General features: G+C 41.9%; 4 protein-coding genes across 4 annotated transcripts; all 4 read left to right on the top strand.

Annotated features, from left to right (window-relative positions):
• Nucleotides 1-31: 31 nt before the first annotated feature.
• On the top strand, nucleotides 32-1,039 carry or60a1 (odorant receptor, family 60, subfamily A, member 1). The gene has a single exon (XM_065243012.2). The coding sequence runs from the start codon at nucleotides 32-34 to the stop codon at nucleotides 1,037-1,039; it is 1,008 nt and encodes a 335-aa protein (XP_065099084.2).
• A 23,823-nt stretch (nucleotides 1,040-24,862) lies between these two features.
• On the top strand, nucleotides 24,863-25,780 carry LOC135720903 (olfactory receptor 52L1-like). The gene has a single exon (XM_073815582.1). The coding sequence runs from the start codon at nucleotides 24,863-24,865 to the stop codon at nucleotides 25,778-25,780; it is 918 nt and encodes a 305-aa protein (XP_073671683.1).
• Nucleotides 25,781-49,634: 23,854 nt separating this feature from the next.
• LOC135770583 (uncharacterized) lies at nucleotides 49,635-56,096 on the top strand. The gene is made up of 5 exons (XM_065280223.2): nucleotides 49,635-50,427; nucleotides 51,373-51,953; nucleotides 52,151-52,294; nucleotides 54,510-54,762; nucleotides 55,083-56,096. Exons 2-5 carry the CDS (start codon nucleotides 51,819-51,821, stop codon nucleotides 55,748-55,750), a joined length of 1,200 nt encoding a protein of 399 aa, XP_065136295.1. The 5' UTR covers nucleotides 49,635-50,427; nucleotides 51,373-51,818; the 3' UTR covers nucleotides 55,751-56,096.
• Nucleotides 56,097-67,487: 11,391 nt separating this feature from the next.
• LOC135720901 (olfactory receptor 11A1-like) lies at nucleotides 67,488-68,450 on the top strand. Its single transcript, XM_065243010.2, has one exon. It carries the CDS (start codon nucleotides 67,488-67,490, stop codon nucleotides 68,448-68,450), a length of 963 nt encoding a protein of 320 aa, XP_065099082.2.
• The last annotated feature ends 3,639 nt before the right edge of the window (nucleotides 68,451-72,089 follow it).

Here is a 72,089-nt window from a genome sequence, read left to right as displayed (position 1 = left end):
AAAAACCTTCCTTCTCTTTTCAATAGAAGAAATGCTTCTGCCAAGTGTGAACGTCACTCTGATTCTTACCAGTTATGGACCTCCTGGTGCGCTTATTTATGGAGTTTTCATAATCTCTCTTGTAGTCTATCTCACAACAGTTTTTGCAAACATAACATTGATGCTGGTGATCTACTTGGACACAACTCTCCATAAGCCTGTGTATATATTTTTATTCAACCTGGCTATCAATGGATTAATCGGATCCTCTGCTGTACTTCCCAAAATAATGTCAAATCTGTTTGCTGATGTGAAAGTTTTGGAGTATGTGGAGTGTATTCTGCAAGTGTTTTTTGTTAATGTTTATGGGACCTGTGCTTATGCAATATTAACAGTTATGGCATATGATAGATATGTTGCAATTTGCAGTCCTTTACAGTATCATAATATTATGACAACGGCTAAAGTTAAACTTTTGCTTTTAATTGTGTATTGTGTTCCCATCTGCTCTCTAGCTGTACAGACGTACCTTACATCAAGACTGCCTTTGTGCAGGCATATAATTAACAAATTGTTTTGTGACAACTTGGCAGTAGTTAATCTTTCATGTGTTAAAAATACCGTAGGGGACATATATGGCATATGTCTGGTGTTTGTTTTTGTAGTTTTACCTCTAATCTTTGTCATCTTATCATATGTCAAAATAATGTGTGTCTCTTTGAAAGCCTCAGAAAGTACGCAGAAGAAAGCTTTAAAAACTTGCACCCCTCACTTAATAACTTTTATAAATTTTTCATCAGCCACTCTCTTTTCTGTTATATACAATCGGTTAAATTTCTATCTTTCAAAAGAAGTTAATGTTTTTATTTCAGTTCATTTTATCCTTATCCCTCCACTTCTTCATCCACTTATTTATGGGATCAGAACAAAAGAGATCAGCAATAGTCTCACAAAATTTTTAAGAAGAAAAATATTTGCTATTGATTTCAACCCATGGACTGAACATAAGAACTGTTGTAATGACTCAGGGTTTATTTGTAGTAAAAAGGGGTTGGTATGAACTTTTTATCTCTTTAATATTTTTTTGTGTGTTTTACACTTTAACGCTTCTTTTTTGATGCTTAATGTTATATAAATAATAAAATAATGGAAATAATGTTATATACACAAAATATGTTCTCATGTAAAATAGAAAAATTACTTAATGACTGAATTCTGAATTTCATGATTTTTGAAGTTTTTTGTGAATGATAACAAATATGTTATACACCTGTTATTTGCTTATGTAAAAAAACAGAAAAAAGAAAATATCAAACATTTATGCTGGTTTTGTTTAATTGTACATTTAAGTGTAAAAAAATGTGGGAAAGTATTAATGATTTTGTGAATTTGTTAATAATATGAAAAAAAGTTAATATTAAATACCGTAATAGACATTTGCATTATTATTGTGACTAAGCCCTTTTTTACTTGCTTGTAATTGTATTTATCTCTGATGCAAGCCCTGGTCTGTGTTACATACTGCATTTTTATAAGCTTTTTTAGATTAAATATTGTAAATTAACCTGGATGTGAATTATGCTATGCATTTTTACTTTTACTACACAGCCTAACATAATATGTGCATTTTGAAATGAAGGGTTATCATATCAATTCAAAACCTTAATGAACAAATAATAGTTGTATTCAGAAGTGTATTAAAATGCAGTGTCTAGATTCTTTGCAAGTAAAATTTTATGCTTATTCGGAGAGGTAAAACACTTCTGAAATACACTGGCCTTCTTTTTCATTTATCATGTTTAACTCATGTTAAAGTGAGTGGAGCACAAACTAACGTGTGGTAACCCAAAAATAAAAATTCTTTTTGGGTATTACTTTATCCTACTATGGAAGTCAATGGGGTCTCTGTTCTGATGAACACAAAGGAAGATATTTTGAGGTTTGTTTGTAACCAAACTGATCATAGACACCACCGACTTCCATAGTATTCGTTTATCCTACTATGGAAGTCAATTGGGTCTCTGTTCGGATGAGTGGATAAAGGATTTATACTCTGAGGTTTACCGCGGCGCAGTGCCGCAAACAGAGGTGGGTAGAGTACCCAAAATCTGCACTTAAGTAAAAGTACAAATACTTTTACAAAAATTTACTCAAGTAAAAGTATCAAATCTAACTATTTACTTGAGTAAGAGTAAAAAAGTATTAGATGAAAAAACTACTCAAGTACTCGTTACTTCCGATCTGATAGAGAAGTAGCGCAAAAGCACTGAATTTCAGACTACTTGGAGGGTTTTCACAAACCTCTCCTTAAAAGTCTCATTGTTCTGCTTATATACAAGTAAAGCAGCCTAGCTCAGTCCTGCAATGAGTACATTAACATCACATAACGTGTCATTTGAGAAAAAATCTCAAACACACACACAGAACTTGTGTCTGTTTATTATCATGTTTTTATATGAATATGTCACAGGTCGGAGAAGCGGACCGCCCCTGTCGCGGGTCACACTCCTCCTAGTTCCACCCCGAGGAGGTCCCAAAACACCCCAATGACCAGACAGACAAAGAATTAAAATTTAACAACTTTTATTTAAATGTTTAAAATTTAAATAGGGGGCATTAAATACTTAAAATAACCACGTCTCAGTCCTCGGGCCTTCATAGCGGGGGGGTAGGAGCCTCTGGGCCCTTAGCTGTGGACAAAGGCAAGTATTACACAAGACTGGGACTGTAACTTTTCTTCTCAGGTTCGTGCTCAAGGGAAATCCTAGTTGCAATTTCCTCCAATCCACACTCCACCGACCTCAACAGCTGGGGTCTTCCTCACGACTCCTCTGGCCTCGAAGTGGCTCCTGTCAACACGAGCAGAGCACAACACTGCAAGCTGAGGTGTACACACACAATGAAGACACGAACTCACCCACGGCACTACACACACACTTAGTGAACTACGAACTAAGCCAGAACTCGACCCGGGCCTGCCGATCAGTTGGTTGGGTGGTTTTGTTTCTCGGTGGAGGGGAAGAAGTGCATAGGAGATAGACGTGGGACCCCCTGCTTCGCTCCTCGGTGGGGCCGCTACGCTGTGTGGTAGACTCACAACACAAGAACAGGTAATACACTTTAGATTCACAATACGTAACACAGACTTTGATATCACTCACATGCATCTCGTACTTCCAGTATGTTTCCCCGGCTCGTCCACGTTTCCCTCTCCAGTGGGGCCGCAACGCTACGTGATAAACTCACAGCACACGAGCAGGTGATACACTTTAGATTCACCGTACGTAACACAGACTTTAATGTCACTCACATGCGTCTTGTACTTCCAGTACGGTTCCCCGGCTCGCCCACGCTTCCCTTTCCAGTGGGGCCGCAACGCTACGTGATGAACTCACACACAAGAGCAGGTAATACACTTTGCTTGATTCTTCCCAAATATTTAGTTCATTTACTCACACTCCCGGAGGCTTCTCTACTTTTCCCGATCCTGTTCACAGCTGGAGTTACGCTGTTTAATGGTTTCCGCCGTCCGCTGCGGTAAGTGCTTTCCAAGTCCTCTACTCCACGAAGACGTATTGTGTCGTTACATCCACATCATAACAGCAATTATTTTCCACTTACTCGACCCAGTGACTCGCTTTAGCGATGCTTTCTTCACCCAGTTAATCCAACTCCGATTCTTCTGTTCAACGGATTGCCAGGCCGGCGTGGCAACAACAACACGGCAACAACAACACGGCAACACAACGCGTTTTCCGTGGTGCTCTGCTATATTATATAGCCACAACTCCTTCCCTTCACCTCTCTTGGGCCCGCACTCTTTCCGTTCGCTTGTAAAGCGATCCCCGGATCAACAGCGCCCTCGGCGCTTCACAGGAAGTGTAGGTTTGTGGGCCTTTGGCGGAGCGGAGCTCGCCCCGGAAAACCAACTTCCTCCTTGTGTTGCTGCAGGTCTATTTAATTCAATTCAATTCAATTCAATTTTATTTATATAGCGCTTTTCACAATTTGTGATTGTTTCAAAGCAGCTTTACAGTAATAGAAGCAGTGGAAAGCTTAAAAAAAAACGACAGATAGCACAACATAATACACGATAGCAGCTAAATTTGCTGCGGCTATGAATCAACATTATAAGCGTGCGTATTGCTAATGTAACGTAAAGAAGAGGGTGCTAAGTAAAGCCCAAAAAGGCTGCCTCCCCGGGTTGAAAAACCCCCTATGAGAAAAAAAACCCCAGGGGAAGTAAAAAAAAGTCTTAGGAGGAAAAAACCCTTGGGAGATATATTTATATATACATTGAAACGATTAAGGAGATTAGGCGGAGGTAAAGCGGGTTCTGCTGGTGGTCGTTGGTCATGCATCAGCTGGGCATCACGTTGACGGTCTGCCGGTGAGTCAGAGGTGTGCCAACTTTCACATTTACCGGAACTGGGTCTGTTTGTCTCAAGTGTCCTCGGAGACGAGGACGAGACATGAAGAAAGAAAAACAAAACCCAATTAGCGTAGGGGCCATTCATATGTATACACATGTACATATACACAAACATACATATATATATATATATATATATACTTATACATACATACATACATACACACACACATACATATACGTATTGAAGATACGTCATCCCAGTGACAGACTCTGCACAGTTCGGTTAAGGGAGAACGAGAAAAATGCACGGGACGGCGAATGTTTTTAGGAAATGGATGCAGTGACGCCCTTTTAAGGACTGAAGTCCCGCCCCCGACTAGTGGGCTTAACACCACAAATCTATACCCACCGAGCTTTATTAAAATCCGGACGAGCAAGGGAGTAAAGGGGAGACGGGGACGTGACTGCGCCAGTCATCTCCCTGATGCCTGTCTAGGCTTCACAGTACTCCCCTACTCGACTCAGAAACCTCAGGTGGAGGGCCGAACAAGTGATAACATAATTCCATACATAATTTTCAATCACTCCTCTGCGCTTGGCAATTAATGGCCCGATTCGGGGTTTTATTGGTCTAGTGTTGAAGTTTTGGCCTTGTATTGTGGTTTGTATGTGCACAAAGTAGCGTTTCTTTTCCTTATATGTAGCCTTTTCTACTTTATACGTGAAATTTGTTTTTGAAAGTTTATGCCTCGGCCCATGGTTTGCTGCAAATATGTAAACAAGTAAGGAGAGATTAAACATTTTCTTAAGTTTATTAATAGCATTTACCATGCTTTGAAATGTTGACGAAAATGAGGATTTAGTTTATTTATTTATCAGGTTGTACAAGCTATCTATTGTGAGATGAGTACCATTACTAAAACAAATTATGTGAATGCCTTGTTAAAGAGAAAAGTTTTAAGTCTAGATTTAAAGGTATCTATTGTGTCTGATTCTCGGACAACGGTTGGTAAATCATTCCAGAGCTTAGGGGCTAAGTAGGAAAAGGATCTTCCACCTGTAGACACTTTTGATATTTTAGGGATAACTAAGAGATCAGAGTTTTGCGAACGCAGTGCACGTGATGGATTGTATTCTGATAGTAATTCTCTAAGATATGAGGGTGCTAGGCCATTTAAGGCTTTGTAGGTGGTAAGTGATATTTTAAATTGTATGCGATAATTAACTGGTAGCCAGTGTAAAGATGCTAGAATTGGACTTATGTGGTCATACTTCTTAGATCTAGTAAGCACTCTTGCAGAAGCGTTTTGAATTAGCTGCAGCTTGTTTACCTGATTTGCATGGCATCCCCCAAGTAGCGAGTTACAATAGTCTATTCTAGAGGTCATAAAAGCATGGATAAGCTTCTCTGCGTCAGATGTAGACAGTATATGGCGGATTTTTGAGATATTTCTAAGATGGAAGAATGCTGTGCGGCAGACGTTGCCGATATGACTATCGAAGGATAAATTGCTGTCGAACATCACACCTAAGTTCCTAACCGAGGAAGATGGTACCACAGTGCAGCCATCTATGTGCAACTTGTAATCTGACATATTATGTTTGTAGCGATTCGGTTCAATAATAAGCATCTCTGTCTTATTGGAGTTGAGCTTAAGAAAGTTATATGCCATCCAGTCACTAACATCGCTAATGCAGTCTGTTAGCTTAGAAAACGTGTGGGTTTCGCTGGGATGTGAGGAAATGTAAAGCTGGGTATCATCCGCATAGCAGTGAAAACTTATGTTATGTTTCCTGATAATGTCTCCTAGAGGTAACATATATAATGAGAACAGGATAGGACCTAAAACTGATCCCTGCGGTACACCATATTTAACCAGGGAGTGATATGACTGTTCCTCATTTACATAAACAAAGTGATAGCGATTGGTTAGATACGACCTAAACCAGGCTAACGCCTGACCACTGATACCAACATAGTTTTCTAGTCTATTGAGTAAGATTGTGTGGTCTATTGTGTCAAAGGCTGCGCTAAGGTCTAGTAATATAAGAATTGAGATTTCACCACGATCGGATGTTAATAGGAGGTCATTTGTAACTCTAAGCAACGCTGTCTCTGTGCTATGGTGGGGCCTGAATCCTGATTGGAACTTTTCATACGTACTATTATTAGTCAAGAATGTGCGTAACTGGCTTGCCACTACTTTTTCTAATATTTTCGAAAGAAAAGGGAGATTTGAGATTGGTCTAAAGTTATTAAGCTCTCCCTGATCAAGCTGTGGTTTTTTAATCAGCGGTTTAATAACTGCTAGCTTGAAAGCTGTTGGAACGTATCCTATTTTTAACGATGAGTTAAAGATATTTAGAACCGGGGTTGACACTACAGGGAATACCTCTTTAAGTAGTTTTGTGGGAACGGGGTCTAATATACAGGACGATGATTTGGATGATGTGACTAGTTTAGAGAGCTCATCTATTGTAGTAGGTTTAAATGAATCAAAATGTTCATATGGTAATCTAGTGTTTAGTGAACTAATGGGTAGAGTGATGGCTGCTTGGGTAGTTACGATGTTTTCCCTAATAGCCGTAATTTTGTTAGAAAAGAAGTTCATGAAATCGTTACTATTGTGTTGAAGTTTACTATTGGTTTCTGTTTGTTCTTTGTTTCTTGTCAGTTTTGCAACTGTGCTAAAGAGGAAACGAGGGTTATTATGATTCTCATTTATAAGCTTGCTAAGATATGTAGATCTGGCGGTTTTAATAGCCTGTTTGTAGTGTTTAACACTCTGTTTCCATGCTGCGCGCCATACTTCTAACTTTGTGCTTCTATAATTTCTTTCCATTTTTCTAGCTGCCTTTTTAAGGGCTGCTGTGTGATGGTCATACCATGGAGCTGGCGGTTTTTCTTTTAATCTCTTTTTTCGAATGGGAGCAACGGCATCCAATGTGTTAGAACAGACATTGTTTAGGTTTTCTATTTCAATATCTAGATCGTCACAGTTATCTGCTACATGTTTCATTTGGGACAGGTCTGGAAGAGTGCTAATAAAGCTATCTTTAGTGGTGGAAATTATTGTTCTGGCTAGTCGGTAGCATGTTGTAGATTGAGTGATCCTATCTAGAAGTACAGTGTATGACACAAGGTAATGGTCAGAAACTGCATCACTCTGAGGTGATATTTCGACGTCATTAATATTGAGTCCGAGTGACAGAATTAAGTCTAATGTGTGATTACGAGTATGCGTTGGCCCTGTCACGTTTTGTCTAATATTGAGAGAATTTAGAACATCTATAAACGCACGTCCTAATGCGTCTTTTGGGTTGTCCACATGGACATTAAAATCACCAACAATAAGAGCTTTATCTACAGTGACTACAAGCTCAGATAGGAAATCTGCTATTTCATTAAGGAAATCTGCATGGTGGCCCGGTGGTCTATAGATTGTCGCTAAAGCAAAAGAAAGCTGTTTGTGGTTACGATCAGTTATTTCCATATTTAACAACATTACTTCAAATGATTTAAATTTTAGCTCAGATTTTTGGTTTACTTTAAACATTGTGTTGTATATTGTAGCTACACCACCCCCTCTCCCATTTAATCGAGGTTCGTGTTTATAATAATAGTCTTGTGGGGTGGATTCATTTAAACTAATGTAGTCGTCTGCTTTAAGCCAGGTTTCTGTTAAACAGAGTACATCTAAGTTTTGGTCTGTAATTATTTCATTGAGAATAGGTTCTTTATTGGTAAGCGATCTAATGTTAAGAAGGCCGAATTTTAAGATTCGAGATTCATCTGTTAATGTATTGTTTTCTAATTTTATTTGAATCAGATTTGTACCAGATGTAACAAGCGGTGCCCTGTATTTATATGTTCGGGGAACAGATACAGTTGAAATGTGCTGATATTTCGGTAAGATTGACTCGAAGTGCTGGGATATATGTGATCTTGACATATCACGGCAGCTAACAGATGGACGGTTAAGCCGATCCGTCTGTTTCCTGACCTGGGCCCTGGATAGTCATACTATATCAGAATTAAGACTATTGATCAGATTTTTAGTGAGTATAGCACTTCCTTCCGATGACGGATGAAGGCCATCTCGGGTTAGGAGGAATGGTCTTCCCCAGAAATGCTTCCAATTGTCTATAAACCCTACGTTATGCTGAGGGCACCACTTTGACATCCATCCATTGAGAGACACTAATCTACTATGTGTTTCATCTCCCCGGTAGGCGGGGAGGGGACCAGAGCATATTACATTGTCTGACATTGTTTTTGCAATTTCACACATCTCCTTAATATTATCTTTGGTGATTTCCGACTGGCGGAGCCTAGTGTCATTCGTGCCGGCGTGAATAACAATCTTAGAAAACTTCCGCTTAGCATTAGCCAGCACTTTAAGTTTGGATCTAATGTCAGACGTTCTGGCTCCCGGTATACAGTCGACTATGGTGTTTGGTGCCTCAATGTTAGTGTTCCTGAGTATAGAATCTCCAATGACCAGGGCACTTTTAAAAGGTGTTTCAGCTGGTATACTCCTTAGGGGATCGAATCTGTTAGAAATTGTCGTTACGTTATGGGTCTTAGAAGGACGCCTTATATGACTATGCCGCCTAACAGTCACCCAGTTTGACCGCCGACTTGACTCTGATGACGGAACCGAGCCATGTGTATTTTGATAAACACTATGCGCGCTCGATACAGTATTTGTAATATTTATATTAGCATCTGATGTCGGAACCGAGCCATTAGTCTTTTCGCTCGATAGATTATTTGCGACAGTAACATTAGCGGTTTTGCTATCCTCAACTAGCGTTCGGATGCGCGATTCTAGTTCAGCAACCTTCTCAGTTAACCTTAATACTTCACTACACTTAGTGCATGTAAACCCCTCTATGCTAACAGCAGAAGCTAAACTATACATGTGGCAAGTAATACATGTTACAATAACAAGCGGAGTCTTACCGCTTTCATGCTGGGCGATGGCGTCTTCGTTTACCCGAACGCGGTCCCCGGAGCTGCATCGCGTGGGGTGTTCGGTTGTGACATGCCTCGGTCGCCTGCGAACGTCTGGGGCCAGGGTGATGTTTGGCTTGCCGAATCTGCGAAGGCCGGGCAGCGGTTCCTCCACAGCTTCCCGATCGCTTTCATGTCGTTCACGGTCCGTGAAGCTGCATCGCGTGGAATGCATGTTTGTTGCTCGCTTGTGGACGTCGGAAGGCAGGGTGAAGTGGGCGCTGTACCTCGCCTTGGATCTGCTAAAACCGGGAAACAACTCCTCCACAGCTTCCCGCTCAGGTGAGGATAGGTCAGAAAAGCATATATCAGATGAATCCGCCATTAGATCGGAAAATGCTAGCTTCAGCCTCCACCGTGTGGATGCTAGCAGGCTATATGCTAACAACACTGGGTGTTTATTAGTGATAAATAGTTTCACGTGGTAGTACTGCTCAATAATCGTCACGGTAAAGTATTCCTATGTAAAACTAATAAGTTATATTATATAAATAGGAATAAGATGGTAAAAAAAGCTTTTAGATGATGAACTCGACGGAGCTACGATGCACGATCTGTTCAGCGTGACGTCCCTTCAATAGCCAATTGAAAAAATTTATACTTCCCGTCTTAATTTCTTCTTCCAATCTTACATCGCCAACATTAATTCTCCTCACCTGTGGCTCGTAAGGCTCAGATTGTGTTGCCACAGCAACCTGGAAGTACTGGTGTTCACAATTTAAGGCCTGGGCGGAAACCATCTTCGGGCGGAACCAATCTCCGCCGCTTTTGGTTCCGCCCTATACTAGTCACCCTGTGACAAATATGTTATTTTCATTGCCATTAAAGTGCAATTACTGATCATAAACAGGAGCTTGATAAAAATGATCATTTTAGAATTTCATATGGAACTTATCTGTTTGTGCAAATCAACTCTACATGTATTATAATATATAATACGTTTCTTTAAAATCAAACTTTATTCTTTTATTTTTATTCATTCATTCTTTAGGAAGGATTTAAATGAAAAACAATCTCGTTTTTATTTGAATGTATTTTCTACACATTAGTGAGGTGTCCGGATTTGTGAATAAATGTAAGACGTCCTTACATTATGCTGTTCAGTTTGTTTAGTTGTGGGGAAATGATATGGAAATGTGCAGATGTGAACGTGCTGTTTGTATGGTTTAACTTACACTAGGTTTTGTCATCGCTTGCACAAGAGTGCATATGGCAAAAAAACTCGGACAGTGTGTGAAATGACCATTAATAGTGTTCAAATAGACACTGTGACACTTACCACTTCAGGTTGGATCTTGAAATCCTGTACGCTGAGATGTCAGCTCGTTTATTGAACAAAGCATGCATCGCATTATGAAACTATTCTTTTTGACCTCTTGGAGTGAAAACATAGACCGAACTTGAAGCCACGCATGATCTGCCTCCGATATCTCGCACAACGTCCAAAGTATATCCTAGAAGTCTGTCCTAGCGTGCATATATGTCTTCTCCAGCCGCCTGAGCCTCAAAGAGCTAAAGCCTGACGTCCACCCATCCACGGGTCCGTGAGTTGTCTCCATTTCAGCTAAAACTGTATACTCACCTGTACGCCCAAAGCCAAGACCCCAGTGTACCTCCCTGTATACTTACCTGTACGCCCAAAGCCAAGAGCCCAGTGTACTTCTCTGTATACTCACCTGTACGCCCAAAGCCAAGAGTCCAGTGTACTTCCCCATTTACTCACCTGTACGCCTAAAGCCAAGAGCCCAGTGTACCTACCTGTATACTCACCTGTACGCCCAAAGCCCAGAGCCTAGTGTACCTACCTGACCCAGTTACCTGTGTTTCGTCCCCGTGTGAGTCAGAAGTGACTCAGAGCCATTCAAAACTCCAGTACCTACCTTTGAAAGATCCCCTTTCCCTTTTTAATATTTAATAAACATTGTTATATTTTGTTCTGTTTCTCGTCTGTTTGGTCATTGGGGCATTTTGGGACCTCCTTGGGGTGGAAACTGAGGGAGGGGCGTGACTCACGTTAGAGGTGGTCCGCTCCGACCTGTTACACGAGGCTATAAAATAGATAAGCACCAGCTGTGTCATCAGATCTTTTGTTTGAATACCAGTCCTGGGACATCTACTGTACGGCAAGACAGCGCAGCATCTCGTTCCCCTTTTTCAGGGAACAAGGTTACACTCAAGTGACCCCACCGTTCCCTATCAAAAGCTACTCTCGATGCTGCGCTGCTAAGCACTATGGGGAACGACAATACCCACGCTGCCGTGCTTGGGGATGTCTGGACCCATTACGGATGTGTAAGTGTGTGCACAACCCAGATAAAAAAGAAGTACACTTCCATAGTGTACTTTAAGTGCTCTATTTTCGCACACTAATTTTGTACTTAATATACTAATAATTCTTCTTTAGTACTTCTTAAGATAAAGTGTACTTCACTGTGCTATTTTGAGACACCATAAATATGAACTAAAATGTGCAAAAAAATGTATTTAAAAAATGTATTTAGGTACCACTTGTAGTAAACTTGTACTTTTTCACCTGGGAAGGACCACAAGGAAATCTCAGACATAATAACCAAGCTAAAAATAGTGGATGTGTGCGGAAAGGATGCTCCTGCCGCCTCACAAACACCTATAAGCAGGCACCACTTACTAATAGTAGCAGTGGGGGATCCCCCGTTATGGAACAAATTGTCTCAAGAATGACCGGATGTGCTGTCGAAAAGGGAACCTTAGGCAGGTAATCAGGATTAGGATGCAAAATCACCTTCACCATTCCTGGGGCAAAACTTAGACAGGATGGCGAGACCGCCAGAGCCTGCATATCCCCAATTATTTTTAAAGAAGTTATTGCCATTAGAAAAACCATCTTTAGTGTCAGAAGTTTATCAGACGCTGACTCTAGAAGTTTAAAGGGGGTCTGCACCAGACCCTCCAGGACTATAGATGGGTCCCACGAAGGAATCTTAGTTCTTGTTGGAGGCCTCAATCGTTTTGCCCCACGAATAAAGCGAGCGAGCAGAGCGGCGCCCCATACACCAAAGCGTGGCAAGCCGAAAGAGCGGCCACATAAACCCTGAGACTGGATGGGCATAAGCCTGCTGACAGCTTTTTCTGCAGAAAACTCAGATCTGTAGCAATCTGGCAGTTAACAGGATCTGCATTATGTGTCGTGCACAATGCTTCAAAGACACCCCATTTAAAGGCATAATTTTTTCTAGCGTAAGGAGCCCTAGCACTCAAAATAGTGTCAATAACATCAGGCGACAAGCCTGTGTCCCTCAGTTTGTACCCTTCAGGGGCCAAACATGGAGATTCCACAGGTCGGGCCTGGGTTGAATTATCATACTCCCCACCTGAGACAGAAGTTCCCTCCTGTCCGGACTCGCCCATGGCGAGCCATTAAGGAAAGATATTATCTCTGCAAACCATACTCTGTTCGGCCAACACGGTGCTATCAGTAAGAGGCAAGAGCCTTGCTAGCGAACTCTGGCTAGAACCTGCGGGAGCAGCGCAACTGGAGGAAACGCATAGAGGCGATTGTCCGGCCATGTGTTCGCCATTGCATCCAGACCCAGGGGAGCTGGGGGATTCAGAGAGAAGTAAAGGGGATATTGCGCTATCTGAAAAGAGGCCAAGAGGTCCACTTCCGCTCTGTAAAATATGGTCCATATCTGAGACACTATGTCTGGGTGGGGTTTCCATTCCCCAGTCGATAATGTCTGCCTGGACAGTAAATCAGCTCCTACACACAGGTTCCCCTGGATGTACACTGCTCTGAGTGACAGGGACTTGTTCTGAGCCCAGAGAAAAATCTGCCTCGCTATCCTGTTCAAATTGGGAGAGGGCAGACCCCACCATGGTGACTTATGTATGAGAATGTCGCTGTGTTGTCCACCCGCACTAGGACATGACAACTTCTCAGTTGGGTGGAGAAAGTATTTCAGGGCCAGAAATACAGCCTTCAGCTCTAGGCAATTGATGTGCCAACCGAGCTGATGACCCTCCCATTCCCCTTGAGCTGGACGACCATCTAAGATCGCACCCCAGCCCATCAGGGAGGCATCTGTCATAAGCAGTCTGCGATGACAAGTCGCCCATAGCGTGGGACCCAAGACAAGAAACCGGGGTCTTATCCACATAGTTAGTGTACGAAGCACGCGGCGCGTCACTTTTATTAGCCTTTGAGGGTTGGCCCTTGGATGAAACCCTCTGGCTCTGAGTCACAACTGAAACGGCCTCATATGCAACAGCCCCAAAGGAATCACCGTGGATGCTGATGCCATGAGCCCTAATATCCTCTGATATTTTTTCACAGTGAGATCCTGGCCTAGCCTGACTCTGCTCAGGGTATGCTGAATGGTCACGATTCGTGCTGGAGACAGATGTGCCCGCATCGTAATTGAATCCCAGACTATCCCTAAATAAGTCGTTCTCTAGGCATGAGAAAGAACGTTTTACTTGGCGTTGAGTCTCAACCCTAGAGAAAGTAGATGTGCTAACACAATGTCTTTGTGTTGAATCGCCACCTCTCGCGATTTTGCTAGTATTAGCCAATCGTCCATTTAATTTAAAACGCAGATGCCCCGGAGTCTCAATGGAGCCAGGGCTGCATCCATAAATTTTTTGTATGTGCGGGGTGATAAAGCTAGGCCAAATGGAAGAACCATAGCCTGGGTGCCAGCCGATCTTAGCCCCGCCCACCACATTTTGAAGAGGGGAAGATCGGTCTGGGGTTTTTCCGTTGAGGAGCTACTATGCAAGTCCCAAAGCTGGTTGAACTAATCAAATTGTGAGGGCGGGCTTTATACGATGATGGACAGATGTTTAACAGTAACATAATCAACCGCGTCACCAAAGAGCCCGTGTGTTGAATCTATTTACAACGAAATGGCTGCCGCTGGAGAATTCAGATGTGTGGATTCTGACATTGAGTCTGTTCTAAAAGATAACCACAGAGCATTAATTTTAAAAGAGGAACAGAGAAACGCGAGCAAGGCATTTGTTTATGTTTTTCCCATCTTTCTTACGGGATTCGGCAAAAGTTGGTCGCACTTATGGAGGACAAAGTTAAAGAAGCAACTGAAATGAGTGTCACGACGATGCAACTCAGCCTGCATGACGAGATGGATGTAATTAGCGGTCGTTGCCAGACATGCTAGGCTCCGATATTTTTCAAGCCAATGTTAATGGGGATCATCGTGGATGAAGTTCACCTAACGTACAAATGGTAAGAGATGGTCTTACTGTATGACTTAGTAAATACTTAATGTTGTGATATAAATGAAATGTTGTAAACATAGTAGGTGTTGATGTACATTCGTTAACTCAATAATATATTGTATATATTATACAATATATTATTGTATAATCACAATAATGTTAGTGTCATTGTAGCGAAATAACTAGCAGTTCGGTCAGGCTACAAAAGACGACATTTCAACATACGTTACACACTCAGTTGCTCTGATTGGTCGTAGGTCTATCCAATTGAGTGCAGAGGCATTTTTCGGTTGAGACACGCCTCATAATTATAGCTCAATGGAGTGATATCAGACTCAAATTCTGACTAGAATTGAGTATGACAACGTCAGGCTAGAAGAACCAGGAAGTATCTGCTGTAATAGCCTGACCTTCTCTCTGAAAGGGGAACATGTTCTATGGTCCCTTTCATTAGTAGAGTTTGTATCTCTTGCAACAGTATGTGCATTCGTTCTGGTCTCACGGAAGTGAATATCATGCCATTGAAGTGCGGAGGACGACAAATAAATTGGATTCAGTATCCTATGTGTACTGTGCTTATTACCCAAGCAGAAACGCTTGGCAGAAGTTTCCACGCTGCTAGACTCTCTGATAATAGTATTAATTTTTTTATTTCCTCTTGTGGGAATGCTAAAAAATCCTGCACCCTGATTGACAGCAGGAAGACAGGGGGCCTTTAACCCTCTGGGGTCTTAGGGGTTTTTAGGGCCCTGGGGAAGTTTTGACATGCACTGACATTTGTGCTTTTTTCAGTTGCTTGAAAACATATTAATGGCCAAAGTCTCATAACACTGTGTTCAGCACAAACTGGGCTACAATATTATATGATCAACATGTATATATATTGTATTTTTGAGAGAAAAATGCTTATGCATGGTTTTTGAAAAAGCTAATTTTTTAAGTCACTGATATAAGTCCACAAAACTCATTCTAAACATGTTTTCCCAAGACTTTTAAAATCAGGATCTAGTAGTCTAGAATTTTTTTTTTCAAAATGATGTGAAAATCATTTGGCCTACTCATTCACATTAAACGTCTCGGGTTACGTATGTAACCCTTGTTCCCTGAGAAGGGAATGAGACGCTGCGTCGCCATAGAGACGCTTTGGGAACGCCTTCAGGTGTGAGTGCGTCTGAATGTGTATATCAAATCCAACCAATGGTGGGGCGTGACGTCACCGGCGTGGTGACGCAGGAGCCGGAAAACATAAAAGGCGACGTACAACCACGCCCACACTATCTGAAATATTGCCGAAGACGGCTTACAGGTACGCAGGAAGTATGGCAAAGGAGACGCAGCGTCTCGTTCCCTTCTCAGGGAACAAGGGTTACATACGTAACCCGAGACGTTCCCTTTCGAGGGAACTCGCGCTGCGTCGCCATAGAGACGCTTTGGGAACGCTATACCCAATCCGCCAGACTACGAGTGCCTGTCTGTGTGTAAAAAGCACAACTAAGACCTAAGCACCAAAGATCCAGGAGTAGGAGTGAGATCCAACTCATAAAACTGTACAAAAGTGAGCGGTGAGGACCAGCCTGCCGCATCACAGACATCCTGGACAGAGGCACCTGCCCACAGGGCTTTAGATGCTGCCATACCTCTAGTTGAATGCGCTCTGACGGTTAAAGGAGAGGGCCGTACAGAGGCTTCATAAGCAAAAGAGATAGCCTCGACTATCCATTTACTCAAAGTTTGCTTTGTGGCCAGGAAACCTTTCCGGGCCGAACCAAAGCACAAAAATAACTGCTCTGCTTTCCTGAACTCCGCTGTTCTGAGCACATACATGTCCAGTTCTCGTACTGGACAGAGTAAATTAAGCTTTCTTTGGCTCGCGTCCTTAAATGGTGGAGGGCAGAACGCCTGCAAGACTATGGGGCATGGTATGTTGCTCAAAACCTTCGGAACGTAGCCCGATCTAGGGTATAGAAAAACCTTTACCATGCCTGGAGCGAACTCGAGACAGGTTGGCGAAACTGAGAGCCTCTAAATCTCCTACCCTCTTTAGGGAGGTAATAGCTAGGAGAAATATAGTTTCCAGAGTAAGAAACTTTCGGAAATTATATCAATGGCTCAAATGGTGCCCCTAATAAGTCCTCCAGGACCACAGACAGATCCCACGCAGGGATCCTAAAATGACTCGCAGGCTTCAGCCTCCGAGTGCCACACAGGAAATGCATGAATAGATGGTCTCTACTTAATGAGGGACCGACCACTAAGGTATGAAAGACAGATATAACTGCCACATAAGCCTTAATGGTCAAAGGAGGCAGCCTTGCTGCAAACTGCTCTTATAAAAACTCCAGAACTGTACCAAGGGGCAGTTAACTGGGTCATATAAGTGCTCTTGGCACCACGTAATTAAAGTCTTTCTTCAAATGCGTATAATTTCCTGGTGGAGGGAGCTCTGGAAATAAAATAGTCTGCACAACCTCAGTTGAGAGACCCATTTCTATGAGTCTGTCCTCCTCAGAGGCCAGAACCAAAAACTCTAGGCAGGGGTAAAACACAGTGCCCCTTGCCTGAGACCACCGATCCCTCCAGATCAGCCCCTGAAATGGGGAGCCGTCTAGGAGGGAGACCAGGTTCGAAAACCACACTCGGGTCAGCCAACACGGGGCTACGAGCAACAGCTGCGCCTGTGCTGCCGGACCCTCTCCAGAACTCCCGGGAGCTGAGCAATTGGGGAAAAACACACAGGAGGCCCTCAGACCCTTCCTGTGTCATGGCAACCAGTCCGAGTGGGACTGGGTGAAAAAGAGAAAACCAAAAAGTACAATGTGAATTCTCCTGAATTGCAAACAGGTCAGCTTTCGCTTGGCCGAACCTGAGCCAAATTTGCTCCCCCACATGTGGGTGGAGTCTTCATTCCCCAAGCTCAACGCCTGCCGCAGCAGAACGTCTGCTCCATGTGGACTTACATAGATTTTGACCTTATGGTCTTCCATAGCCACTTCCCGGCCTTAGAGGGATGCATCCGTCGTAAGCCTGATGTGACGACCTTGAGCCCCCGATATTGGCCTTCATGGGAAAGGAACCATGGTTTCTTCCATAATACTAAGGCACAAAGCATCTGCGTGTGACCTTGATCATGAGAAACAGGTTGCCCCTCAGGGAACCCCATGGTTAAAAGGATGGATTCTTTACGAGCAGGAGACAACCGTGCCTGCAGTCATTGAAATCCATACCACGCCCAGAAAAGAGGTCCTCTGTGCTGGAGAAGCATACTTTTCCTGGCGTTTAGTTGATGGGACATTTTTGTTCCTTTTGGCTTTCCATAACTGATCACAGCTAGAAAGGGATGCGTCTGTCATTAATGTTTTGCGACGACAGACCGCACCTAACTTGGGGCCTGTAAACAAATACCCAAAAATTTGTCCATATTCTTAGGGTACGAAGACATATGCGCGTAACCCTGAACATGTGAAAAAGCCAACACTGGCCTTTTTTGAGAAAGGAACCATAGTTTCTGCCATAATACTAAGGCACAAAGCATTCGCGTGTGACCTTGATTATGCAAAAACGGGTTGCCCCTCAGGGAACTCCGTGGTTAAAGGATGGATTCTACACGAGCAGGAGACAACCGTGCCTGCAGTCGTTGAAATCCATACTACGCCCAGAAAAGAGGTCCTCTGTACTGGAGAAGCACAATTTTCCTGGCGTTTAGCTGATTGGATATTTTTGTCCTTTTGGCTTTCCATAGACGATCCTCAGCTTAACAGAAATGCATCTGTCATTAATGTCATGCGACAACAGTCTGCACCTCACTCCGGGCCTTAGACAGAAACCCAGCATTTTTCCATATTCTTAGGGCACGAAGACATGCGCGCGTAACCCTGAACATGGTAAAACGGCCAACACTGGCCGAAAGGAACCATTGTTTCTTCCATAATACTAAGGCACAAAGCATCTGCGTGTGACCTTGAACATGAGAAACGGGTTGCCCCTCAAGGAACCCCATGGTTAAAGGATGGATTCTATACGAGCAGGGGACAACAGTGCCTGCTATCGTAGAAATCCATACTACACCCAGAAAAGAAGTCCTCTGTACTGGAGAAGCACACTTTTCCTGGCGTTTTAGCTGATTGGACATTTTTGTCCTATTGACCTTCCATAGCTGATCCGCAGCTTAAGAGTGATGCATCTGTCATTAATGTCATGCAGCGGCAGACCACACCTCACCTCGGGCTTTGAGACAGAAACCCGAAATCTTTACATATTCTAGAGTACGAAGACATGTGCGCGTAACCCTGAACAGGCAAAAAGGGTTGCCCCTCGAGGAAAAACCCTGATTTTAAAACCATTACTTGGTGTGCGATTGACCTAGCTTCAACTCATTCACTTATGTGAAAAATGGACATGACACGAGCAGGAGACATCTGTGCCTGCATCATCGTAGAGTTCTATAATATCCCCAAAATGTGATCACCTGTGTTGGGACTAACATACTTTTCTTGGTGTTCAGTCTCAACGCTAGGTATCTAGATGTGCAAACACAACATCTCAATGCTGTGCTGCCATCTGTGCTGACTGTGCTAATATTAGCCAATCATCAATATAAATAGTATGCAAATGCCCTAAAGATACAATGACGCCAGGGCAGCATTTACACATTTTGTAAATGTGTGAAGGGATAGATCTAGGCCGAAGGGAAGGCTGATATTGGTATGCCATGCCCCAAAGGCAAACCTGAGATTCTGTGAGCAGGAAAAATCCATTAACAAAAACCAGTCCTCGGATCTGATTTGAGATAAATGTGAGTGACTGTCAACATCATGAACCATAATTTTGTGACAGTTTCGTGTAGCCTTTGAATAAAAGGAACTCCAATTCCTGCTCTAAAATTAGGCATAGCCTAATTTTCTGTGCATAACACCCATTGAGATATGTTTGGAATGTTTTTCCATGCTATTATATTTCTTACCAAGGGAACCTGATTTACTGTGCTCTGTACTACAAGAGGCAGAGTGTTCACAGTTAATACAGGAGGGTACTGAGAAGTGTGGGAACCTGTAAAAGGCGGATACAACCCACACTCCCCAGGAGGGCATACCCTGATAGGGTTTTATATATATATTTGACAATGTTGGAGGCTTTAGGGATGAAGCCACTCATGGCAACATAAAAACATCCTCTAAATATAGCCTATTATGTTTAAAAGCTAGCTGAAGTGCTTGTGTAAACATGGTCAGATGGTCTTTTCCATGACTTGCATAATAATGGAGATCAGGAAAGAAATAAAGCCTCTGGTGTTGAGATTGCACTCATTTTGTAAGAAAACTCTCATCTAATTTGCTGGATGATATAGTTTCTTTTTTATATATATATTTATTTATATATTTTATATATATATATATATATGCTGGTTCATACATATTAAAACTAGCAGTTACGAGAAACAACCTCGATAAACTTCTCATTTAATAGACCGGTCGAGGCGGGCCTCGAACCGCAAGACACGCGAACATCGTCTGACATAGTCAAACAGTAAAGCACGGGCTACCGATCGGGGCGGGAGAAACTGACATGCGGGCTCCCGAATCCCTCCCGATAGCAATGATAAGTGCACACCGCCTTAAAGGGCTGTGTTTACAACATATATCTCCTCAGAGATAAAACATTGCATAGAGCTCCCGTTCGGGTTGGAAGTGACCGCAATGCGTGCTTCCAAACCCTCCCGAGGCAGAGCTTTCACGGTCAAAGTACACTAACGTTACACCACCTCAGTGGACGCAGGACTTAAGCCGCGAGAAACGCGATCATTGTCTTGACTCATCAAAACAACGACACACAGCACGAGTGGTGTGTGGCTGAGTTTAAGCATTTTGGAAGGGCTCTGGCAGCTTAACGTGCGGATGCTCTTCCGGCCATTCGGATTAAACTTCGACACATGCAGCTCGTATACTGAGCTTGATTAAATCATTACATTGCGGAGGGAGGATAGCTATGAGTCCTCACCACCCTGTACTCGAATACATCAACCCCCTCGGGGGAAGATTACACAAGATCACGTCCCTCTCAATGAGGGGAAGTGACTGCAGTGCAGGCTTCCACACCCAGGGGAGGAACAACGGAGCATTTTGAAAGGTAAGTTATCATAATGAACACCATCACACCGCGCCCTCAAGAGCGGCGTGAGCGTGCTCAGCTCCTAAACTTTCTGATTTCTTATTTTCCTTCATTATCAGCCACACAGTTAAACTATTCAGTCACACAGTTTTTAAGCTATTCAGACACTCTTTGACACACACACACACAGATAGCCGTCTGAGGCAATAGAGATAGTGTGGGCGTGGTTGTACGTCGCCTTTTATGCTTTCCGGCTCCTGCGTCACCCCGCCGGTGACGTCACGCCCCACCATTGGTTGGATTTGATATACACATTCAGACGCACTCACACCTGAAGGCGTTCCCAAAGCGTCTCTATGGCGACGCAGCGCGAGTTCCCTCGAAAGGGAACAAAATATTGATTTACAATTTCTAAGACACTTTTGCTTCAGAAAGGCCGTATGCGTGGAGGCGGGAAAGCTCCTGAATAATCTTTGATTGACGGCTGGAGAACAAAAGAGTTGCACAATGAGCCACATAATGAGCCTTGTAGGAATGTTCAACAGGAATGTAACTTTCTCTGTAGTAAAACCATGATAAGGTTTACTTGGGAATTTATAACAAAAATGTTCAATAGAATGTAAACACACACACATCTAAACAAGTCAGATTTAATGTGTGTAAATATATATATATATCGCGTCGAATTTCCTGACTTGCGTGTTTGTGTATGTGCATTCCCATCGCGTGAAATGTTTGACGGAAAGACAAAGAAAACACTCGCGTCTGGAGATACTGACACACATAAGCAAGTAAATAAGGATTTAGATGTCATGTTTGATGCACTCGGATGAAACAACTCAGCATAACAAGGAATAGAGAGATGGATTGTGGATTGCATATCCATTGACTGCAGGGGGCACGAGTTATGCATAAAGATGTCTCTGCTCATTCACTTCAATGGTGCGGGGGTGTGGCGATTCATTACAGATAAACAGGTAACAGGAGAAAGACGGTACCTCTCCTCCTTCTCATACAGTTTACACGAATGACAATATCTGTTTTTGATCTTACTTACATCATTTTAAAGCAAACATTCCAAGCATTATGTAGACATTTATCTTTTGTTTCTTTGACAAGTATTCGTTAAGTTACAGTTAATTTTTCTGACGTGTTTCTGAAAGGACTTCACTGAGGGAGAGAGAACAAAACGCGCATCATGTTTATTTTCTTAATTTTGCGAAAAGCACAACATTCTGTTTTTATTGGGACTGGACAGAAAAAAACTAGACACTTTAACGTTTTAAATGATGTTTAAATCATATCTGTATGTCCAAAATCAGCAGAGCAATCTAAGTCTCTTTGCAGAGTGATTGAAAAATAAAGAGTTTGCGGCGTCCACTGGACATTTAGCTGGATTCCGCCGCCCCCCCCGCAAGCCTTTGTAAAGGCAGCAGGACGGAGCGATCTGATTTAATATGATATGCCCCACCCCGCCGGTGAGCCCTACTGTAGAGAGTGGAACCGTCAGGATTGTTTCTTCTATAAATAAAGTGCTGAAGTCCGCCCTTGGGGCTGCTGAATGTGACGAGTCGAACCCCAAGCTTTTTGCGGGGAGCACGATTTGCTACGCTATCCTTTTTAATGTTCCTCAGCTTTGAAGGACCGGGAAGAGGTCGGGTGACCGTGCGTGACAGCCCCTCCCCTTGCATGCGGCGAGGCAAAAACTGTGTGAATGTTTCCTCATACTTTTTAACTTCAGTGATTTCGTGACAACAGAGTCAACCGCATCACCAAATAAACCCAATGGGGAAACAGGGGCATCTAAAAGAAAAGTTTTATCCTTCTCATTCATGCCTGACAGATTTAGCCATAAATGCCTCTCTGAGAGCAGGCATAGAATGGCCGATAGTGCAAGCCGTTTCTTTAGTGTCACAGAGAGACATATCTGTAGCCCTACGCAACTAGTCAGATGTCTCTTTTTCTATCGTCTCGCCTGCACTCAAATCCTCACACTCTCGCCTGCACTCAAATCAAAACAGATCAGCCTGGTATCGCCATAGTATGCAGCGCAGCACCAGCCTGACCTGCAGCTTGATAAGCTTTGCCCAAGAGAGCTGAAGTTATTTTACACGACTTTGTGGCGACACTGCTTGAACTTTGTTTACACTGTTTAAACTGCTCGGACTGACTGTGCGTGTACTTGTGTATGAACTCTGCCTCTGGTTGGCTAACGATGGAAATTAAGCCAATCATCATCAGCTATGTGGTTGTTCCACCGAGAGAGCCTACTCATGTGAAAATCATTTCAGTGAGATCAATTATAGTAACGCAGCATTTTAATGTCAGTAACGGTAACAGGGTTATAACCAGAGGTGTGGACTTGAGTCATGTGACTTGGACTCGAGTCATGAATTTGATGATGTCAGCCTGGACTCGATAAAATGTACAAAGACTTGTAAGTCCAGGCAGGTGTAAAGGCTTCCTCACACAGTGCTCACTAAACTTTGGCAAGTTGGGTAAACGAATTGGACAAAAACGTAGATATCTATGTCCATTCAACAAAATAATATTTGTTAGCAGGATGATTATACTTATTTCATTCAGTGAACACAAATTAATTAATTGACGCCCTTCAACAAGAAAAGCTTTGTTACTTAATTATCTTTGTTAAAAGAACATTTTGAAGTTGGATTTTTTACAGTGCATGTGCTTTACAAAATAGCTACGACAGATGTCAGAATTTTTGACTGGAAAGGCATCATGGGAAATTTGCATTTCATGTGGCTCTACAGTTACTTAAAATGTTATGCTAGATTTAATTAATTTTGACGCAATGGTTATATGGTTATAGTAGTTGACATTATTTGTTTTTTTTGGGTTTTTTTTTTCATACATTTAAGTTCACCTGGTAACTAAATTTTTTGTGCTACACATTAAATATACAGAGCCTCTAAGGGGACTTGGAGCAAAAATTAAATAAAGTTTAGTTCCGCATGTGAAACTATCACGTTTAATGTAAACTTTAGATTTTTTACTCCAATGTTACCTAAGGGGCTTGGTATTAATATGTTAAGTAGAGGTTGAAAAGTTATGAATACTACGTTTTTCGTGTTTGATCTTATTACTTTAATAATGTCAGGGTATATAGAAATACACAATATAGAAATGCAGATGAAACAAAATTTTAATAAAGAGTAAATAATGGACAGAGAAATAACCACTGGGAAATGCCAGGGAGAAATATAGTCACTGGGCAAAAACTGGAAGGAATAGCCGCCGAGCTGTGTCGGGGAGAGATGAGGAGACAATAGGCAATGAAGGCCGACAGGTAGCTGCTGGACAACGAACTGCCAAACTGTGTCGGGTAGAGGTAAGGAGACAATTCGGCAATGAAGGCCGACAGGTACAGCTGGACAGCGGTCACAACCAGTCTCAGAGTTTCTGGACAGCGACAGAGTGGATGGAGACAGAACAGGAGTCCAAAGCGGAGGGTAACGGAGGTGATATTATCCTAGTAAAAGGAGATGGCAGAGCAAGAGGTAGCAGACAGAACAGGCAAAAACAAAAACAAAATAAAAAATACAAAAGAATCCAACATACTGAAACCAAGACAAATAGCAAATCCTCCTATTATCAGCTACACTTGAAAACAATTTTTGGCGCAAAATAATGGTGCAAATACCAGTTATATGACACGTGCAAACAGCAGTAAATTGCGTTTACAGTTAAATCCCGAGAGTCGTTATTTAACAGCAAAATTATGGTTTGCACTGTCTGGCGCAAGCTGTTAGTAAATCTGGCCCATGGAGGGCTAAATATATTTAAATGCTTTAAAATATATTTATTTCGAAAATATATTTCAAATTTACAAAAACATATTGGTGAAAAAAATATATTGATGAAAAATATATTTTGTAAACATATTCCAAAATATATTTCAGCAAATATATTTTTGTTACATTTTTGGTATATAAATTATTTTTTTTTTGCTGTTAAGATGATGCAACTACATTAACTAGGGACAAGACATTATAATGCTGCATGACAGCAGTTTATACGCCTTCGGTTTTTGTACTGAAGCATCACAGATTTGCATTTGTTTTTTCAGTTTTTCAACCTTTAAATGTAGTGGTTTTGGGTTGTGTGCAGTCATTTGTCAAAGGGCAAAGACGGGTGATTTAGCTGTCATGAAAAATATTTCCTTTATACTGGATGGATACAGAGGAATATATGAGCAGAGATATATTTTTGTGGCTGTTTTATCTTTACTATATCCAGTCATGATAATTTCGAACTGTTTACTCATATATATAATATGTGTTGAAAGAGTGCTACATAAACCAATGTACCTCTTTATTTGCAATTTGGCATGTATAAATTTATATGGGGCCTCTGCTTTTGCACCTTTTGTTTTGAATAAGATTATGACAAGGGATTATCAAATCAGATGGCTTTCTTGTCTTGTGCAAATCTTTTCTATTTATACCTATGGTGGCTGTGACATAACAAATCTTACGGTTATGGCTTATGATCGATATATATCTATATGTTATCCTTTACAGTATGAAAAAATAGTCACCCCTAGAAAAGTGGTTGTTGGTATTGCAGTTTCTTGGCTTTTGCCTTTTGCCAGAAATACTGTCACTATTGCAATGACAGCTCAACTTAACATTTGTGGAGTAATCATTGAAAAAATCTACTGTGATAATTTTTCTTTGGTGAAGTTGGCATGCACTGACACATTAAGTTTTAACATATATAGTGGAGTTATGATGTTACAGTTATGTCTTACAGTTATGCTGGTTGTCATTATTTTCTACACGTATGTAAGGATCATTCTTATCTGTTTGCAGCTGTCAAAAGGAGGGCGAGTTAAATTCAGCACATGTGTTCCCCATCTAGTTGCATTGCTAAACTTTGTAATTGGTGGATGCTTTGAAATGTTCCAAACTCTGTTCAATATGCAACATGTGCCTCACACTGTACGTGTAGTAATCTCTTTGTATGTGCTTATTCTGTCCCCTATCATTAGTCCAATTATCTATGGGGTAAAAACTCAAAAAATAAAGGAGGTCATGTTTAAAAAATTCACAAGTTCTACTTGAGGCAGCCATGCATTTATATGATAATGTTATTTTGCAATTTTACCTTAAGAGTCAGTCATTGTATTTTTTTCTGTTGACTCACATTTGGTGCCCTTCATTTTTCTTTTTTCTTTTAGCCTATTTAACAATATACTGTATGTTTCTAATACTGCTGCCTGTAACTGTCTAATACATGTATTACATGTTCATGGTACTGTATTGTTGTTGGTACATTAATTACATATACAATATAATGTTTTAAAATGAATTATTACTTTAAAAATTGTATAAATACTTCATGATTTAAAGCAACAGAGCGTGTTTTTATGAATAATGGCTCAAACCCACAAATTGCAGCGTTAGAACAATAAACCTTTCAAAGCCTTTCAAAGCAAATCTGGAAAACAGTGACACCTTAAATGCACATGTAATTGACACAAGGTGTGAATACAATTTTTTTACTGGCATACTTTATATTTTTAATTTAGAAAAATAAAATAGCAAAGAACAACCAGCAGCTACATTACATCCCCTTTTTAGTTGTTAATTGTTACATTCAAATGAAAGATAAATGGGACCTAAAAACAACACTACTTTTGCCACTACACTGTGTGCATCTGGGTGTAAAATATTTAAAAAATGTACAATATAATTGACAGTTGCAACACTTAATGACACCTTCACACTACAATGATAAAAAAAATGTGTTAATAGAAATATAAGAAAATCCTAAATGAAATACAATGACAACACAGATGTATGTATGTATGTACATCCAAAATCAGAATGTTGGTCACCTCTCAGACAGGTTGTTTTTAGTCTTTAGATACTTCGCTGTTACAAAGGTTAATATTGTGTTGGATGCCTAAAAAAAAATAGTTTCCTAACTTACATTTATAGATGTGGCATTGCATGTACACTGTCAGAAAAAAGTACAAAACGCTTAGGTTACTCACGTAACCCCGGTTCCCTGAAATAACGGGAACTAAGCATTGCGTCAGTTAGCTGACGCTATGGGGGAAACTCCTGTTTACTCCGTGACTGAAGCCTATTGGTTAACGTCTGTACAAAGTACAGACCAATGACGTTTGAATCCGCGCGCGGGAGGAACACGTCCTTATATAAGCGCGGTTCAATCGTCAGGAGCTCATTATTATTCGACTGAAGCGCGCAGCCGAATAACACTCGCTGCGTAGACGTTTGTAGCACGGCAAGAGACGCAATGCTTCGTTCCCGTTATTTCAGGGAACCGGGGTTACGTGAGTAACCTAAGCGTTCCCTTTCAATACGGTTCACTTCGCATTGCGTCAGTTAGCTGACGCTATGGGGGAACGTAATCCCATCACGCCGTGCATACACAACGTACTGAAGTGCCTTACCGGAGAGACACTGCGTGTGGCCCTATACCCGGCATATTCACAGCTTTAAAAGCAAATGTGTAAGCACCATATAAATTGTTGACGCGCACACGGTGGGGTTTTAAACGCACCGGGGGCACATAACATAGCACAAGACGGCGAGGTACCGAGCGCGCCGCGGCTGTGCGAGATAAGTAAATTCAGAGTCACGTTGGTGAGCTCGCTGAGCGCACCGTGGTGTACACATAAAACGCATGACCATGCATGATTGAGCCGAGAGAACCTGCGCTCGTAGGGCAGGGACGTCTAAGCTGTACAATCTGACAACGTAGACGGCGAAGACCAGCCGGCCGCGTAGCAGATATCAAATATAGATATAGATACCCCTGTAGACCAAGTTCATGAAGAAGCCAAACTCGCACAGAGTGGGCTCTATATAGGACATAGCTCATAGAGGGGCGTGAGCCAGTGCGATGGTTTCAACGATCCATCTAAATAACCACTGTTAGCAACAGACATACGTAGTGAGTGATCTGCGAAGCTCACGAACGGCCGATCTGACTATAATATGCGGCAGAACGGTTCGTAGCGTGGGATTATACAGATACCACAATAGTGTGAACCCAGGTGCACCCTCGAGCGCATCGGGATGCATATAGGTAGTATTATAGTGCACAGATCGGTGAGCTTTCCAAGCGCGCCGTAAATGTGTATTGACTATAAATTGCACGGGCACAGGTGAACACTTGAATACATCGTGAATGCATATAGATGAATCAGAGTGTTATAATGCACAGGCCGGCAAGATTCTCGAGCGCGCCGTCATGTGTTCTGATAATAAATTGTGCGCACACGGGTGAACTCTTCAGTGCACCGTGAATGCGTATAGATAAATCAGTGCACAGAACGCGCCGTGAATGTGTACAGATATGATTGATGAACGTAACGGTGGGCACCCAACGCACCGTGAACGTACACAGATGAACAACAATGTATGTGTCACAAAGCATAACACAGCTGTGTATACAGGTGAGCTTTTCCAAGCGCATCTTATTGTATACCAAAATGTTATAGCGTGTACATGTGAGCTTCTCTAAGCGCACGGTGGACGCATATAATTAAAAACCATATCGTGCATACAGGTGAGCTAATGGGCGCACCTTTAATGCAACAAACCTCAGTAGTGCGCGAAGCAGGGATATCGAAGCTGTATACTGACAACGTGGACGGCGGGGACCAACCGGCCGTGTCACAATTGTCAAATGAGGAAACCTCTAAGACCATGCCCATGCTCTAAGACAAGTGAGCATAATTGTCACGGGAGGTGATAACGTCAACGATCCATAAATAACCTGTATTGACAGGTGCTCTAGTGAGTGATCTGTGACACAGATGAACAGCTGATCGTCTGATGTACGTCAGACGTATGTGTCATACAGGACCTTGGACAGTTCCAGAGCGCTGTGCCTCGGGCACCGTCCGCATCTGAGAAATGACAGGCTTATGAATAAAGTGAATGGCCAGCCGTAAAAGCATGGTTCGCTGTTACCGCCGCCGTCCGCATCTGAGAGATGACAGGCTTGTGAATTAAATGAATGGTCGGTCGTAAAAGCGTGGTTCGCTGTTATCACGGCCACATAGATATAGGTAGGGGAGAGAGCCGCCGTGCCTCTGTAGTGAGGAGAAAAGTGTTCCACCCACGATTCGCGGGGGTTTAGACTTTCAAATGTCACTAGACAGAATGGATCAGACTTTGCATAAGGACGCCTCGTGAAAGTGGTCCTAGCAGCTTGTGTCAATGTGTCATAAGGCACGTAATGTAGGACGTGTCCCACGGATGCCATCTCCGCACGCCCATCGTAATGGGTTAATATTTGAATCTTGGTAGTTTAAGCATGAGATGCGTATCACTCTGATTGAACATAGCTTATAAAGCGATGCAATGAGTTTATAAAGGAGATGACTCGTCAGCTTGTTCAGGGGGCGAGATCTCAGTCTGGTTCGGTAAATAATGAAACCACCGTAGATTGCCCGACCGCATTATCACAATAACACGGTCGAGAGTGCTGCAGTGCTAAATCATCCTCTTAATGTACCGTATTCACAGTACAAGGTGATTTATATGAGACAAACGGCGTTCCACGCGCCGAAGGCTGATTGCCGTCGTAAAGCGTGTTCAACCCACAGCAGATGCTGGGCTAGCTCGTAATGACAGCACTTCATGCAGCCGTGTGTAACTTAAGCAAGCTTCCCGGCCGTCAGCTCGGGGCAGGACCTTTGCTTAGTCAAACTGAAGTGGACTTATGAACAGAATGCCACGATATTCAGCTTTCTGAGGCTCGTTAGAGGGGTACGTGTGCCCGTCTTAAACGAGATGCCGCGCGCGTCTGACTGTGCGCGCGCTTTAAGCTTTGAAACTTATTGTGGCGGGTAGCAAGCTCACTTGAGGTTGATATTACCCTTAATATCTCCGAGTATTGGAGCGGAGGTGTGAGCGTCTTCAGATCCGCTAATATAAATCAGCTCTATGGCCGAAAAACGTCATAAACCGCTTGGCTGTAAGCCTTTGAGTGGCCGTCCGGAGAGGGCGCGATTCAAACGCTTGGATCCATGCAAAAGTCTGAGGCTGTCGTCTCTCTAGGAAGAGAGAATAACAGCCATAAGACCGTGCTCGTTTGCGCCATCAGCATCGTAGCGGAGAAACTGAGGTGGGCTGCGAGCGAATTTGGCAGAAAGGTGTTAGAGACACCGTACAGTCGTGGGGTGTCAATACACAGTATATGGCCAAACCGGGGTTTTTTCGGCAAGCGTTGATAGAATTATGGACAGCGGGCCGTGTGTGCGTATTACTGATTGTTTGTCAGTAAGGCGATAAAGTGTTTAGAGACACCGTACAACCGTAGGTGTCAATACACAGTATAGTAAGCACGGAAATTACTCTTTTTAGAGGAATTAAATACCGTTCGCCACTATAGTGAGGTCGCATAACCGACAGTATTACACAGTATGTTTGGATAAACAGCACACAGAAAACATTTCAGGGCAGTCCAGCCTAGGCGCAACATAACCCCTTTTCTCCCAGACAGTTTCGTTCTCTGTTGATGCAGCTGTGCTGCGGAGACCAGAGCTCAGCCGTTCAGGTGCACAAGCCTCAGTAGTGTCGGTGACCGAACGGCTCACGGAGCAGAGCAGTATGTCTAGGTGGTTTAATGTCAGACTGAACCCATCGCAGAGAGGAAGTCTGCCGTGAGGCCCGCGGTTTTGCCGTTTATTAAAAGGGCAGAAAAACAGGGTATATAAGAATGTACCAATATTCAGCGCACTGATATAGGACGGGACTGAATAAAGGGAGGTATTCGGGCCTCAGTATATTATAAACAAATTCGTTCTGCCTCTGATTCCGTCTAAACCAGAGAGAAATGAACGGGCAGACGAACAGTAAGCTATCCGAAGTGAGACAGGCTCAGGCCAGTAAAGCTCTATAATAAGTGTTTTAGCGCTCCAATAGAGGCGTGTCCGCCTATCGAGCAGACGAATGAGATCGTGCCGCTCCAGGAGGGGAGGGGCATGAAGCTCTCTTATAATGAGTGTTCTTGGTGCTCCAATAGCGGCAAATCCGCCCTATCGAGCAGACGAATGAGATCGCGCCGCTCCAAGAGGGGAGGGGCATGAAGCTCTGTAATCGTTGAACACTAGACAGCTGCATTTAGAGGCAGCGAGCCGTAATACCGCGTGCTAACTAAGCCGTTTAGAGACCTCACCACTGTGGGGAAAGGAGCGAGGGACTCCGCGAGCGTGGAGCACGAGTGGCTGTGCTATGACAGAGAACAGGGGCAGACCGCCCGTGTTTGCTTGTCGTATGCATCAAGTTCTACGGTTCCCCGCTTGTTCATCTCAACAAGAGAGGAACGGCAGAGGGGAGGAGCAACACAGACAGAACAGCCATGCGTTGTATGAACGGTATCACCCGATGCACTCGGGGGATTAATATATGTGCCAGAGATCTCGCCACTGAATGTAAGAGGAGCGAAGGGACTCTGTAAGCATGAACGGTTGCGGTGTGACAGAACACAGGGGGGGTTAGTCCGTGTGTGCTTGTCTATGCATCCATCTAGTCTCATGGCTAGTGTTCATCCCGGCGAGAGAGGAACAGCAGGGGGAGCACGAAACATGGATAAGACAACCAAAGCATAAGCGCGGTCCCGGCGTGGGAGGTGCCAGACCGGTAACGCGCTCGGAGGAAATTCATAGCAGAGAGGCTCACCGAGCCGCTGTGCTGGACGCTATTACAACAGCGCCTGCTCTTTTAGCTTATAGCTTTATATTAAAAATATTGATCTTACCGGGCGGCCGCAGGGGAGACCTCGTCAGGCATGTGTCCGCTGCACAGGGCTCGTACCACGGCAAGCGAAGGCTATCTTCGGTTCTCGGCCGGAAAGCGGCAGGGGAAGACGCTAGACCTGGACTCTGCTATCTTCGGTTCTCAGCCGGAAAACGGCAGGGGAAGACGCTAGGCCTGGACTCCGCTGCAGGGCTTTCATCAACGGCGAGGTAAGGCTTCTTCTTTTTCTTCGGAGCAGCGAGAGGTTCGCGCTGAAGGAGAAAATAATGAGCTCCTGACGATTGAACCGCGCTTATATAAGGACGTGTTCCTCCCGCGCGCGGGTTCAAACGTCATTGGTCTGTACTTTGTACAGACGTTAACCAATAGGCTTCAGTCACGGAGTAAACAGGAGTTTCCCCCATAGCGTCAGCTAACTGACGCAATGCGAAGTGAACCGTATTGAAAGGGAACTGTACCTGTTCTGTCACTGGAGTGTTACCCTAAGGTTCTATTTTGTACCTTTACAAAGGTCCAATAAATTATGGGAATTGTCAGCACACTGAAAAATTAATTCAGACCAAAAGAGGTCTATCAAAAATATTTTTTATTATTTCATATGCAAAAAGTGACAACAGTGCAAAGTGTATGAAAGCAGACAAGAGAGAACAAATGTTTCAGCCCACGCTTTCTTCAATGCTCATGAAATAGCAAAGCAAACTCTCAACTATATGGGCACAATTGCACATGATCAACAGCTAATCTTAATCTATAAAGGATAATTCCAACTGTTTCCCATTACAAGAAACAAGTAAGATCCATCTCTTCATTCAATCTTATGGAGTTAATGATTTCAACTAAAAAATCCAAAAAGACTCTTTGGAACAATTTTTTGTCATGGTTCCCTGCTCTCCTATATGGAGAAAACCCTCTCAATGCCCAGAAATTTAAAATCTGAAATAGAATGTTTAGCTAACTCAAAATGACGAAAGACTGGGAAAGTGTTATCCTGTTTCCTGATAGCACTCAAATGCTCAATGATTCTAGTACGCAATGCAAGTATTCTTTTCCCAACATATAAAGGGCAGGAACACAAAATTATATATATTTATTACACGGCTCACTGGAATGCTTGATTCTGATTGGTCAGTTGAGACATTTGCAGGTTCGTTCTTTTCAAATAATAACCGCTCCAAAATAATAACGCATAGCCGGACTACTTGCACGAGTAAAATCGCTCCGCGCCAATAAAGATCAATAAAGATTACTGTCTGTTTGGCGCCATCTTGTGACAAACACTCGACAACCACGACAAGACACAGAGAGCTTACTGAGACTGAACTTGACAAAATAGAGCATGACAGCTACGAAGCTAACACACAAAAAAATACAGAATGCGCATTAAAACTTCTCAAAGACTGGCTAAAAGAGAAAAAATGGAGACAAGTATGAAGCAGAGGATCTTAATAAGGTATGACGATCATTTTATGCATCTGTGCAAAGTTTCGCGGAAGGATAAAAATGTTAATTTAAAACAAATATGCCAATAAAATGTTTCAAATTCATATTCATGTCCAGTTTTTTTTCTTATGTGGCAAGTAGCCGTGTAATAAGCGGGATAATGTAGAGGCAGCCGGTAGTTATTGGGAAATAAGCCCCTTCAGTGTGATACAAGACCCTCCGCTTCGCGTCGGGTCCTGATCACACTGTCGGGGCTTATTTCCCAATAACTACCGGCTGCCTCTACATTATCCCTTACATATATATATATATATATATATATATATATATATATATATGCATAAATAATACCTGTTTTTACAGCTCATAAAAGATAAAGCTCAAAGTTCACTGCCAGGCGATATATTTTCTTCAATAGAATTCCTCTTTAAAAGCCTACAATGAACGGCCTGTTTGGACTACAGCCCTCTATTTCCTGCTTTAATGACATCAGTAAAACAGTTCGTTGACTAAACTCCGCCCACATGCATACGTCAGTCACCAGCCTTGGCTCAAACGGCTCTGCTAAGCTAAGCTGCTATAGAATCACAGCACACTAAACAAACTACACAATCAGAACTTGTTACGTATTTCTGAAGGAGGGACTTCACATAACAAGGAAGACATCAGCCTGTTTTGAGGACAGTGAAAACAGCGCTATACAGATAAGTAAATTGTGTGAAAAATACCGTGTTTTTTTTACACGTGAAACATGAACACATGTTATATTGCCCACTATAAACACAATCAAAGCTTTAAAATCACAGACTGAACGGGAGCTTTAATGTAATGGGTAACTACTGTTAGATACGCGGGTTCTTTAGGGACAGCTAATCTGTAGCCCCGCTTTAGCTCTGATTGGGGCCGATGCAGCCGAGCTCCGCCTATGTATGCGCTCTATCAGAGCCCGTCTACATTCTCTGGCACTCTGCAGTTTTTTGTCACGTTGACGGTCCAGTGAGTGAGTGAGATAAGCAGCGACAGCGAGTATGGCAAATGGTGGTGAGGATCCGCCGGCCTCTTTAAGATCGCAAGTTTGGCAAAACTTCACTTTTCCAGTCAGTTACAGTAGTACAGGCGAAGGAGAGTGGTGGAAAAGACGAGGACTGTGTGTCGGCGTTTTCAGCAGTTGTTGGGTATGTGAGTGGAAGTACATCTAATCAGGGATCTCAAGTCTCACGCAATCACCATGAGACAAACGCATTTCAGTCAGTTCACACGCTTACACGCCACCCCTTGTATTTCTCACGCTGAGAAGTAGGAGATAAATTGTCCTGCTAATATACAATTAATGGACGAAGCGCATGCATACACAGGGCAGTTCTGTCGAGTTCAGCTGCGTTCAGTGTGCTCAACTTTACGCAGTGCCATCAGCGTCAGAGTACTGTGAGACTCTTGCGGAGTAAGCTAATTTCAAATCGCTTTCGCGTTACTCTGACGTCATCCACTTGTCGTTCCTTGCAGCGCCTCATGAAGCCGTACACACCTATTAATGCATCCTACAAGCCTACATTTTTTTTTGTTCTTTAGTACATTAATCTGAAATAAATGTGCTAAAATGTAATTTAAAAATGTATTTATGTAACTGGTTATACATTTGAAACCCATCTTTGTATAAAAGATGATTACAAGTTTATACATTTTTGTTATACGAGATAGTATGTCAAATGCATTTCAATTCATATTCATGACATCTCACAATAACACCGATAAGGACACCTATGTTTTTAAGATTATCTTAAGTACTAAAAAAATATTTGCCTTCTGCATTTTTGTTTTGCTTTTCCCTCCATTGTACCGAAATTGAACCGAACCGTGACTTCTATGTACCGTTCCACCCCTAATATATATATATATATATATATATATATATATATATATATATATATATATATATATATATATATATATATATATATATATATATATATATATATATATATATATACACACACACACACACACACACACACACACACTCACCTAAAGGATTATTAGGAACACCTGTTCAATTTCTCATTAATGCAATTATCTAATCAACCAATCACATGGCAGTTGCTTCAATGCATTTAGGGGTGTGGTCCTGGTCAAGACAATCTCCTGAACTCCAAACTGAATGTCAGAATGGGAAAGAAAGGTGATTTAAACAATTTTGAGCGTGGCATGGTTGTTGTTGCTAGACGGACCGGTCTAAGTATTTCACAATATGCTCAGTTACTGAGATTTTCACTCATAACCATTTCTAGGGTTTACAAAGAATGGTGTGAAAAGGGAAAAACATCCAGTATGCAGCAGTCCTGTGGCCGAAAATGCCTTGTTGATGCTAGAGGTCAGAGGAGAATGGGCCTAAAATAACCACTCGTTACAACCGAGGTATGCAACAAAGCATTTGTGAAGCCACAACACGCACAACCTTGAGGCGGATGGGCTACAACAGCAGTAGACCCCACCAGGTACCACTCATCTCTACTACAAATAGGAAAAAGAGGCTATATTTTGCACAAGCTCACCAAAATTGTACAGTTGAAGACTGAAGAAAAATGTTGCCTGGTCTGATGAGTCTCGATTTCTGTTGAGACAATCAGATGGTAGAGTCAGAATTTGGTGTAAACAGAATGAGAACATATATATATATATATATATATTAGGGGTGGAACGGTACATGTATTCGTTTCGACCCGAATCGGTACGGGGGTCACGGGTCGGTGCATGAATTTAAACGGAGAATACACGGTATGAAAATAAAAAAACTTGTGTGCAAAATAATTAATGTAATGCGGAACTACTGTTAGATATGCGGGTTCTTTAGGGACAGCTAATCTGTAGCCCGCTTTAGCTCTGAAGCTCTGATTGGCGCCGATGCCGTCGAGCTCCGCCTATGTATGCGCTCTATCAGAGCCCGTCTACATTCTCTGGCACTCTGCAGTTTTTTGTCAGATTGACGGTCTAGTGAGTGAGTGAGCAGCGACAGCGATTATGGCAAATGGTGGTGAGCATCCGCCGGCCTCTTTAAGATTGCAAGTTTGGCAAAACTTCACTTTTCCAGTCAGTTATAGTAGTACAGGCGAGAGAGTGGTGGAAAAGACGAGGACTGTGTGTCTGCGTTGTTCAGCAGTTGTTGGGTATGTGAGTGGAAATACATCTAATCAGGGCTCTCAAGTCTCACCCATTCACCATGAGACACACGCATTTCAGGCAGTTCACACGCTCACACTTTGTATTTCTCACGCTGAGAAGTAGGAGATAAATTGTCCTGCTAATATACAATTAATGGACGAAGTGCATGCATACGCAGGGCATTTCTGTCGAGTTCAGCTGCTTTCAGTTTTTTAAGTGTGCTCAACTTTACGCAGCGCCATCAGCGTCAGAGTACCGCGAGAAATCTTGCGGAGGAGGCTGATTTCAAATCGCTCTCGCGTTACTCTGACGTCATCCACTTGTGCTGGTGGTACAGGAACTTTGATGGTCAGTGTAATGCAGATGATCAGAAAAGAAAGTCCAAACAGTGATGTAATCCACATGCGAACTCCAAAACTGTGTCGGTGGAGATCGGCTTTAGCCTTGGTGCGCCCCCACCCGGAGTAGAGTCTCACGGCTCTAGTCAATGTGCGGTGACACCTCTGGACGAAGGTGTGAGCGTAGGGGACCGCAACTTCGGATTCCAGCCTGGGAAGAATTGGTGGCTGGTACCCTATACTACACTCAAACGAAGCCCGTCATGACACTGGTAACGCATTGTGGGGGTACTCCACCATAGACAGTTGCTGGCTCCAGGATGAAGGATTCTTGAAAACCAGACATCGCAACACTCTCTTAAAATCTTGGTTGGTTCTCTCAGTTTGGCAATTGCACTGAGGATGATACCCAGACTGACAGTCGCCTTAACAATCTACAAAACTCTCGCCAAAATTTGGACACAAATTGGGGTCCCCTGTCAGAAACCACATGTGTCAGGAGGCCATGTAAGCGAAAGATGTGATCTAAGACGATCAACGCTGTCTCCTTGGCTGAGGGTAAGGGAATAAAGTGAGCCGCCTTTGAGAATCGATCCACCATGGTCAAAACTACCATGTTGCCCTTAGAGGGTGGGACGGCGGTAAAATGCACTCGGGAGTAGCTGGGCGTTCGGAACAGTCAAAAATGCGTGATAAAGAATCGGGTTAGATGTTTTTGGAAGAGAGTTTTTTAGTAATCATCATCTACGGTGCATTATATCATCAAAAGGTTCAGAGAATCTGGAACAATCTCTTTGCGTAAGGGTCAAGGCTGGAAAACCATACTTGATGCCCGTGATCTTCGGGCCCTTAGACGGCACTGCATCACATACAGGAATGCTACTGTAATGGAAATCATAACATGGGCTCTGGAATACTTCCAGAAAACAATGTCGGTGAACACAATACACCGTGCCATTCGCCGTTGCCGGCGAAAACTCTAAAGTTTAAACAAGAAGCCATATCTTAACATGACCCAGAAGCGTAGGTGTTTTCTCTGGGACTTTGGCAAAGTGGAAAACTGTTCTGTGGTCAGACGAATCAAAATTTGAAGGTCTTTTTGGAATACTGGGACGTCATTTCATCTGGACTAAAGAGGACAAGGACATCCCAAGTTGTTAATAGCGCTCATTTCAGAAACCTGCATCTCTGATGGTTTGGGGTTGCATGAGTGCGTGTGGCATGGTCAGCTTACACATCTGGAAAGGCACCATCAATGCTGAAAGGTTTATCCAAGTTTTAGAGCAATATATGCCCTCATTCAGACGTCGTTTCTCAGGGAAGACCTTGCATTTTCCAACATGACAATGCCAGACCACATACTGCATCAATTACAACGTCAAGACTGCATAGAAGAAGGATCTGAGTACTGAAATGGCCAGCCTGCAGTCCAGATCTGTCACCCACAGAAAACATTCAGCGCATCATAAAGAGGAAGATGCGACAAAGAAGACCTAAGACAGTTGAGCAACTAGAAGCCTGTTTTAGACAAGAATGGGACAACATTCCCATTCCTTAACATTGGTCCTCCTCCAGCTGTTCCTTATATGTACATTTAACTTTTCTGGCCTCTTATTGCTACCTGTCCCAACTTTTTTTGGAATGTGTAGCTCTCATGAAATCCAAAATGAGCCAATATTTGGCATGACATTTTAAAATGTCTCACTTTCTACATTTGATATGTTATCTATATTCTATTGTGAATAAAATATAAGTTTATGAGATTTGTAAATTATTCCATTCCTTTTTTACTCACAATTTCTACAGTGTCCCAACTTTTTCTGATTTGGGGTTGTAAAATATAGCGCAATATGGGACCAGGGTCTCGAAGGGACAGGCAGCGGTTGAAGTAACCCATCGGCTGGTCGATTGAAAGTCTTACCAGTGGAACAAACCGAGCAAGCCAAAACAAAACTGTGAATGTCACGAGCCATAATAGTCTAGTAGCCAACGAGGTGAACCCGGAAATGTTTAGTACACCAAAGTTTGATTGCAGAAATGTGAAGTATGGGTCCCCAGCATACAGAAACTACCGGATGCTAATTTGCATATGCTGAGCAATTAGCAAAATTTGCATAACTTGCAATATTAGCTTAATCGTCCATTTTGACCACATATTTTGCACTGAATGGCCAATTTCTACAATATGTGAGTGGTTTTAGAGGTTTCAGAGGATGCTGATTTCATTTCTGGCATTTTCAGATGTCAAAGAGCTAATTTTATTACAAATTTTGATTTATTTAGTCAAATTTTTATTTCTTTCAGTCATAATTTTAGATTATTTTATGGTAAATAAAATAATCTAAAATGTTTAATAATAATAATGTTTTAATAATAATCCTGCAACTGTATGATACATACTAACAGGTTAGCTCTTTAAGACACCCAATGAGATGACATCACCTAAGCCCATCACCATGTCTGATCAACAAACTATTTACAAATATACACTATATATATCCCAGACAAGACAGGTCTCGCAAGTCGTTAGGGCAACAGCCGAATGGCATAATAGTTGCCCAGGTTGGTCCTCAAGTCGCAAGATCCAACAGGGACCCAACTAAAACTTCGCCAGATGCAAGAGGTAAAACTGAGTCTGGGCAACCCGGGTCAGCCCGCCAGACGCAAGGCTAACCAAGAGGGCTTCACCTCCGCACCACGGCAAACATGTAATATACAATATATACATGCTATACTGGACTGGCTACTAGACTATAAGTGGACACCAAAATCATGGCTCGACCAAAAATTTGTTACTATTTGCTCTGGGATGACAAGCCACATTGAAACAATGACCCCACTAAATGATGCTGGACCGTAATTCCTCCGACACAAATAACTGATTCGGTGGGCAATTGTGCGGAGGCGTTACCCCTTTTAAGGCCATCTTGACCTTCAATTCGACCTTCCATGTGAATGTGAAGATAAATAGGTTCTTTGGTAAAATGCACTCGGGAGTAGACTATTCAAGCAATTTCCTTTTAATTTGATTTGTAACTAATAAAATTACACATTTTACCTCAGTAATACAACTAAATATGATTGTGTGTGTTTTGTTGCTATATGTGCATGTATACTAATGTCTACATAAATAATTGCCTTTAAGGACCATAAAGTTAAATTGAATAACATGAAATTTTTAATTTAATAACATAATTTCATTACACGTAACTAGTCACTCCTCAACCCTGCATACATTTTGTTCTAAAATATTGATAATGATCAAATTCTTGAAATAAATTACCCCTGCAATGTTGTTTAATTGGTTTTGTTCCAATGTTATTTTCATTTCTAAATAATACAAAACACAAAGTCATGGTAAATGCAGTTATCATATATTCCAATGCAAAACTTATTGAGCAAACACTGTTGCATTTAATTCTCAATAGCTCCTCAAATGTTTTATTTATCGGTGCATCCCAATTCAGGGCCTGCAGCCTTCCAAGGCCGTATTTGAAGGCAAATGACATCACCGTGCCGCAATAAAGGCTGTCCCAATTCGAAGACTCCTTCACATACAAGCCTCCAAATGTGTATTTTTTCCTCAAAGCCAAGGATCCATAGATGTATCCTTCAGAGCCTTGCCTATCCCAAGATTCGATGTGTGCCTGTGACGTCTGGGTATTTTGAAATAAAAATTCTAAACTGTAGTTAAATTAAGTGTATATTCTTCTGGAAATTAAAGGTTCTTGTGACTGTTACTACAGGGTTCCCGCGGGGTCTTAAAAAGTCTTAAAATATCTAAAATACAGAATGTTAAATTTAAGGCCTTAAAAAGTCTTAAAAACGCCCAGACTTTTATCCTAGGTCTTAAATTTAATTTACCCAAGTCTTAAATTTCTTACCTCCGTTCATTCCCGAAAAGCGTTAGAAAATAAAATAGTAATTTAAAACGCTGAAGAACTAATCAGTGGCGGAGGCAGATGGGTGGGTCTCTAAAAAAGAAACCGGCGTCCGCACTTTGTCATAATCGTGCCATTAGCTATATTACAGGTAATGTTGTCTGACTGTATACTGTGAGCTGGGCAAGAAACAAACCTTAAACTTAGTTTTGTGTAAGCAAAAATCTTTTCTGGGTTAATTTAACCAATTAGCCTGTGGCTTATCTGAGTATTTGCCAGGTTCTGAAACATAGAGGACCCAGAAGCGGAAAAAAAATCTACTTTATTGAAAATCAACTTAAACAGTCGGGCCGTCGAGTCACGAGCCACCAACAGCGAGTCAACTTTAGTGTTACACAGTTTTCACTTTGGATGATTTTGTTTACCTCACTGCTCAAAGCACTTTTACTCCTTTGACTTTAATATTGCTCTCTGCTGCAATGCACTTGAACCTAACGCGCTTCCCCTTCAGCTCTCAACAAACAGCAGCGATTGGCGGACGGAAAGCAAGAAAGTACCGTAATAAACCATATATTGCCAAAAAGCGCAATTGTCTTCTTTTAGGAACAATTCAAACTTTTCATAGCGCAAATGCTTCAGGAGTTACGGTTAAATGAATAGCGGTAGAATCAGAGCATTTCTTAATCTGAAGGCTTTATCCTCTGGAGGTCGAATAGGAAGGCTGCTGCATACATTATCATGCCTGGTTTATTAGTTAAGTTAACTGAGCATTACATTCGCAAGTCATAATAAGCATATAACAACAATTTATGATTAACTAAAAATGTATTATTAAAATTTTAAAGTTAATTTTAATGTTAATATTCTGAAATAAGACCTAGAAATGCGACCTCTGGCTATAGCATTCGGATTGAGAAATGGTCTTCGTGGATAACGTTAGCAACACATAATAAACCACGAACAGCCTTTTAATGGTCAAGGGTTCCAATACCTCACAAAGCTCCTGGATTATTTTCAGCTCATATGATGTCAGCTGGATGGGCAATGGAGCTCAGCAAGTACATCACTTAGAACATTGAGAATACCTCAGCTTCTTTAACTGGCTATTCCAGTGAGTGGCATTTGCAGGCTGAAGTTTTTACCCTCCCTCTAGGGCAGCCAGTGTGGGCTTGTGACAAACATAAACACGTTTTTGGACCTTGCCCAGTAGATTTTTTTATGGAGCCAGCATCATCCATGGCACCACAAACCACAAGCTGAAGAGTGTGGATATTAGGCATTTTATACAAACTAAGATTCCAGATTTTTCACCTATTGTGTCAATTAAGGATCGACTGATAGGGATTTTTTTGTGCCAATGCCAATTTTTTTCCATCAGCCTTAGCCGATGACCGATACAGCTGCCGATTTTCTTTAGCCGATATTTGGAACCAATACTGCTTTTCTCATTTAGTTTACATCATAAAAATGACACAATGATAAAACCAAATGTTACAACTCTTAATTTATAAAAGGAACATTTATTGAACTATATTTAACAAAAAGTAAAACAGGTGAGGTAGAACAAGTAAGAAAATTCAGTGCTGCTAAAAATACTAAGCATAAATAAAATAATTACACTATAGAGACAGAGCGCAGCGCGTCATAACCTGAAAACCACGCCCACAGGGGGGGGCAATCCAACTGTCTCTATTGACTTTGTATTGCGAAAGGCTGCCTCCTTGTCATTTCAAGCTTATAACAAAAACAGAATAATGCCTAAAAGCTGCTGTGTGACAATATGTACAGCTAACAAGCCAAAAAACCCAGAAATAAGTTTTTATAAGCTGTCGAGCCGTAAAACTCAGCCTTTAAGGAGAAAAAAGTGGATCGCCGACTACATTTCCCCCTAGTGGACGCAGTTCTACTAATATGAGTACTATGAAAAGTTGCCTGTTTCCACTTTTGTGTCTTTAAACGCTTGTTTTTTGGGGTGACAGCTTATAAAACTTATTTACAGATTAAACTTAAAAACAGAATAATACCTAAAAGCTGCTGTGTGACAAGATGTACAGCTAACAAGCCAAAAAAAAACAGAAATAAGTTTCTTTAAGCTGTCGACCTCAAGAAACGAGCGTTTAAAGACACAAAAGTTGAAACAGGCAACTATTCATAGTACTCCTATTAGTAGAACTGCGCAACTAGGGGGAAACGTAGTCAGCGATCCACTTTTTTCTCCTTAAAGGCTGGGTTTTACGGCTCGACAGCTTATAAAAACTTATTTCTGGGATCTTTGGCTTGTTAGCTGTACATATTGTCACACAGCAGCTTTTAGCCGTTATTTTGATTGTTGTTATAAGCCAGAAATGACAAGGAGGCGGTTTCTCGCAAGACAAAGTCAGTGGAGACGGTTGGATTGTTTTCCCCCAGTGGGCGTGGTTTTCAAATTTGCATAACTGCATAACGGCCCTATCACGGAGCAGAGTGGTATAAATACAATAAAAAAACATATAAGTACTGGGAAGAAAGGCAGTCGCGGCAGATACGTCCATTTTCTGGTTCTTCACCACTACAACGCCCAATAGGTTCCCAGACAAGTTCCCAGAAAAGTGGAATGCTGTGCTTATGTTGTCAGAAGCCATTATAGACGGAGCTAGCCATGGGAGAACCAGAAACCATTGAGGCTGGTGAAGCATCTCCTTAATTACATGCCGTGCAGCGGCGCTGTGTGAAGACAGGTGTAACGTCCAGTTACCGGAGAAATACCTACTTTGTCCGCTGCTACCAGCTACCGTAAGAGAGAAAAGTCCCAGTTATCTGTGAAGTGCCATTCTGTGTTACAGCCACGAATTATCCAAGGGAGAAACCACGCATCCTCCAAGGGAGAAAAACACGAGTCCAGTTACCTGAGAACCACGCATCCTCCAAGGGAGAAAAAGTACGAGTCCAGTTAGCTGAGAAGGATTTGCTGGGGCCCCCAGCCAAGGGCCCAGAGTATCCAAAGGCCCCCCCCTTTGCTATGAAGGCTCGAAAACTGAGATACGTCTCTTTTAGTTAATTAATCCCCCCCTATTACCATTTTACTATTTAAATAAAAGTGTTAAATTTTATTCCTTTGTCTGTCTGGTCATTGGGGTGTTTTGGGACCTCCTCGGGGTGGAACTAGGAGGAGTGTGACCCGCGACAGGGGTGGTCCGCTTCTCCGACCTGTGACAAATACATGAGGATTTGTGTTCGGACTTCGGTCAGATAGACAAGCGCATGCATGTGAGAGAGGTGCAGTGACAGAGACATGGATGAGAGAGTGCATGTATCTTTGCACTCCCAGTGAAAGGAAATGTTGACAAAACTTACAAAATAACAGTTCTCCGGTCACATAAAAGTCACATGGGAACTGCTTGGAACTAAGTGCTTAGCATCAAATTTCTTAATTTTTTTCGCTGACGAAAAATCCGCGTTAATAACCATGAACGTATGCAACCATGAACTGCGCTCTCCACAATGACGAGAAACTATCAGCAATGGATATTGATTAGGGGTGGCACGGTTCACAAAACCCTCGGTTCGGTTCGTATCACGGTTCTATGGTCACGGTTCTCGGTCCAGTACGGTTCTTGTTGTCATTTTTTCTTTAAATTTTTAACACTCCAGAAATGTATTTTCTTATTAATGTATTAATTATCCATAATTTAGGATACAGTTTTAAAAAAAGTTATATCATGTAATCATGCACAAACTGAATTTGACTTTAAGCACATTATTGGGACCATCTCTGAGGAAAGCCAGATGAGATTTTGATAGAGCAAGAGGGAAGACATTGATGATTTCAACATGCTTTTCATTTATTTGGCAAAAAAGAGAATGTGTATTGCCATCTACATGAACTTTATGTGCATTTTTAGCACACAAAGATAACTTGCATTTATTAAAATGCCAACTTCAGTGTAGCTCTTAGATTTATCACTGAGAGGCTGCTTTAATACTGCAGAGAGAATATGTGGACGAGAGAGAAACACAACGTTTACACCTGTAATATTTACATTCGTCTCTTTTGTCCACTTTTGACTACTTCTGTCCTGATTACTTTGAGGGGCAATTTCTGAAATAAGATCGCGCAACTTTCACACGCTAGCAAAATGAAACTACGCGGAAATCAGCCGCTTTAATTTTATCAATGAAACTGATTGAGTACTTGAGTACTTATACTCCAAACTAGTCACCTCTTCTTTCGCGCGAAAGGGAAACACGCTATCTGAGGTCACATACAGGGCATGAGACTACATTGCGCATGCCATGAACCGTTGAACCGTGCGGCACACACACGCTCCGAACCGAGACAAGCGAACCGAACGGTTCGGATTTTTTTCATGGACCGTGCCACCCCTAATATTGATGTTTAGCCTTTTACTACTACATATATTTAAGGAGATGAGAATTAAAAACCAACCCTGTCCAGCTATGATCAGCTGTTCGGTTGATCACATGACCTGCGTTCGCTTGCGGCATTGAGAACACGTCCAAACGTCAGACTGGTGGTCGCTGAATAAAACTCCTACAAATACCACAGAATCATGGAACAACGCATACGGTTAGCCTAAAAGCAATTTGAAGCTCCCTAAATACAATGGCAAACAGTTTTATAGGCATTCGCGTTTTCCATTTGGACCACCAAACTTTCTTTGCTATGGTTGCACGCACATATAGAGCAACGTGTTTACACTTTCAAAGTATATGGCAATATTTCAGTCAAACAGTTAAAAGATGCTTTGCAGTTTAAAACTTAACAGAGCAGGCTTGCAGCGCTCCGCTCTGCTAGTGGAGGGAGGAGCAATGCAGGGGCTGCAGGCAGCGTCTCCAGCAACACAGAGCTGCCTGTGGATGCCTGTAATTAATGCCAGGGAAAACTATCGGTAAACGCAAGCCGCATATCGGCCGATGCCGATACAACTAAAACCTGCTAAATTCGATCACTAGTGTCAATCAATCACCAATTGTTGATTTTTTTAATTCAAGAAAGTAAATTAAAAAGAGTGATTTCTTAAAAAGGTATGGGAGATTTTGGTGATATATTCCTGAAAATAAAGAGTAGGCAGTATATTTACAATATACTGTGGGCAAATTTACTACCCTTACGTGTTGTTAGCTAAGTTACTGGTTCGTTATTTTTGGCCGCTACAAACACGAAAGGTAGTGAATTGGAACAAGGCACAAGGGTTAAAGTGTAAAATTAGCAGTGGCACTCATAGCCATATGTTCTGCCCTTTCGTTTCAAGGTTCTGGATTCAGGTTCAAAGAAGATTGGAGAATATATTTGTCTATTCTATATGTAAAGGCCCTTGGCTTTTTATTCTAGGTCTAGTACAAAAAAATAAGACATTTGCATCAGGGGACCTGATTCTTGCCCAGAAGTTGCTCTTTGTTGCCAAAAGATGTATTTTATTTTACTTAAATGAATTAAAGATAAACCACCGTCAATTTACCAGTGGTTTGAAGAGATGTATAAAATACTTCCATTTGAAAGGATTAGTGCATCATTTAAGGGTAACGTGGACACTTTCAGGTGTATTTGGTCTTATTTCTTTGCCATCTTACCAGATATAACTAAAAGAACTTTAGAGCTTAGCCAGGTGGACATACCTTGAGAATGTTGTATTTTTTATTTAATGATGTTGTTATGTAAACACACTACCTGAGTGGTGGGTGAAAGGGGAATTATTATTTTGATTTTTATTATTAGTATGATTTTCTTTTTTCTGTTTTCATGTGTTATTGTGTATGTTATTTTTGTTTATAAAATAATAAACATTAAGTAAAAAAGGTTTGTGTTTAGGGACAGGTTTGGGGTAGGGTTAGGATGGTAACATATCCATAAAATGGTTAAAGGGAAATTATTTTATTTATTTATTATTATGTTATCATGTTTTATTGTGCTACAATATTATTAAATCTTGTGTAGCCATGTAGAAAGCCTTCTTTAGTAAAGGGAAACAAAAGACAGTCTTAATATTAATTTAAGGTTTTTACTTCTGACCATACCCAAAGAGAGTGCACTATTAAAGACAGGGCCGGTTCTAGATATTTGGAGGCCCTATGCAACATTTATGTTGGAGGCCCCTCACACTCTAATTTTCAGAATAATCTGAAAAAGTGTTTTTCTACCCTGTAAGGGTTGATGCCATCCGCCTGCGGTTCTTGAGGCAGCGCCAGCGGCGCCGCATAAAGTCGAACTCACATTAAAACTTTATCTATTGCTTGCTGTCAGTAGTGATTCTCAGACTAGCGCACATGGATTTGGCAGTTATGGAGGCCCCCTTCCAAGCTTGAGGCCCTAGGCATTTGCCTACTCTGCCTATAGGTAGCGCCGGCCCTGATTAAAAAGTATTAGGGTCTGTGTGTACAGTGTTCAACGATGGAAAAAAAGGGAGCTTTAAATGCCACACTTTTAATTTTACATTATTCCAGACTACATGATTTAAGGAATCTGATTAAGGTAAGGCCTGATATCTTGTGATCCTCTGGGTATTAGGCTAATCTGTTTCATCATTTTCCATTCTGCCTTTGGACAATGGAAAATCTCAGTGGTTTGGAAAAAAAATAAACTAATTACTCAGAATTCCACACAGGGGAATAATATGATACTGCGGACTAATGACCAGTTGCTTGGTGACATCAAAACAATACAACCTGTTGCTTTTGTTACTTGTTTTTTGCTTGTTGTGGAAACCATACAGTACATACAACTTAAATCTATGAAAGAACATTTAAAATAAGTGGTTGTTTAAAGAAATCAGTTATCAAAAATTAATGTTTGAATCATATAAATAAAATAATATACAAGTACATTTATATTAATTTACAGTGTTAAATTTAACTGATAAAAGTGTACTAATAGTGTACTAATAAAAGTGAATAAAGTGCAAAAATATTATAAATAGAGTTTATTTTCAATGTATTGAAAACATTACACATGCAATTCCAAATAAAAGCATTAACAAAATTTATCATGTCTGTCTTGTTCTTGCAAAGAAAACGAATAAGCTGTTAAAAAAGATAGCAGTGTCAACATTTTCCTCTGTAGACACTTAAAACTGAAGAATTGTATTAAGATTTAACTTCACTTTAAACTATTGAATTATATTTTGTTCCATAACCATTGTTGTTGATAACTGTTGACATCTGTGTAAAATCGAGTGAACCAACTTTTGATACCTAGAAACAGGCATTTCAGTCCAGGATACACCGTCAATTTTTAAGTTTTACTCAAGAAACTGCATGACTAATGTTACCCCACCAGGTTTCAATGGGGCAGAGATCAGGGATTAAGCTGACCACTCCATAACCTCAATCCTTTTTGTCTGGAACCAAGATTTTACCCTCTTTTTTGTGTTTGGGGTTGTTATTTTGTTGAAATACCCATATTAGGGGCATTTTCTCTTCTGCAAAGGGCAACATAATTTCTTCAAGTATTCTGATGTGTTCAAACTGATCCATGTTCTCTTTTATACGATAAATAGGCACAACACGGTAGTATGATTGCAAAACCATGATTTTTGCAACACCATGCTAAACTGTCTTTACAGTGTACTGTGGCTTAAATACTGTATCCGGGGTTGCCTGAGGTACTGTCGATAACTGACCGGATAAAATGTGTCTCCCTCTCACAGACTGTCAATATCAGCCACACTGTGGCATTACTGCTGGTCCATTAGGCTAAGGCATGGAAAGCATCTGCATGAGGGTGGTCATGACCCAGTAGTTTTCAACAACTGAGCACTGCAAAAAACCTCGCACTACGAGTGACAAAGGTCACGGCCAAGTCTGTGCGATGTCCATGATGGTCCAACAAGGCCAAAATTGGCTGTGTCCATTATGGTGGTATAACAGGGTCAACAATTGGCAGTGTTTATTATGGTGGTCCAATGAAGCCATTTTTGTCTGTGTCCATTTATGGTGGCTTTAAAAAGCCATCTTGGTCTGTGTCTGGCTGACATGCTGGGTACAGAGAACTTTTTTCCTTAAACTCCTCTGTGTCGCCGACCGGCGATGCAGTTGAGGGCTTGTAGTAGTTCTCAGCTGCCCAAAAAGCAGACAGAGGCCTCCCCTTGTGGATGGATGGGTTGAGAATCTTTCGTTCCATGTCTGTTCTGCTGCTGGCTTTCAGCTGACAGTACCAAAATTGTCATGAAGAGCAGTTTCTTCTTTCTTCTCCATGTCTCTAGTGGACCTAGGGTGCTATGGGCGGTGCAGGCTGACCCATCCTCCCCCTCCACTGTCACCAGCAGACATGACTGGACGTCCAGAGATCCCAAAAAAGGTATCTTCATGATCCATTGGTCCAACTGCTGAGCCAGGAAAGTGCCACACTATAGATAGGATACAATGTTTTTTCCTGTTTTGTTTATTTGTTTGTTTATTGTTTGTTGGAAAGCAGAGGGTCTGTTCTTTCATTTGATATATTTGTATGTTTATATATATTGGGAAGAAAATTTTCCTGGAAAGCATTTTGTGAAACTTTTGTGAAAATCACAAAAAATGCTGCCTCGCAACTTTTCAAAAAATGGCTGGTGGCGAATGAGTTTATTATGATCAAGGAACACCAGAACGACAAACAAAGTTTGTAGTTAAGTTTGCATTAAGGGCTCAGCATACCTTGATAGAATTTAATGTACGTTCCTCATTTTGGGGTAATAAAAAAGTTCTAAAAGGAAGAACAACAGTATACATCTCCCGCTCTCGATTCCATCCTATTAGGTGTAGTATTGGAAGCTGTGACTTGAAGCAAACTAATCCGGCCTGCCCTTCACGTACGTTTGAGTGAAAGCTTTTCTGTGACCTAAACACTCCAAAGTCCCAAACAGAGCTTGATTTCCCAATAACGATTGAACTTAGCACTTAAGAGCGCTTTCTACGAGCTACTTTACAAACATTCGTTGTTCATTTACGTACTCATTTCTCATTTGAATTTTAAATATATTATATTAAAGTTATTTAAACAAATAAACAAAGAAGAACCCAATAAATAAATATACATTTAAAACATTACATTATCGTCATTGCAGGAGTGTAATTTGCAGGTGACCTTGTAACTCTGTTGTCTTATACTCCACTTATGCATTAACGATTACTCCAGAGCACTCGTACAGGGTTCCTGCGGGTCCTTAAAAAGTCTTAAAATGTCTTAAATTAAAATCTGCGAAATTAAGGTCTTAAATTGTCTTAAATTTACCATAAAGTTGCTGTAGGTATTAAATTTTCAGCCGGTGCGCTTAATGACGACGGGAAAGCACAGTGACCCACCGTAAAACATCTATTAGTTGATTAATTTAGTATGGTGTGAAATGAGAGTGTCTCCGTTTAAATTTTTTTTTTTTTGCGTTTAATTTGTTTTGTGGTACGTCGGCTACAGACGCTGACGTCAGGCTGCGTGCCGCCATTACGCGGTTGTCGAGGTGAGGTTCAACATGCAAATATGGGGAAGTGCAAATTTAACGACAAGTGGATGGAAGAGGATGTAATTAGGAGGTGGTTGGCGCCGGCTGAAAACAAAAATGAGGCAATGTGTAAATACTGCAAAAATACTTTTTCATTAGGGACCATGGGGCTCAAAGCTGTCGAGTTGCATATGAAAGGAGGAAAGCACCAGCGGTTTGTGGCAGCAGCTAGCCATAGTGGGGACAGGCTAACCCCTGCATTGTTTGCAGCACAACCGAACGCTTCAAATTCAGGCGCTAACGTTACCTCTCAGTCGCCTATAACAAATTTCGTTTTACCGCCAGACATTCAAAAGGCAGAGGTACTGTGGGTTCTCCATACTGTGACGAGGCACAATTCATTTAAATCTAACGAGGACATACGTAGCGTCTTTCAAGCCATGTTTCCCGATTCGCAGCATGCAAAGTCATTCACCTGTGGTGAAAATAAAACCGCGTATGTCGCGAAATATGGCATCGCTTCCTTCATCAAGAAGGAGCTATCGTGCAGTGTTAGTGAGAAGCCATATGTTGTCATGTTTGATGAAAGCATGAATAAAACGACAAAGAGCAAACAAATGGACATTCATTTGCGTTTCTGGACTACTAATGTTGAGACTGGCACACACCACGTCATCTCCCGCTACTATGGGTCGGAGTTCATGGGTCACTCCAGAGCTGAGGACATGTTGGGTCATTTCAATGTAAGTAACGTTACGATTCTGTTTATTATTGTAAACACAAACACGTCCGGGCGACTGGTTATGTGCTCCAGTCAGGTCACAGGTCTATGGGTCACTTTGACAACACATTAGCTCAGAGTTTAAGGGGTGTAACTGTTGATATATGTGGCTTAAGTTATTTTGTTTAAATATGCCGATTGTGATTTTATGGGTTGGACAAATTTAGTTGCTAATGTAGGCTGTCACTTGTTGCCATAGCAACAGTAAACATTTACGTAAGGGTTAATGAGCTGTAAATAGAGATGCAGAATCAAGCTATGTTGTAAATGCAAATACACAATTTTACCAGTTAGTAAACCTATATAAAATAATTAGTTTAATTTGTAAAATTTACTATTAAAATGTATAGGTCACGCACATAAAAAGACCACAGTGACCATAGACTGACTTGAATAGAGCACATAACCAGTACTGTTACTATCTGCATAAAGTATTTTAATATCAAAGCTCACATTTTTTATGTACGTATTTTCATTTTTAATGATACATCCTGTATCATAACTAAAAGCCTGCCATTTGTAATAAAACAAACCTGTATTGAATTCACTGAACACTGAATTATATTCAGTGTCCCATATACAAAGTATATACAGATTAACGTTCATTATCACGTGTTTGTGTTATGTTATGTTTGCATTTCATTGTGTGTGTGTGTGATTTTGTATTTGTAAGTGTGTATGTGTATATATGAGTAAGTAATCATTAAAATAACAAATAACAGCAGAATAATTGCAATTATCACAATCAGTTTTCAGGCGTTTTGATGGATGTTTTTGATCTCTCTCTCTCTCCCTCTCTCTCTCTCTGTATTATTATTAATATTATTATTATTATCATCATAATTACACAACCTAATGATTACTTGGCACATTGACTTGATCTTTTTCTTTTTTCCCAAATGTGCAGGAAGGTACAAAGGAGTTGAATCTAAATAACATGCTCTCACTGTCAATGGATGGGCCCGCTGTAAATTGGAAGTTTGTTGAACTCTTACAAGAGGAACACAGAGAGCAGTGTGGTGGAGCCCAACTACAAATAATTGGGAGTTGTGGCCTTCACACGATGCACAACTCGTTCAAGAACGGCTTTGCGGTGTGGCAAGTTGAGAAAGTCCTGAAAGCCCTTCACTACCTGTTTCATTGTGCACCTGCTAGGAGAGAAGACTTTGTGTTAGTGACCAAGTGTGATACATTTCCTCTTCCATTTTGTGGACATCGATGGCTGGAAAACCTTCCAGCAGTGGAGAGAGCCATTGAAATTTGGCCATATATTGTCACCTGTGTGGATCAGTCAAAGCCAAGAAGCTCCCCAATCCAAGGTCATCGTCATATGACACCATCGCAGAAGCCCGGATGGATCCATTCATCTTGGCAAAGTTGCACTTCTTCATGAGTGTCTCAAGAAGTTTCCAGCCATTTCTCACCAAGTACCAGACAGATGCCCCGATGATTCCCTTCCTCGGCAGAGATTTGGAGGATCTAATCAGGGTAGGCCTAGTGACTACTAAAAGTATATTAATGGTTTAATCATTCAAGCACCGTCATTTTCAGAGGATATGACTAATAAAACAAAGTTCTGAGTTTTCAGCCTGATGATGTTTGTAGAAAGTATTGTAAATACTGTAATACTTTTTCCAACTTTGATTATAATCATAATTATTATGCTTGTGCTGTTCTATTTTCAGAGCCTTCTCGGACGCTTCATAAAGCGAGACGTCCAGGTTGATGTTTCCCCTGTAAAGCTGGTCAAGATTGATGTTACAGACCAAAAGCTTTGGGTCACTCCAAAGCAAGTGGACATCGGCATGGGAGCCACAGCTGCCCTCAAGGTAATATATTACCTAAATTTTTACTTAATTACTTAATCAATGTGCTATATCACCTGCAAAGTCACTTGACTAGTAAAGTATGTTGAAACATTAAGAAGTCAGATTAATTGTTTTGACAACATTAAGCAGTTGACACCTTAACTGTCATGGTCCTGTCAGCCCTGTATGTATTTTATGTGTTTCATGTGACAGGATCATGGCAGCCCACTGTTGTCTTGTTTTGTGTGGAGAGTCATGTGGTCTGTGTATGTTTTGTGTACCGCATGCTCTCCTGTCTTTAGTCTTAACCTTACCCTCCTGTTTCCTTGTTAAGTCTTGATTAGTTAATTCCCTTCACCTGTTTGTCATTGTTCCCTAGTTTAGTTTTCCCTATTTAAAGCCATTGTGTCTTACGTCTTGTGCCGGTTCATTGTGTATCGTGAGATACTGTCGCGTGTGCCTTGTTTGTCCAAGTCATGATTATTTTCTAGTTATTGTCATTGTTTGCCCCCCTCGAGGGGATTTATGTTTATTAAACATCTTTAAGTTACGAGCTGTCTGCGATTGGGTTCTATCCACCCCCACACCCTGACAGAATGAACCTGCCAACACTGAACCCAGCGACGGTGTCGGGGTCCGTCGCATCACCTCTAGTGGGGCTTCTACTACCTGTTGTGGTACGCCCCGTACCGGACTGGCTGACCAGGAGGGGTCGTGACCGGATATTTTCCGAGCTGTGGAGGGCCGCCGTTGACTCTGATCCGGATCTGGAAGAGCTGGCGGTCTCGTTCGGTCCGATCATCGGCTTGGCCGCGGTAATGTTTACATCTGCTCACAAGATGGCCGAGCCCGCGCAACCGGAGCCCGCGCATCCCGCGCAGCCAGAGCCCGCGCATCCCGCGCAGCCGGAGCCCGCGCATCCCGCGCAGCCGGAGCCCGCGCATCCCGCGCATCCCGCGCAGCCGGAGCCCGCGCATTCCGCGCATCCCGCGCAGCCGGAGCCCGCGCATTCCGCGCATCCCGCGCAGCCGGAGCCCGCGCATCCCGCGCAGCCGGAGCCCGCGCATTCCGCGCATCCCGCGCAGTCGGAGCCCGCGCATTCCGCGCATCCCGCGCAGCCGGAGCCCGCGCATTCCGCGCAGCCCGCGCATCCCGCGCAGCCGGAGCCCGCGCATCCCGCGCAGCCGGAGCCCGCGCATTCCGCGCATCCCGCGCAGCCGGAGCCCGCGCATTCCGCGCATCCCGCGCAGCCGGAGCCCGCGCATTCCGCGCATCCCGCGCAGCCGGAGCCCGCGCATTCCGCGCATCCCGCGCAGCCGGAGCCCGCGCATTCCGCGCATCCCGCGCAGCCGGAGCCCGCGCATTCCGCGCATCCCGCGCAGCCGGAGCCCGCGCATTCCGCGCATCCCGCGCAGCCGGAGCCCGCGCATCCCGCGCCGCCCGCGCAGTCCGCGCCGCCCACCGAGCCCGCTCATCAGCTGCAGCCAGTGCCCTCTGTGCATCAGCTGCAGCCACCATTACCCAAGCCCCCTTGGACTGTCTAGTTTGATTAATGTCATGGACTTTTGTATTGTCTGTGTCATTCAGTCAAGAAGTCTAGTCTAGTTATTCTGTCAAGTTGTGAGTCTAGTTTAGTGTTTAGTCGTGTCAAGTTCATGTTTAATGTGTTACCCCCTCGTGGGCTTTTGTTTTGTCTTGTTTATTTAATAAAATCCTTTGTTAACCCCTTCATCGTTCGCTATTGGGTTCATCTGTGCTATTCCTGACATTAACTGGATCTGTCAAATTTTGTGTAGTGTATGTTACACATAGGGAGAGTTTATTTGATGTTTCAGGTGACATGTGACTTTTGTGCTTTTGTCAGGGGTAACACTTTATTTAGATAGTCCACTTTAGACATTTTACTAACTATAAGTAACTTTGCAACTACTTATCAACTACCAATCTTTAGAGAATTAGTAGACTGTCTGCTTAATATCTACTAACACTTTATTGTGATGATATCTCAACAGATATTCAACTGACTATAAGTATCTTTGCAGGTGCATGTCAACTCATTCCACTTACCCAAACCTCTTCCCTAACCCCAACCCTTACAGTCTACTAATACTCTAATGTCAGTTAGTTGACGTATAGTTGCAAATTATTGAAAGTTAGTTGACATGTAGTTGCAAAGTTATTTATAGTTAGTAGAATGTCTAAAGTGGACTATCAAAATAAAGTGTAACCTTGTCAGGGAATGTCAGGCAGTCAGATTGGTGGAAGTGAGCGTGATGTGTTACTATTCATGCGAGACAGTCAGAATGCTCTGTCAAAAATTTGTCAGAACATTTTATTGAAGTGCCCCCTGAAGTACCCCTCTGTCCGAAATATGATGTGCCTGGACCCCCAAAATATGCACAGTGAACCAGACATGTGCCTGCAAAAAATGAAGGCCCTCATCATGAAATTTGTGCAGGATAAGAAGCTGTCAGGAGGAGTCACAGCGGGTAACATCTGTAGACATATCAGAAATGTGAACAATTAGCCTAGTGTTTATCAAAGGGAGTCTTTTTTAAGATGTCAAGTTATACTAGCCTATTATTTTGTAGTTCATTTTTTTTGTATTTTATTGGAAATACAGCCTACTGTGAGGTATAATAAATGTCTGTAGGCCTAATATGTGTACTTAGACATAATAATTTACATATTGTTGGAAATATGTGATGAATTTTCATGAGCTTAGTGAAAATAAATCTTTTGTGATTTCCACAAAATATAATTTTAACTGGAAAATATTACAGATGTGCTTGTCTTTATCTTAATTCAGGTGATAAGATTGCCCAACAATTTCAAAAGTTCCTCTTCAGTGAGGCCAGAGGAGAGGAATTCATGGCCTTCAGTGCATTGGATGGAAAATCGCGAGTTGACAGCTTCCTGCATAAGGCCATGAATGGTTATGCAGAACTTTGGAGCTTTGTGGAAAAGCTGCTGCTTCTGTCTCATGGACAAGCTACTGTGGAGCGTGGGTTCTCCATAAACAAGGAGGTGGAGTTGTGCAATATGAATGAAGACACTATAGTCTCACAGAGACTAATCTGCGACTATGTGAGGATGTGTGGTGGGGTGGTGAAAGTACCACTAACTAAAGAGCTGCTAAATGAGTGTGCATCTGCACGCAACCGGTACAGGATCTTTTTGGAAGATGAGAGGAAGAAAAAGGAAAAGACAAAACAGGTGAACAAGAGGAAAGGGGCTGAAGATGAGCTTGAAGAGCTACGCAAGAAAAGAAGAACAATTTCCACTGTGTGTGAAACTCTAGAAAAGGATGCAGATGGCCTTGCAGAGAAGGCTGAGAATAGTGGAGGGACCAAGATGACAGAACTTCTTACTAAATCCAATTCCATGAGAAAAAGATGCAAGGAAAAGAGAGGGGAGTTGATTGACTTAGACCGTGAAATTGAGAAGAGAGTGGCAGAGCTACGCCACATGTCTTGAGGAGAATTTGGGATGTTACGAAACAGTGGACCACTCTATTCATTGGTTTCTCTGAATAAGAGTCATGTGATAACATTTGTGTTTTCAAATAGTTATGCACATTATTTTGTTAACTTTTTTAAGTGTTATTATTTTCATTATTCAATATGGTACCCTTATGCAATGCACTGTGTTGTTTAGTGTAGTCCAATGTATGCATGTTATGTTGGCTTTGTTCTGCATCACAAAGAAACAAAATGAAAAAAAAAAGGAACATTCCAACTAAGTTTTGATTGTGTTTACATCTATATTGGCCAAAAAGTTTTGGAAGTATTATTGTCAGTTATTATACTGTCTCCTAATTAAAAAAAAAAACGTTCTCATGAAAAAGTAATTTTGCACAGTTTACTCAATGCACGTAATTGTTAACAAATGGAAAACTTTAAGTTTTGATTTCCATTGTAGAAGGCAATAAATTGTGTATTCCAAAGAAATTGTTATGGCATTTTTGGGTCTTAAATTATATTTGGCGAGGTCTTAAAAAGGTCTTAAAAAGCATTAAATTTTACTTTTAAAAAGGTGCAAGAACCCTGTCGTAGATCTACAAAGATTTTCAAGTGCTACTTAGCCTTATGATGCTTTTAGGAAACCCGGCCCTGATTGCATTGACAATCATATGATTGATGTAAGATTAAAATCTGTTCACACGTTGTTTTCCTCGCCTTTATGCGGAGCACTGCTCATTCCTTAGCAACGTAAGATGTCACGGGTTGACCCGCATTTAAAACGTGTATTTAGACATGAAATGTGAATGGCACCTTAGAAGTTTAAATCAATAATGAAATTTTTTGCGGGCCGGATCTGTCATGACTGCTGGGTGATCGATGGCTGTGTGATCTGTGTGTGTGTGTTGTTTACCTGTGGTGCCGGTTCCTCGTGTGTTCCCTAACTCCGCCCCCTTGTTTCAGTAATTGTTCACCGGTGGTGTCTCGTTTACCTTTTCCTTTATATTGCACGTAGTCCTGTCCTTCGTTGCGCGCTCATTGTTTTATCACAGTCCTGCTACCCTGCCTTGTCTTGTCAGTCGCTCTCTGTCTCTTCTTCTTGTTACCCCAGGTTTGGTTTTCGGTGTTCGGGGACTCGTTTTCGCCCGGACCGCTCGCTTGAGGATTACTGGATATCATTGACTTTGTTTGTCTCTCGGTACAGCTGGTTCACTTTGTTTTTAGGCGGTATACCAGCTGTCTCTGTTTCTCTCCGGTTTGCATCATCACCCGTGAGTGGAGTACACCTTTTACCATTGTGGATTACATGAACTCTAACGACTGTTGTTTCTCGGGACCGCTGGTTCGCTTCGTTTTTAGGCGGTGACCAGTGGTTTCCGGGTGGCTCTTCTACATCAGGATTTCACAGTGGATTACCCGTCTGAGAACTTGGATTACCATCTTCCATCTCCGCCTGTCATCCACCTTCAGGGCGGCGCGTATCATCCCTCTGTTGCGTGTGGTGACTGTGCTGGTGTTCTCGACGGAGTGCGTGGGTGGCTCTCTCTCTCCCTTCGGATCTGTACTGGATTATTGTGTGCCGTGTGTGGATCTACCAGTGACTTTGCTCTCCAGCTCTCTATCTCCTTTTTCTAAATAAATTGTTAAACTTGCACTTGACTCTGAGTTCATTTCCTGACAGGATCATGTTATATTTTTGACATTAGATGTGGACCACAACTAGCACATGCATGTCAGGGCTTTATTTGAGCCGGAACACATCGGAACATGTTCCGTCACCTCCGAGGTTGGTTCCAGAACCTTTTTTATTGGATCTGGCACCTCCTATGTCAACATGGGAATTAATTGCTCAATTTAAAAAAAATTCTAAGCTGCATCCAACCGCTGATTGTTTTAAGGTCTTTTGGTGATGCTTGTCTGTTGTAGAAAGGATGCATTAATGTATGCATAGGCCTACGCTGAGTTTCATTAATTTATGATTAGATGCACTCCAGTTCACACGCAATGCAAGTGAATGTGACGTACCGGTGCCTCCATGTCATGGTTATTATATTGTATGCTATATTTGCTTTTTATTTATTAAATACATGCAATTAGTTGATGCAACATTTACTAAAATTAATATACAATTTATACAAAACAGAATTCACTTTAAAGAAAGGCTTTTTACTAAGCAAAAACTAAAAGTGCCCATATTATGAAAAACTCTCTTTTTCTGGGTTTTGGGGTGTTCTTTTGTGTCCCTGGTGCTTACACACGCATACAAATTGAAAAAAAAAATCCATCCATGCTGTTTTGAGTGAGATACAGGTTTCTGAATGTCCTCTGCCTTGAATCTCAGATTTCGCGGATTCAAAATCAGCTCCTTTTTGACAACACTAGCCTTGTTGTCACATTCCATTTGAATTTCCCCGCCCACCACCCCACAACCCAGGTCTCCAGCCACAGAACAGTAGCTACAGAACAGTCACTTTGCTGATATCCTCCATACTGTTGTCATCGTTGATAACCTAGATATTGTTATCATGTCTCACGGAAATAAAATTATAGTATATAAAATGCAGTTTCCACACCAGGAAATAAAACGTCACACATAGATCGTTGGATTCGTTATCTAATTGGCTACACGTTGTAACGTCCATACCGCCGCGCCACCAGAGGGAACTCTCGCCGGAGTACTGACATGGCACCGCCCTCTACTTCTCTGCTCATTTCCTGTTTTGCCCTACTTAAGACTCAAGCTAGCCTAGGGCTAGCGCGAAGTATTGCGAGCTAACCCCTGCATACCAAGCGTTTATTGAGTGATTTATCTGACTGCCTGATACTGACCATTTGCCTGTTTATCTGTTTCTCTGCCTTTGGATTTACCCCTTTATATTGTTTGCCTGGTTTGGACTGCCTATCTGTGTTTGATCTACCTGCCTGTACTTGGATTACTCTTCTGCCTAATGTCTTGGACTTGTTTGCCAGATTGGTTTGTTTTAATAAACACCGCAAAATGGATCCCAGTGTTTCTAAGCCATCCTTACAGAATACTTCGCCCACCATCGATCCAGCTGCTTACGGACAACAAAGTAGTCTCCTGCGGGGTTATCAAGAGCAGCTCAAGCGTCTGCAGTCCGTCAATGAACATCTCACCAGTTACATCCAAGCCTTGCCATCCACGTCTGCAAAACGGGTGTGTGTATCCGAACCGGAGAAGTTTGACGGAACAGCTGAACACGAGAGGGGTTTCCTTCGTCAACTGGATATTTATTTCCAGGATCATGTGAGTGAAAATGTATCTGATACTACCATGTGCTCTAAAGTGTTTTCTTTGCTGACTAGTAAAGCGGTCGAGTGGGCAGCCGCTGTTTGGGACACGGATCAGCGTATTCGCACTTCTTTCCCCTACTTCGTTCAACAACTGAGAGAAGTATTGGAATATCCCGCTGGGGGAAGAAGTGCTTCGTCGCAGATAATCCGCATGTCACAAAATCATTGTCCTGTTGCATAGTACGCCATTGAGTTTCGCATGCTTGCAGCACAAAGCGGTTGGAATGAGAAGTCGCTTAAGGACGTATTTCAAAGTAGTCTGGACATTGAACTCCAAGTGGAGCTGGCATGTAAAGGTGAGAGCCTTTCATTTTCTGATTTTGTAACTCTGGCAGTCCATATTGATAACTTGATGAGAAATGTACCGACTAAAATGAAGTCAAAAACCTCAGCTAGGCTCGGAAATGCCTCCAGTAAAATGTTACATACTCCTGTTCATACCATTGAAGTCATTGAGCCTATGCAGATGGGGTTTGCACCGCTTACCATGGAGGAACGACAACGCAGACGTACACTAAATTTATGCTTTTACTGCGGCAAACCGGGCCATCGCATTGATTACTGTCCTGCTAAGAAGCCCCGCTACAGTAATTTGGTAAGCCAATTTCTAAACCTCCCTTCTTGTCATGATATGTGCTCACAACCCTTTACGATTACCTACAATGATGAACCCATATCATTCACACCATTAATTGACTCTGGCTCAGCATTAAACCTCATACACGAAGATGTTATTTCCAAGTTTCTGATTCCTGTCATCCCATGTCAACCCCCATTGAACATTTCTGCTATTAATAACGTTCCCATTGGAAATGGCATTACCCACCGTACTGTTCCTCTCATACTCCAAGTCGGCTCCCTTCACCAAGAAACGATAACCTTGTATGTAATTTCCTCACCTCGTTATGACATCATCTTGGGTCATCCATGGCTGGTAGCACACGACCCCAAGATTAACTGGAGGACTGGAGAAATTTTAAAGTGGTCATCACTAGGGCTGTGACGGTCATTATATAACCGTGAGACCGACGGTTATAGTTGAACACCGTCATTAGAACTCTATAACAGGCAAAACCGTGATATTAAAATATATATAAAAAAAAACATTTTTATCAAAAAGGATTTTAAAATACTATTTAAAACAATTGTTAACAGTCTGTGTTATACGCCCCACCATGTTCTCACGCAGTGAAAAATACAGAGCGGAGCAGACACTGACCACGCGCTGACATACAGGACAGACCAGGTTACTTTTCGGTTACTTTTGAGATTAAACATATTAAACAAAGTCTCACCTTTCAAATAATCTCTTCCTTCAAGTTAATTTATAGCATCAAATAAACATGAATGACTATAAGAAGGAATGTTGTTTTAACCGCGGAAAGGCGTCAGTACACTCCGCTTTTCAAGTTAAAATCCTCCCATGCTAATCTACTAACTCTCTTGAACGCACATTCACTGCTAGTTGTCTTGCTGTTAATTTTAAATAAACGTAGAGTAAGTATCAGTGTCTTGTTTATTCAAACGCCGGTTTACTTCGCAAGTGTGAGCACTGAACAGCGTGTACTGTATGTGGAGAGCGTTTGCCGCGCGTGGCCATTGTCGGCTGCGTTTGCAGCGCATACTGTGCAGTTTAATAACAGTATAAAAATCTCAAGTTCATATTACTTTACTTTACATGCATTTATGAGCAAAACCTCTTCAAGACACTTTTTAACCCACATTCTGGTCCATGTAATGACAGATATAGACACAATTAAATCTGTTTCTCTGAAGATTATCAAAATAGATGAGAGAGGATTCATTTATGCTGAGCAGAGAGTGACAGCGCAGTCTTCTGTCAACAGTGTGTTTTTAAACATTTCATTGCTTTCTGTGAAATTGCTTAAAGTCATTACTGTTAAAAACCTTGGCATCACATTCATGATTTTATGGTAAAATGACACTTTTGCGTCAATCCACAAGCATTTAAACGAGCAAAACGCCCCCCACAGACGGTTATGTTACGAACCGTCACATTTGACTCACGTCATAACCGTCATCACCAATTCTGAAACCGGCACACCCCTAGTCATCACGTTGTGTAGAAACCTGCATTGATCGTCTGAAACCGAAACCCTGTCTTTCTACCAACATTGAAAGCCCGGCTGGTAAGAATGTTTCAATTCCTAATGTCTATCTTGAATTTGCTGAAGTATTTAGTAAGAACAAAGCTACTGAGTTACCTCCCCATAGACCCTGGGATTGTGCGATTGAATTGCTGCCTAATGCCATGCCTCCTAAATGTAAAGTTTACCCCCTGTCACAACCTGAGATCCGAGCTATGGAGGATTATATATCTGAGGCACTTCAAAATGGCTTCATTCGAACAGCTACATCCCCTGCTGCAGCTGGTTTCTTCTTCGTGGAGAAGAAGACCCTGCATTGATTAACGAGGTTTGAACAATATCACTGTGAAGTTTCCCTATCCTTTACCTCTTGTACCTTCTGCCCTAGAACAACTCAGAGAAGCCAGGATTTACACCAAGTTGGATTTACGCAGTGCTTATAATCTTGTTCGTATACGTGACGGTGATGACCGGTGACGGTGATGCATTCCACACCACTAGGGGGCACTACGAATACCTTGTGATGCCGTTTGGCCTATCTAACTCTCCCGCAGTTTTTCAATCATTCATCAACGAAGTGTTCCGAGACCTCCTAAACCAGTATGTCATAGCCTACATTGATGATATCTTGATTTTCTCTGACCCTATGGAGGACCATATCTGCCATGTTAAGGAAGTCTTGTCTCACCTCCTCAAGAACAAACTGTATGTAAAAGCTGAAAAGTGTGAATTTCATGTCTCTAAAGCTAATTTTCTGGGCTATAACATCAGTTCACAGGGAGTGGAAATGGACAATACCAAAGTCAAGGTAGTCACAGAATGCCCAACCCCCCGCACTGTTAAAGACCTACAAAGATTCCTGGGATTCGCTAATTTCTATCGCAGATTCATCCGAAACTACAGTATGGTAGCAGCTCCTCTGACATCCTTGTTGAAAGGCAAACCCAAGAAACTCCCATGGAACCCACAGGCTGACCAGGCTTTCCTGAAGCTCAAAACCTGTTTTACCACAGTCCCTATCCTGAAGCATCCTGACCCTGAGAAACAATTTATTGTTGAAGTTGGTGCATCTGATACAGGAATAGGAGCTGTTCTGTCCCAACGCCACAGCCCAGCAAATAAGGTATATCCTTGTGCATTTTTCTCTAGGAAACTAACCCAGGCAGAGAGAAACTACGATGTAGGTAACAAGGAACTTCTCTCCATCAAGGCAGCCCTTGAAGAGTGGAGTAATTGGTTGGAGGGTGCTAAGCATCATTTTGTAATATTGAATGACCACAAGAACCTGGAGTATGTTAAAGGAGCCCAGCGATTGAATGCACGCCACGCAAGATGGTCACTATTCTTCACTCGATTCAACTTCTCCATAACATACAGACCCGGACACAAGAACGGAAAAGCTGATGCCCTGTCTTGTTGTCATGATCCCACACCCGCTGACCGCTCACCTACTCCCATCATACCACCCTCTCACATCATTGCCCCTATAGCTTGGGATATAATGCAGAAGATCACCCAAGAATACCAGCAAGATCCTGTACCTCCTGAATGCCCTCCTGAAAAGACGTATGTCCCGCTCACTCTACGTCCCCGCATTATGCAATGGGTCCACACATTGCTCAGTTCTGGTCACCCAGGTATCACTCGCACTACAGCCCTGGTTAAGACATCATTCTGGTGGCCCACCCTGAACCACGATGTTGCCCAATTTGTGAAATCCTGTAGAGTTTGTGCCCAGTCTAAGACACCCAAAGAGTTACCCTCCGGTCTTTTGAAACCATTACCCATACCTCAACACCCCTGGTCCAATCTTAGCATTGATTTTGTCACTGATCTGCCCCGTTCCAACAATTACACCGCCATTTTGGTTATCATTGACCACTTCTCAAAATCCTGCCGCCTAGTACCTCTCAAGGGTTTACCCACAGACATGGAAACCGCTGAAGCAATGTTTCACCATGTGTTCAGGATTTTTGGTACCCTGAGGATATTGTCTCCGACCGTGGAACCCAACTCACCTCCCAGGTTTGGAAAGCATTTTGCAATAATCTGGATATAAATGTGAGTCTAACATCTGGTTACCATCCCCGGTCTAATGGCCAAGTTGAAAGACTAAATCAAGAAATTGGACGCTGCCTGAGTCCTACTGTACCCGTGAACAACACCGCTGGTCTGAATTCCTGCCTTGGGCCGAGTACGCACAGAACTAATTGAGACATTCTTCCACCAATCTCACCCCCTTCCAGTGTGTACTCGGCTATCAACCCCCCATGTTCCCTTGGTCTGGAGAGCCTTCTGATGGTCCTGCCGTAGATGATTGGATGAGGAGTGGAGAAGTCTGGGAAACACTCATGTTAGGCTCCAGAGGGCGATATGCAACCAGGAGCTCCACGCCAACCGGCAAAGACGTCCGCATCCCCCGTATCAACCTGGTCAAAGGGTCTGGCTCTCCACCCGAGATCTGAAACTCCAGCTCCCGTCCAAGAAACTGAGTCCGAGGTACCTAGGACCTTTCCGTATTATTAGACATTCAATGATGTAACATACCAATTGGAATTGCCTGTAAACTATTGCATTTCTCCCTCTTTCCATGTTTCCCTGCTGAAACCTTATCATGCGGAGTACGACCCCAACGCTGAGCCTCAAGAGCCACCTCCTCCTCTCGACGTTGCCGGGGAACCGGCCTACGCCGTGAGAGAGTTGTTGGTCTCGAGGCGACGCGTGGGTCGTCTCCAGTATTTGGTAGATTGGGAGGGCTATGGCCCTGAGGAAAGGTCCTGGGTAGCCTCGGACGACATTCTGGATCCCAACCTCATCGAGGAGTTTCACCGAGCCAGACCTGAACGTCCTGCACCTCGCCCTAGAGGAAGGCCCGGTAGAGCGCCACCAGGCGCTCCTAGAGGGGGGGATTCTGTAACGTCCATACCGCCGCGCCACCAGAGGGAACCCTCGTCGGAGTACTGACATGGCTCTGCCCTCTGCTTCTCTGCTCATTTCCTGTTTGGCCCTACTTAAGACTCAAGCTAGCATAGGGCTAGTGCGAAGTATTGCCAGCTAACCCCTGCATACCAAACGTTTTTTTGAGTGATTTATCTGACTGCCTGATACTGACCATTTGCCTGTTTATCTGTTTCTCTGCCTTTGGATTTACCCCTTTGAATTGTTTGCCTGGTTTGGACTGCCTATCTGTGTTTGACCTACCTGCCTGTACTTAGATTACTCTTCTGCTCTTCTTATTATTGCAAATTTTTTCCATTTGTTTAATACATCTCATAATGATGGCACATCACTATACCATAGTCATAACTTTTATTTCTATTTCAAATGATTGATTCGGTCAGGGGGTACTTGGCTGATTAAATAATGATAAGGGCTAGTTATTGAAAAAAGATTGAGAAGCACTGCTCACTATGACATCACGTCGTAGGTATTTGTATCTGCCGGCGCCGCCCCACCAGGTGCACATTACCTAATTAGCTTTGAAAGCCGGCAGTATCTGCTACTGAGAAGCTACTCTGCTTTTCAAGGAGTACACCGTTGCTGAGGTTGGTTGGACTCGAAGTACCACAGGGGACGCATGTGGTTTCCATAATTTCTCTTTTCTTTTTGAGTTTAGTGTGTGTGTTGCCTCTCCCTGGTGTGCATCATCAACTAGCATCTAATCTCTTTCCCTAAAAGAGTAGCACGAGTTTAGCTTTGTGTCTTTTTAAAGGCAGTCACTCTCTCTCTTGCCCACAGAGATTTTGTGTCTTTTAAAGATCGCATTTTGTCCATGAAGCCTTGGATACAGGAAGTATCTGGGTCCTAAGGACGGTCATGAGCTTTGTCTCGCGTGCATGGGCCTCGAGCATGCTGAGGCAGCATTTGTGGGTTGCAAAGCCTTCAAAGGTCAATCTCCACCTCACCATGCTAAGTCAGTCAGGGGATTCGTTTTCTTGCTCTTAGCACCCTGATCCACAGCCGGTAGAGGTTCCAATGGAGACGGCAGGCTCGTGTTCTGCAATGTCTACCGAATCTATTGGTGCTCCCTTAGGTCCTGCTTCTACAGCTGCATCAGAGGCCTTCTCCCTCCGATATAGGGTCGCGATCCTGGAGTTCAACCTGGAGATGGTGGCCAAGCTCTCTCAGGAGACGGACACAGGAGGGATAGAGTGGACTGTACCACCTCCTCCCGAACTGTCCCGCCTCGATGACTGGTACTTCGGAGCTGCTCGGGCATCTCAACCAGAGCAGATCCGCCCTATATGCAGGCTACAGGAGCTGCGTAGGGCCCCGCACCACCAGGGGGCCCCCTTGTTCTTAACTTCATGCAGCGCTGCACAGAGCAGCTGGCAAGTGACATCATTGTGCCGCAGGAGCCATTCGAATTATAACAAGCAGTTTTATCTCACGATACTGTAATTCCAGTTGTCAGTCCATCTATGTAGCTCAGCATGCGGTTGGCGCGCCTATCAGCATGCATCTTCATTCCGATATTAAAGCTATCCGCCCGGAGCAGGAAAGACAAGCGCCATGAAGGTGAAGTTAAACGATTAAGAACACAAAATTCCCATTTAGTCTTGACTAACAATGCAATGGATTTATAACAAACACTGCAGTCCAAATCCCCAGATTGAGTTTTAGTCCAGTGTATTTTGTTAGAAGTGCTTGTACACATTAATAATCAAAATCTTTCATAAATGTAAAAAAAATTGACACATTTATTCATGAAAGATGTTGTGTGACTCCATTTTAGCATTTAAAACAATGCACATTAGGTCTAATGTTTGCTTATTTAGGGAATGATTTATGTATTTTTGGTGTGTTTATCTGTGGAGTCTGAACATGCCTTAGTTTTTAAACAAATTGGAAAATCTGTTGAGTTATTTGTCATAGTTTATCTGACAGCTATTTTGGTTTTATTTAATAATTTTAAATTTGTTTCCCTGATAATCTACATCTCTTAAAAAATAATAGATTTGGCAGTAGACCTTGTTTTCTAAGTACTAATGTAACAGATTAAAGGCTTTTCAGAAAACATGTGTCAATGTTATAATTAGGAAGTATTTTTGATGAGTGTCACAGTAATGTACATGTGGCAAAAATGTACAGCTATAAGATAATCTGTGTTTTAGTTAACATTTTATTTATAGCTACATTTAAGCAGAGACAGTGAGTGTTTTTTTTATTAATGTGATGACAGGGCCCCCTCACAAAATTGCTTAGGGCCCCCAGAAGGCCAAGATCAGCTCTGATCTCAACCCACACTTCCAGTACCTTTCTTCCCCGAGGTCCACGATGAATTGACTCGATCTTGGAGAGCCCCATTCTCCAACCGCCTGCAGCTGTTTTAGCCATCAGCCCTCACCTCTCTCACCGGTGGAGCCGCTAAGGGTTATGTCGGGATCCCTACAGTGGAGCGGTGGGTCACAATGCAGCTGTGTCCTGGAAGAACCGTCCGACCCTTACCTCAGGGACTTGTAAGCAGTCGTCCGGTTTCACGACGGCTGCATACCAGGCCTGTGGGGAGGCGGCTTCCTCCCTGCATGCCATGGCACTGCTCTGTGTTCACCAAGCGAAGGCTTTGAGGGATCTGCATAAGGGAGGTCACAATTCGCCTGCCTTCTCGGAGCTCCAAGCGGCCACTGACTTGGCGCTGAGGGCGACACAAGGTTACCACCCAGGCAGTCCGTTGTGCGATGTCCACCATGGTGGTCCAATAGTGCCATCTCTGGCTGTGTCTGGCTGACATGAAGGAAGCTGAAAAGAACAAGTTCCTGAACGCTCCTGTTTCCCAGACCGGCCTCTTCAACGAGTCCATGGAGAGCTTTGCCCTATAGTTAAAACAAACAGAGACCAGAAGTTCCAACCAGACACGTAACCGCGACAACGAACGTGCGTCCAATGAAACTGTCTATAGAATTCCACTTTCGTACACAACCCCCATGTGTGTTGTTTGCTGGGCAGCAAAGAAAGCCTATTGGTTGTTTTTATCCCGTGTGTCTTATATGTCCTGCCCCAATTTCACTTTTTCAGTAGAAAATAAGCCAGCAGGTAATAGACCTGTTTCTTTATTAATATTAACTTTTCAGCAGACAAAGAAAGACTGCTCAATTACAAGCTGGATGAAGTTATCAGAAAATGTAAGATTTGTTAGTATATGTGTATGCATTTAGTTATGACCAGAAAATGTATTATGATTTTATTTTAAAGATATTTTGAAATAAAAATGTTTTCTTAGTGTTACTTTGAGGAATTATCTGCTGGAAAATTATATGTAAGTAGTACATGTTAGAAAACAAAGTGCAATTAATATTGTTTTTCCTCTCTTGTTTTTGTAATTACAGGGACATGCTACAGAGCACAAAGCCTAACATTTCTTTCACACTGAATGCATACAAAAAAATTCATGACCTGAAATATGTTTTTGTTGGTGTGCTGTTTTTATTGTACCCAGTTATTGTCATTGCTAATGGACTCATCATCTGCATTGTATGTCTTGAAAGAAAACTACATAAGCCAATGTATTTCTTAATCTGCAATCTGGCCTGTATAAATTTATATGGTGGAACAGCAGTGGCACCTTTCATCATAACTAGATTCTTAACAGAAGATTTTCAAATAACATGGCTTTCTTGTCTTGTGCATACCTTTGTTATATATAGCTATGTTTCCAGTGACATAACAAACCTAACAGTTATGGCATACGACCGATATATTTCTATATGTTATCCTTTAAACTATGGTAAAATTGTGACCCCTACAAAGGTGATTATAGCTGTTGCAGTCACTTGGTGTTATCCTTTTGTACGAATTACAATCTCTCTCTTATTTACAGCAAGACTTGATATCTGTGGAACCATAATTGAAAAAGTCTACTGTGATAATTATTCAATAGTGAAGCTGGCATGCGCCGATATCTCATCTTACAACATACATAGCTCAATATTGATTTTATTTGCTATTGTACTCCCATTTATTATAATTATCTACTCTTATTTAAGGATTATCTTGATCTGTTTGAATGTGTCACGCAAAACAAAAACTAAACTCTTCAGCACGTGTGTCCCACATCTAATAGCATTATTCAATTTTATCCTTGGAAGTTGTTTTGAACTTACACAAAGTCGGTTTGATATGAGACATGTTCCTTATGTTTTCCGTGTAATACTTTCATTGTATTTCCTAATTCTGTCTCCGATAATTAATCCAGTCCTGTATGGGATCAGAACTCAAGCAATAAAGGATGCTGTACTAAGAAAACTTTGTAGTAGGATTTACCAAAAGCAGGTTAATGTAAGCTGGGTAAACTAAACATGTTTGATCTTTTAGCAAATGTTCATGGAGGAAGCACAAAATATGTAGATCTATTGATTTTTATGTTAGAAAATATATCTGTGTATAACATATATTAGCTTTGACAATCACATGGAATAGTATGTTTTTTTACCTCACTATAATCGACAAGCTTTGCATTAACAAAAGGAGTGTTTGTAAGTTTAAAATAATACTGTTTAATTATGATAATGAACTATTTTAAAAGATACATTTAGTTTGATCAAACTCTTAAAAAGTGCTTTCCTGCTTTAAACTAATGTAGTCAGGTGAAATTACATTAAAACATTTTTACTTATAGTTTTAAAGCTTCTGGAACCTTTTTTTTAACACTTTTCTTTCAAACATCCTTACAGTAATATTGTCATATATCCTGGAGCTAGAAAAAGAGACACAGGATAGTGATTGTACTGTACTGTACTGTAAATGTAAGACTCATTTTGATTAGGAGTTACAGTACTTGGCAAAATATGATTTGGATGATGCTCAGTGTAAAATCTGAAAACTATACATCTGAAAAACTAATTTGCTTAAGAAATTGTTTTATTTTTATGCTTTGAAATAAAGTTTGATAAGTGATTGTTTAATACTCTGAATAACATTCTGGCCTGTGCTACTTGTAATAACCTTGTTAAGAGTACAATCAGAAAATTTATAAAAAGTAGAGCTGGGCATAGATTAATCTAGACTAATGTCATACAAAATAAAAGGATTTTTTGCATAACATCTGATTTGTGCTTTGTGTAATTTTTATGTATATGTAAATACACACACATTCATGTATGTATTTAAGAAACATTTACATGTGTATATATATTTATTTATATTTTTATATATTCTAAATTATATATAAATAAAAAAACTATATTTAAATAAAACATTTCTTAAATGTATATATATGTATGTGTGTGTGTTTAAATATACATAATATTTACACACATCACAAACTCATATATTATGCAAAAATTACTTTTATTTTGTATGAAATTAATCTAGATTAATCTATGCCCAGCCCAGTGCTTTAAGTGGGCCGGAATGCGCCAGTACTCAGTACCGCCACTTCTAAATATAGCTCTTGAGCGTACCACCACCTCTCTGTGCACCCAGAACGTGCTTTTAGCGTACCGGAATGCTCATTTGCACATCTGTTTAAAAATCAGAGGTTTAATTTAATCCTTTGGCTGCGCTGGCGCTTTTCAGAGCGCCCTTCACAATGTACGCTTTCTAATTCGTCCCACCGAGAGCAGAGACTACATTACCCATACACCCTTGTGTTTACAAGTTAAAAGCGCTTGTGTCGCTTTTGCCGCTGACTGTCAGTCAGTGTGGTCTGGACTGGAGAGGTGTGTGTTTGTGTGTGAAACGCGCAACCATAGCTGCTTGGTTAAAATGAAAATACAATGCACACTTAATATGCCCTCCTTGTTTTAGACTCTGAGTAGTAAAAGAACAAGGTCAGAATCAGAGGATTCGCTGGCTGACATCCCACCAAGCCAGAATGACAGCTACAGGTCAGAGGCAAGCTTTATCCAATACAATAGCCTACCCTTTTGTAGGTACGTGACTTCGGATTTCCCCAGGCAATGTGCAGAGTAAAAACATTCTTGAAATTGTAATAGACATTTAGTTTAATTGCTAAACTACAAGTGAACGAAATTTCAATTAATTTGAACGACGACGACCACGGGAGTTTTAACACCCGCAAAATGGAAAACAATGGGACAATATGAAGTGATGACTTTCTAGTTTTAAATGGCCAGTATTTTGTTATTCTTGAACCCATGGACATGGACTTGGTGTAATTTTAAAGTTTTTTTTCAAGCTCTTTCAATCTTTAACCATGCTGAAAATTTTACTCACATATCTCCTTTTGCACATTTTATTTATGTTCAGTAGATATTTCTAGCTCAAGCAAATCCACAAACTTATAAAAGGATTTATTATTTTTTACAAGGTCGTCTGTTGACTGCTGAGTATAAAACCCCTTCAATATAGAAGTCGAGTCAGCTAAAAAAAACATAGAGTACCGGCACCTCTTTTGGGCCACTTAAAGCACTGGCCCAGCCCTAATAAAAAGTTAACTGTTGAATTAAAAGGCAGCTATTACTTTTATGGAACAAATAAGGCTAACAGAATATTGGCAGTATTTCTACCTGATCTAAGCGTTTATATGACTTCATTTTTTATAGATTGGGACACTTTTTGACATTGAGATGACTGTCAAAAGCTGTCCCAATCTACCTGAATTCACTATATGTAAAACATCTTATTCGTGGTAGTAGAAATGAATACAACTTGGCAGTTGACCAAAGCACTGTAACGCAACACATTTTTTGCTCTGTTTGTATTTGTATTGTTTTATTACTTACACAATTATTTTAAGTATATGACTATATTCTTTTCAATTTACAGCTATACATAATAGCAGGTTATGATATGAACTTTGGCGATATGACATTGTGTAGTCCATGTCATTGTACTCCATTCTAAACTAAATTTCCTGGGGAACCAGCAGGGAACGTTACGATATCTGTTCTAGAAATGTTCTGGAAACCAGAAATTGTTAGCTGGGTAGTTGCTTCAAAAGGGAATTTATTTCACACTTATAGTACATACTGTCTATTACTGTTAGTTAAAGATGACTGACTGCTGTCTTTTAAACAAGAACATTTAAATAAACTTAAAATGAATGTAGTACTAAGCCTGTTTGTCTTGTCATTTGTTTAAGAATAATTATCAAAACTGCACCAGGCTTTCCATATCACCTCTGCCTAAAATTCTGTGATCTAATCTTGTTTACTTAAGAAGCCTGCTCCTGAACATGTGTAAGCTTACAGACCTGTTGCTATGACAGCAACTCTAGGATGAGCTTTGAAAAACCAAAAAATCTAAGATCAAGCCAAATCAAATTGTCAACAATCAAATTCAGCTAATAAAGTCATCCATGTATAAGGAACAGCCCTTGGAGCTTGGGCGAACATCACCAAAACATTCTGGAAGTTTTGTCAGAAGGTACATGCAGGGATGTCAAGAGTGCACCATCTCCAGAATATCACAATATCTACCAGCCGGCAAGCTCCATCTGCTGCACATACTGAACATTGGAGTGAACTTAGAGACACACATCTTTCTCTCTGTGCCACCTGTATAGCTTGATTTTACATCTTGTCCTCTTCTGTGATGCAGAAATACTCTAATCGATAGTTTCAGTAGGAGAAAAAGTGGGGTTACTTGAGTGTAACCTTGTTCCCTGAAAAAACGGAACAAGATGCTATGGGGGAAATGTCTTTATTTGTTGACCAGCTGAATATAGTGTGTAAACACTTCAATGGAATTGACCCGGAGGTATATAGCCTCGGTTGATGACGACATCACAGCACACCCGATGCGAGGCTATTAAATAGATGAGCACAAGCTGTGTCATCAGATCTTTTGTTTGAAGACCAGTCCTGGGACATCTACTGTACGGCAAGACAGCGCAGCATCTCGTTCCGTTTTTTCTGGGATCAAGGTTACACTCAAGTAACCCCACCATTCCCTCTTCTGAGCGACTCTCGATGCTGCGCTGTTAAGCGCTATGGGGAACGACAATACCCACGCTGCCGTGCTTGGAGATGT

Source organism: Paramisgurnus dabryanus, chromosome 8 (genome assembly GCF_030506205.2).
Source record: "Paramisgurnus dabryanus chromosome 8, PD_genome_1.1, whole genome shotgun sequence".
In the NCBI taxonomy this organism is placed as follows: Eukaryota; Metazoa; Chordata; class Actinopteri; order Cypriniformes; family Cobitidae; genus Paramisgurnus; species Paramisgurnus dabryanus.
Note: the sequence above shows the minus strand (reverse complement) of the source record. Positions and strands in the feature narration are given on the sequence as shown.

Excerpts from the sequence above, each read along its gene's own strand:
- LOC135720901 (XM_065243010.2), top strand. The coding sequence starts at position 67,488 with ATGCTACAGAGCACAAAGCCTAACATTTCTTTCACACTGAATGCATAC.
- LOC135770583 (XM_065280223.2), top strand. The coding sequence starts at position 51,819 with ATGGATCCATTCATCTTGGCAAAGTTGCACTTCTTCATGAGTGTCTCA. Across the intron at positions 51,954-52,150 it reads ATTTGGAGGATCTAATCAGG|AGCCTTCTCGGACGCTTCAT; the intron begins GTAGGCCTAGTG and ends TTCTATTTTCAG. Across the intron at positions 52,295-54,509 it reads GAGCCACAGCTGCCCTCAAG|GGAATGTCAGGCAGTCAGAT; the intron begins GTAATATATTAC and ends TAACCTTGTCAG.
- or60a1 (XM_065243012.2), top strand. The coding sequence starts at position 32 with ATGCTTCTGCCAAGTGTGAACGTCACTCTGATTCTTACCAGTTATGGA.
- LOC135720903 (XM_073815582.1), top strand. The coding sequence starts at position 24,863 with ATGAAAAATATTTCCTTTATACTGGATGGATACAGAGGAATATATGAG.